Here is a 72,089-nt window from a genome sequence, read left to right on the forward strand (position 1 = left end):
AGTTTAGGAAAGAGTATGGCAGCCCACATCACCATGGGACGCATTGGAGAAGTCTACAAGAAGGATCTTAAGGATACTATCTACCAGATTTGTGGGCGCCGAGATGAGCAATGGGAGATGATCAGCACCAGGAAGGATAGATCCATTGCAGCTCTCATCCAGGAGTTAAACCGGCACATTCGACGCCAGGAGAACCAAATGTGCGTAGGCATGATAGATCTGAAGAAGGCAACGGCAAGGATCTCCGAGCTTGAAGAAGAACTCAAGTCTACACGCGATGGATATGAGGAGGAGATGACGATACTAGTGGAGACGAATGACGACCTGACAAAGAAGCTAGGAGTATTCATGGGAGACCCCGCGCTAGGGGGAGAAGATGACGAACCCAAGGAGATTCGTTCTGAAGACTACATCCTCATCGACGACACCAACTTGGACCCCGACGATTGTGATGATGACTATGTTGATGAAGCTGGCGCAGATATCATGGAGTCTTCTACCGATCAACTTTTCTAGATGACCACCATATCAGTAGTAGAATTCCTCCATGTATATAGTATAGTCCGAGCCCTCTTGTAATGATAGTTCTAGACCGATTGTATGCCTTGCTTGATTGATTGAGTGATATGATTGTGTTTGTCTCATGTGCATATGGGTAGTGTTTTCTCACTAGACCTCATTCTATTCTATTTCTCTTCCCTCTAAACCCTCAGATGCCTCCGAGACGTGACCCCGGATTTACCTTTGCACCGGAGCTCACTCAGTTGACCCAGCAGCAGAATACCTTGATGCAGTTGTTAGTTCAGAATCGGGGTAACAAGAACAATAAGAACAACCCACCGCCACCACCACCAGTTGACAACTTAGCCTGTTTTCTGAGGCTGCAGCCGCCGGTGTTTTCCAGCAGCACCAAGCCGATAGTGGCAGATGATTGGCTCCGCAGGATTGGAAGGGAGTTAACCACTGCAGGATGCACAGATGCTGATAAGGTGCGTTTTGCCGCACATAAGTTGGATGGACCAGCAGCCTCATGGTGGGAGAATTACACTGTCACCTACCTATAGCCACTATTACATGGGACCGGTTTCAGCAGGCTTTTCGCACAGCCCATGTATCAACAGGAGCTATGAGCATGAAGAAGCATGAGTTTCGCAACTTACGCCAAGGGAACCATACTGTGGGGCGGTACGTGGATGAATTTAGTAAGCTATCTCGTTATGCCCCTGATGATGTGGCCACCGATGCCACAAAATAGGAGAAGTTTATGGAAGGGCTGAATGATGAGATGAGCATGCAGTTGATGGTGGCAACATTCAACAACTACCAGGAGTTGGTAGACAAGGCTCTTATGATTGCAGGGAAGCAGCAACAGTTTGAGAGACGCAAAAGGAAGTATGGACAAGGGAGGTACAACCCAGGAGCTCGGCAAAAGCCTCGTTTAACCCCAAACTCGGAAGGACTTGTCCATAACCATGGAGGTCACACCCACAATGGAGGGAGTTCTCACAACCACAGTGGCCCCAAGAATGGAAACGGGAACGGAGCAGGTAGTAAACAGAACCGCACTAACCCAGCCACACCCGCCAAGAAGGACGTAAGTCAAATTACTTGTTTCAAGTGCGGGAAGACGGGACACTACACCACTGAGTGCCCTGAAGCGAAGAATGGGAATGGCAATGCAAGCGCTGGGAAGAAGCCCAACCCTTTCAACAGGGAACAAGTGAACCACATGAACGTGGAGGAGGTTGAGGAGCAGCCCGATGCCGTTATCGGTAAGTTTTTGGTTAAGTCATTTACTGCAATCGTTCTTTTTGGCACTGGTGCATCGCATTCATACATATCAAGGGGATTCATGGATAAGTATAAACTGCCCACTAAAGTACTTAGGACACCTATGCTAGTAACCTCACCCGGAGCTGAGTATATGGCAAGCAGTGAATGTTTTCAGATGCCACTAACCATTGGAAGCCATGTGTTCCCTTCAGACCTGGTAATTTTAGAGTCACAAGGACTGGATGTGATACTAGGAATGGATTGGCTATCGATGTACGGGGGAAACATTGATTGCGCGAGTAAGTCCATATTGCTCACCACCCCGAAGGGAAAAAGGATCAAGTATGTATCTAGGCATGTGCCTAGGAGGAGCCAAGAAATACCCTCACGGGAGTTGTTCAGGAGGAAGTGCATGTAGTAAAGGATTACCCAGATGTTTTTCCAGAGAGAGTTACCAGGCATGCCACCAGATAGAGACATCGAGTTTTTGATAGAGCTATTGCCAGGCACCGGGCTAATATCTAAGAGACCCTACCGGATGCCCGCAAATGATTTAGAAGAGATCAAGAAGCAGATTAAGGAGTTGTTGGAGAAAGGTTACATTCGACAGAGTTCATCACCATGGGAAGCTCCAGTGCTATTGGTTGAGAAGAAGGATAAATCTCTAAGAATGGTTGTTGATTATCGTGCGTTGAATGAAGTGACGATTAAGAACAAATACCCCCTGCCGATGATCAATGATTTATTCGACCAATTGACACGAGCTAAAGTGTTTTCGAAGATCGAGCTGCGATCAGGATATCACCAGCTGAAGATTCGAGAGAAGGATATACCTAAGACAGCTTTCACCACAAGGTACGGGCTGTATGAGTATACAGTCATGTCTTTTGGATTGACTAACTCCCCTTCCTATTTCATGAGTATGATGAACAAGGTGTTCATGGAGTTCTTGGATAAGTTCGTTGTGGTGTTCATTGATGATATCTTGGTATACTCGAAGAGTGAAGAGGAGCACAAGGAACATCTGCGCATGGTTCTAGAGAAGCTAAGGGAACATCAGTTGTATGCCAAGTTCAGCAAATGTGAGTTTTGGTTGAAGGAAGTTGGATTTCTTGGACATGTTATATCAGGAGAGGGTATAGCAGTAGATCCCACCAAGGTTCAGTCAGTCACTGAGTGGTTGGCACCCACCTCAGTTGGAGAGATCCGCAATTTTCTTGGACTCGCGGGATATTGTCGGAGATTTATTGAAAATTTCTCTAAGATTGCAAAGCCTATGACGACATTGTTGAAGAGGGAAACTAAGTTCCATTGGACAAATGAATGTGAAGCAAGTTTCCAGGAGTTGAAGAAGCGTTTGACCACAGCCCCAGTGCTGATTTTGCCGGATATACGCAAGGACTTCCAAGTGTATTGCAATGCTTCACGCTTAGGACTTGGAGGAGTACTGATGCAAGACGGAAGAGTTGTTTCGTATGCCTCATGACAACTGAAACCGCATGACTTAAATTATGCCACGCATGATTTGGAGTTAGCAGCCGTAGTGCATGCACTCAAGACATGGAGACATTTTCTCATTGGAAACTGTTGCGATGTATACACGGATCACAAGAGTTTGAATTACATCTTCACACAGGAGGAGCTTAACCTCAGGCAGAGGAGATGGTTGGACTCATAAAGGATTATGATATAAACTTGCATTATCATCCAGGAAAGGCCAATGTTAACACCCTCGTAAGCGGAGAGATGCCAAAGGAGTTAGCCGAAGATCTCAGGGAACTTCGATTGGAGATAGTTCCTAAAGGCTTTTTGGCAACATTGGAGGTTCCGTCAACACTATTGGAAAAGATTCGAGAAGCTCAGAAGGATGAAAAAGAGATCGCTGAGATAAAAGAGAAGATGAGTGAAGGCAAAGCCAAAGGTTTTCGTGAGGATGAGCACGACACCCTGTGGTTTGAGGACCGTATATATGTGCCCAATAATGCAGAGATCAGAAAGTTGATACTACAGGAAGCTCATGACTCACCATACTCGATACACCCCAGAAACACCAAGATGTATTTGGATTTGAAGGAGCGTTTCTGGTGGACTGGTATGAAGAAGGATATTGCCAAGTATGTAGCTGTATGCGATGTATGTCATAGAGTGAAGGCAGAACATCAGAAGCCAGCAGGATTGCTACAGCCTATGCCGATACCCGAATGGAAGTGGGATAAACTTGGCATGGACTTTATCACCGGATTGCCCAGGACTAAATCGGGATATGATTATATATGTGTAGTGGTTGATCGCTTGACCAAAGTGGCTCACTTTATCCAAGTGAAAACCATGTATACAAGTGCGAAGTTGGCCAAGATATACATGACCAGGATCGTATGTCTGCATGGAGTTCCAAGGACCATCATATCAGATAGAGGAATATAGTTTACTTCAAAATTTTGGCATCAGTTGCACCAGACTGGAGTTCAGTACAGCTTTTCATCCGCAGACAGATGGACAGACTGAGAGAGTCAATCAGATTCTGGAGGACATGTTGAGAGCTTATGCACTAGACTACGGATCTAGTTGGGATGACAACTTACCCTACGCAGAGTTCTCATACAACAACAGCTACCACCAGTTTGAAGATGGCACCATTCGAAGCCTTGTATGGGAGAAGATGACGAACACCGTTGATGTGGGATGAAATTGGAGACCGGCAGTTGTTTGGACCAGATTTGTTTAAGGAATCCAAAGAGAAGGTTAAACTGATTCAAGATAGACTGAAGGTAGCTCAGTCAAGGCAGAAGAGTTATGCAAACTCAAAACACACGGAGGTAGTCTACGAAATCGAAGACAGAGCGTATCTGCGAGTTTCACCTTTGCGAGATGTTAAACGTTTTGGAGTCAAGGGAAAGTTAGCCTCGATATTTGTGGGACCATACCGTGTTTTGGAACGCATGGGGGAGGTTGCCTACAAGTTGGAGTTACCCGAAGGACTGTCAGGAGTTCATGATGTGTTTCACGTTTCCCAGTTGAAGAAGTGTCATGCTGAGATGGCCGATATACCACTGAGAGATACAGTACCCCTGGAAGCAATTCAGTTGGACAATGATCTGACCTATGAAGAGAAACCAGTCAAAATTCTTGAGTTTGCCAGCCGAGTCACTCGTAGTAAGGTTATCAAGTTTTACAAAGTTCAGTGGAGCCACCATACCGAGGATGAAGCCACCTAGGAACGAGAGGATGATCTTCACAAAGACCACCCACACATATTTTCTAGCCAACCCGAATCTCGAGGGTGAGATTCATCTTAAGGGGGTAGGTTTGTAACATCCCAAATTTTCAATTTGGAATGTTATACATAGGTCATTCATTCATATCATATTTTGTTGCATTTCGTTTCGCGATCCTCGAAATTCTAGGCAACTCAAGGACCCTCGGAGAGAGTTGGGGATTTCACTGTTTTCATATTTGAATTTTATCAAATATCGAAACGAGGATCATTGGTTTTATTATTTTTCTCTCCAAAAAAATTTCATACTAGAAGATATGAGAGGGGATAATATGACTTCTCCAAAATAAATGAAATATTGGAGGAAAATATTAAAATCGAATATTTGATTTTATTCGGATTTTATTTCTATTTTATTTGCATAGGAAAAATACGCGTTTTCAAAATTGCATGTTAGGCCCAAATAAATGTTCACCTTGTCCGCATATTTTTAGAGGACGGGGAAAATTTATTTCGAGATTTTTGGAGTCCGTTTAGTATTTCTTTTCTTTCTTTTTCTGCACAATGGAATTATTTAAAAAAAGTCAACCGACCTACCGGCCGTGTCTGGCCCGAATTCCCCACGCCAGGCCGCCTTATAAGCCGGCCGAGCTGCCCCAAGCCACAGCCCACCCCGCCTCCAGCCTGCCCGCGCCTCCCAAACCCTAGTCGCGCGCTGCGCCAGCCGCCGCCGCCGACTCCGCCGGAGCCGTCGCCATTTTTTTTCATCGTCGGTTTTTTTCTGGTAAACCCTAGATCTAGATCCGGTTTTTTTAAAAAAAATTTGGTTTATTTCTTTAGATTGGTTTTTTTGTTTAGTTATTTAGCGGATGTTCGTGCGTAAATTCGTTTTAACGGATGGTTTTCGCCCGTTAGCCGCAGACAGCGAACGTTCGTTCGTTAGCCTGTTCGTTAGTTTTTCTTTTTCTCGGGTTTTTCGCGATTATTTTCGATCGCAATTTCTGATCCAATTTTCTTTTTAGTTTATCTTTTCGCTCGTTTATCGGAATCAGGCATTTCAAGCGCCTAGATCTTCGTCTCAAAACCCTCTTTCCATTGAACAAACTTGAACAAGATTTTGGTACTATAAAATTTGACTTTAGTTCGTATTAGTAATCAGATCTTGTTTCTTTCGAAGTTTGAGTTTCGTTGCTCTGTTTGATTTGATTCTTTTTGCAAACCGGAGTTCTTAAGTTGAACTTTCTGGTTAGATCTTCTTAGTTGAGTTTTACCCGTGCATCTTTGCTTGATTGCTTATGTATGCTATTGTTTGTTTGCGATAGAACACCCGGAGTGCGAAGCATGCTACTATGAATCTCTAGGTTTTGCGGATCATCAGCAAGGCAAGTAACACATTGATCATACTCTTTTCATACCCAGCTTTTATGCATTAGTTCCAATCCAATCCTCAGACACTGCATGATTAGGAAGTGATTAACTTGTGGGTATTGGGAAGTAGATGATGAGGTAGAACCTAATACCTGTTTTATTATCAAACCCTCGGGAGTTACTTCTATGTTATGCCTTTATTGCTATGCTATGCTCGTAGACGTGGATTGGGTTCGAGTGTATCCATGACGGATGTGAGATTGTTAATTAATGGTTCAACTTAAGGTGGCAACTTTAATACACATCTGGGTGGATTGCTTGTTTGGGCACTTGGAGAATCCAGTGTTGTCCTAGGATATCCCGGAGTACCCGTGTGATCATCCTACGGTCCGCCACCCAGGCTCAAAGGGATCATAAGACTATTCGTGCTAGAAACTTCCATGTGCAGCCACAAGCCATTATGGGCTCTGGCATTGTAGGAGTAGGTTGTGTGACCTCTTTCAGTGGTGGGCTAGCAGATGTAGAGCGAAAGTAGGTGTAACTGTCCACCCAGAGTAAAGAGTTAATGCTTCTGAAAGACTGTGTCTCGGTCATCCGTTTCTCAAACACCATGTAGTGCGAGAAATCCAACGGGGGAGATCGAGTCTTGTGGGGAAAAGTGTGCAAACCTCTGCAGAGTGTACAATCTAATCATGGTTAGCCGTGTCCCCGGTTATGGACATCTTGAGTATCTAGTATTTGGATTATCCTATTGTATCTCATCACCCTAATTTAATTGGATGGGTTAATGAATTACTTTAATTGGGATTGAGTTGGAGGAACCTTCTGAATGATGTTTCAACTACCATGATAGTTAAAATAAAACTTATTCCTTTGTTGTAGGGAAAAATTGGCTTTTCGCAAAACCATATTAACCATACAGCCTCCACCAGCCATATTGCATATAGAGTTAGCATTATTATGTTCATTGCTCTACTGTGTTACATTGCCAGCATATTCCATGTGCTGACCCATTTTTCGAGCTGCAACGTATCATGTTGCAGACTTTTCAAACGAGGAGTAAGGTTCGCTAGGTCGTTGCCGTGCAGCTTAGCTATGTTGTTGGAGTTGATGGACTCACTATATCTTCCAAGCCTTCCGCTGTTATCGTATTAGATGGCCTTAAGCCATATTATTGTAATAAGTTCTCCTTTGGAGACATTCGATGTAATAAGTGTGTGATTGCTACTCTGTTATAAATCCTTCGAGTACTATGTGTGTCAGCATTACCGATCCAGGGATGACACTGAAGCGCAGAGACTTAACCAATTTGAGGTCGGGTCGCTACAAGGTCGTGGCGAACGAGGCGGTCATGGGGGACGCCGGCAGACAGGCGCTGATGGTACAGTACAGACAGCATTGTGGCCAGAGCCTTACAAGCCTCTGTACTACACCGCCAAGCGGTTCAGAATCCCTGCTGGTACAGTGCCTTACATCATCGACGTTCATGCGGTGCCGCTCTTCTCCGAGTATTCTTCGCCATAGCTCGTCTACACGTGGCCGGCGGTCGGGGAGCAGATGGATGCCCGCACGCTGTTCGCTGCAATGCCTAGAGAGGGGGAGCCATCATACAACACAGACAGGGATATGTCGACATCATCCACGATGGAGGTGATGGAGGAGGAGGGGGCTATGAGGACGGCAGGTGGAAGACTCGGATCCCACCCAGTTCGGCAACAACCAGCAGGAGCAGTCCTACACCCAAACGGCCACGCAGTAATCCTAAACCCAGACCAGCGATGGCACACATCGATAACAACATTGGTCAGCCGAAGAGTAGCACCCGGAGGGGGAGGAGGAGGACAGCAACGACGATGATCCGGATGATACAACCGGTGATCCAAAGAAGAAGGGTAGAGGAGAAATCTTCAACATGAGGGAGGACGAACTATTGTGTGATGCATGGTTGGCTACTAGCCTTGATCCTCTCCATGGCATGGAGCAAAAGGGAACAACCTTTTGAAGGAACGTTCACAAATGGTTCCATGAGCACAAGCATTTCGCGCCCTACTATGATGTGGTGATCCGCAACCGTGAGTGGAAGTCCGTCAACCATTGATGGTATAGCATCCAAGAGGTTGTGTCCAAGTATTGCGAGCACTTGAAGCATCTCATCGCATGGTGGCCTAGTGGTGCACAAATCACCGAGCAAGTAAGTTGATCACTAGATGGATATGCTTTAGTTTAGTTGATCACTAGCCGGACATGTATTGTTTTGTTGCTCACTAGACGGATATGCATTGTTTCACTCTGTAGCCTACTCGTGCTTGTGTGGTGTACAAGAAGTTGGAGAAGAAGTCCTTCACCGTCGTGCATTCTTGGTTGAAGTTGAATGGGCAACCGAAGTGGAACCTTTTCGTTACCAAGACCGCCGCCCAAGCCAATGAGGAAGAAACCGGTGACCCTACCGACCCAACCCAAGAACCGCCAAAGAAAGTTAGAAGAAATTTATGGGGCAACAAGTGGGAGGAGGACAGGGCGAAGCGAGAAGGTGGTGTGGGCAAGCTGACGGAGAAGTTCGAGGACATCTTGGCAAAGAAGGAGGAGGCATGCGTGAGGTGCTCGGACATCAAGGAGGAGAGGAAGGCAGAGAGGTTAAAACAGTTGATGGAGGTGACAGAGAAGAAGATCAATATCAAAGAGAGGAGTACCATGATCGAAGAGAGGAATATCACGCTCGAGGAAAAGAGGGTGAAGATTGCCGCCAATGCGGAGGACTCTAAGATGTTGACCTTCAATGTCGACTGTTTGAATGTCGATACTAGAATGATCGTGCAATCCATCCGCTAGCAAATGTTGCAGCGGCAGAAAGATGAGTTGGCGGTGGCAGACGATGCCTACGCAGGGCGACGTCGCCTCCTTGATCGGGGTGTAGCTTGCTGGGATTGCCGGTTCGGCAGGGCAGAAATGCACGGACTGCCGGACTAATGTTCTTTTGGATTCGAGCATGTAAAAACTAAGCATATTTGCCTCTTTTTGGTTGTGATTGGGGATGTGATCCGGCATGGGTGTGATCTGGCGCGTGGTGTGGATCGGTGTACATTTGAATTTGAATTTGAATTTACTAGCGGACATATACAAGATATGGTTTGATGACGACCTCCCGCATCTGTGTCTGCGGATAGGTCCCCCTGACCACAGACAGATGTGGGTTGCTGTTGGAGATGCCCTAACACCGCAAATATGTTACTACCCACTGTACGGTAATAGTCTAAGTTACCCCCTATGACTAACCCATACTATGCACCGTGGAGACAGTATTATACACTAGTCTCATCGTGCAAGATACTAATATATGATACTTGAAACTGTGACCGACTGGCCGTCTTAGGCCAACTTCACTGCGCGACCCCAAACGGACGTCTGTTTTGCCTGGATTCTGTCTGTTTGGGTAGGGCAATGGGGTCGTGTCCGGGCCGTTTCCGGGATACGGTGGTCGTGCGCCCAACGCGCGGATGCATCCCGGCCGCATCCTGTCCGCGTACATTTTTCTTTGCAAGTCCTTAACTTTTTTCATCATTCATTTTTGGTAAATGGGGATACATCATCAAATTTTGACTAGAAAATCAAGACCAAAGAAAACAAGAACCACAAGAATACATTTTAGAAGATGTCCAACTTCCATAACTGCTCCTGTAAGTTGGATTAGTGCCTTCTTGATGCATTCATTGTTTATCTGCGGAGGAGGCTCGATCTTGCGCGCTTCTTTCTTCTTCGAGTCTAAAGAAGTAGAGGTTGCTTCCTCTCATGTCTAGCCCCTAATCTAGTAACAAGTGCACTAGTCTCATCTCTAGCCTCTATGCTAGCTAAAAGTGCACGAACATCTACTAAATTGCACTATATCAATATATCCATGTACTCTTCTTCCCAATACCAAAACTTGCATCCATGCTACACAATAAATTTTAAGTTAGCACAACTAGACAAATCTAAGAGCACAAACCTAAGCTAAAAAGAGCACATACCCCATCGTTTAATCACTTGATGAACACAAATCCGGGATGTTCCGGCGTTGTAGACACGCGGCGCACGACTTTCTTTGAGCAGTGGTCGCACTTAATGAATGGCAACGGTGCGCCGACGAGCTTTTGGGCTAGCACCGAGCCCCGCCGACCGCCATTCGTGTATCTCCCGGCGGACCACCGATGGTGTAGATCCGAGCGGCTAGAGGAGGAGCCACTACCTGCATGCGACCTTGCAGCCCTGCCAAGGCCTTCCGGCCCTGTGTCCGACCAGTCCATGGCACGGCGCGGCCTCCCACAGCCGGGCGAGCTCAATACCGACCGGATCCGTCCCAAATTCGGCTGGCGGGTGCGCAAATCAGGTGGCCTTGGTTGGGTAGCTCGGGGCGCCGAGGGGAAGGGGCTGGGCGAGCGTGCGTCCGAGCTGCACAGCTGCAATGGCAGCAGCGGCAGTGAAGAAAGAGTGGGGAAGAGTTGAGAAGAGTGGAGGGGGTGCGGCCGGAGGGAGGGAGGGGCGGATAGAAAAAGGTGCCTCTGTGCCATCGACGGGTGGGCCAGGGGAGGACACGCGCAGACTGTTGGAATTTTGTCTATTTTGGGCCTAGACCAATAGCTGTTTCAGAAATTCCTAATAAATCCTAGAGGCCCAGGCAGCCCATTCGTGCAAGGCAAGAGGTGGAACTAAAGTTTAGTCCCACATTGCTAGTTTAGTGGGAGTTGGACCTCCTTATAAGGGAGGTTCTTTCCCCACTTGTATGAGCATGAGAACAAGAGGGATATCCACGTGCGCTCCTCCTTCGCCGCCCGCCTCGCCACGCCACGCCACGTCACGACATGCCGCGGGTTGCGGGAATGAGCCGAGCCGATGTCTAATTTATTGCCACGCACTACGGGTATACGAAAGGTCACTCAGGAGCTTGAAAGTTTTCGCTGTAGTGAATATTGAATACGAACACACCTATATCTTAATGTGTTCTAAGTGGCTCATTTAAGCAGAGATGTTGTCCTCCAGAACATCTTTTGAAGAACACACCTATATGAGTCTGATTATCAAATGTCGCAATCTATGAGAGTAGGGTTCTCTCTAGTAAACTCATGAAAGGTCACGGAGTATGACGCATAAGCTCCACCCACGGGGAAGACCCACGGTAGCCTAGTATCGGTCAAGGCTTTGTGTGAAGCTAGATTCGCAGAAAACTTGCAGTTCAAGGCCCAGTCCACTGTTTGAGTTGCCAACTAGTGTAGCATAGAGTTCCAGGTCGAAGTTTAACTTAACAGTCTCCACTGCAATACCGGTATATAAAACAATGTTTTGGAACCAAAGGAAAATTTTGTGTGCCTCTGGGATCTGGTGGGGGATTGCTAGAATTTTGTCTATTTTGGGCCTAGTCCAATAGCAGTTTCAGAAATTCCTAATAAATCCTAGAGGCCCACGCAGCCCATTCGTGCAAGGCAAGAGGTGGAACTAAAGTTTAGTCCCACATTGCTAGTTTAGTGGGAGTTGGACCTCCTTATAAGGGAGGTTCTTTCCCCACTTGTATGAGCATGAGAACAAGAGGGATATCCACGCGCGCTCCTCCGCCGCTGCCCGCCTCGCCACGCCACGCCTCGTCACGACGCGTTGCGGGTTGCGGGTTGCGGGAATGAGCCGAGCCGATGTCTAAATTTTTGCCACGCACTATGGGTATACGAAAGGTCACTCGGGAGCTGGAAAGTTTTTGCTGTAGTGGATTATTGAATATGAACGCTGCACCCTTGGGCTCCTGTCTGTTCATTTCCTCTCCCGCGTTCCCTTCAGCTCCCGGCGTAGCCTCTCGCCTCCTTCTCTTGCGCATATAAAAGGGAGGTCGCTCCTCTCAGAGAGATGCTCCAGAACCTCTTCTTCCTCCCGCCACAAGTTCATGAGCACTGCGCTGCTTCTATGTTCTTCCCCATCCCGGCTTGCGGCGTGCACCGCAGGTCGGGACAGTAGGCCTCCGGAACCGCACCTTTTGAGTCCTGTACGGGAGAAGGGTGATAAGGTTTTTGGGGAGCGCTCAGTGCGACTACTGAGTTCTTCGTCACGGATGCCCTGGACTCCGACGACTACTTCCCCGACGACGACTACTTCCCCGATGTCAACAACCTCCTCGACGACATGGCTGGTGAGGACACCGACCCCAAGTCCAGTGCTACTGCTACTGCTGTCCCGTCTGTGCTCCTCTCCTTTCTGTTCGAGGTCTTGCCACAGTTCCTGGTTCTGCTTTTTGTCCTAGATGTGTTACATTCTACTTCATATATGAAACTTGCCCTACTGTCTGCTCTACATAAGCTTGATTACAGTTCATATATGCCCATGTTATTTACCTTCTCTCTGTTGAATCACATGACTAGTTTTATCCCTGTTATATTAGTCATGCTTTATCTAATATTTCTATTCATAAAATCATTTTGTAAATTTCTCATATTTCCAACAATCCAAAAACCTTATTATAGGCAATTTACCCCAAGTGGTTTTGCTGCTTCCATGAGACCTCTTATGTTTGAGGGTATCCACTATAAGAGGTGGCGCGTGAGAGCAGTCTTATGGTTTCAAACCATGAGTTGCTATGACGCCACGCTTGGCAAGCCTGAAGGGGAGTTTGATGCCCAACTGGAACAAGATTTTCAGAAAATGGATACTCTGTTTAAGGCTGCTCTCTTGAGTGTTCTTGGTGAGAACATAGTTGATGCTTATGCGTCAATTGACAACGGAAAAGATATGTGGGATGCACTCGAGGCCAAGTTTGGGGTCTCGGATGCCGGCACTGAGCTGTACATCATGGAGCAATTCTATGATTACAGGATGACTGAAGAGCGCTCCGTGGTTGAGCAAGCTCATGAGATACAGTCATTTGCTAGAGAACTTGAGCACTTCAACTGTATGCTACCGGACAAGTTTGTTGCCGGAGGTATCATCACCAAGCTTCCTCCTTCGTGGAGGAACTTTTCTACCTTACTAAAGCATAAGAGACATGAGTTTTCCATTCCAGATCTCATTGGTACTCTTGATGTTGAATAAAAGGCGAGAGCAAAGGACACACGTGCTCAAGGTATTGAGGGAGGATCTAGTGCCAATCTGGTACAGAAGAAGAACTTCCAGCCCCACAAGTTCAAGAAAAAGGGCAAGTTTGATGGTAAAGCAAAATTTGAGGAAGAACAAGGCTATGCAACACACGAACTTCAAGAAGAAGAATGACAAGAAGAAAGGTGTTTGTCATGTGTGTGGGGATCCTGATCATTGGGCTCCTAGTTGCCCTAATCGCTATGACAAGCGTTATCCTAGGAAAGGCGGCAAGACTGCTAATGTTGTCATTGGAGACATTGACATGAAGGATGCTGGGTATGGTATATTTCCCACTATTCTTTCAGTATGTCATTCTCCTAATTGGTTGATTGACACGGGTGCTAATGTGCATGTATGCGGTGATATTTCCATGTTTTCGTCTTATCAGACCGCGGGGACTTCAACCGTGCTGATAGGCAATGGTTCAAGTGCTTCTGTTCGTGGTGTTGGCACGGTCGAGTTGAAGTTTACTTCGGGGAAGATCGTGCGGTTGAAGAACGTGCATTATGTCCCCTCTGTCAATAAAAATTTTGTTAGCGGATCTCTTCTGTGTAGAGATGGCTATAAGCTTGTCTTTGAGTCAAATAAATTTGTAATATCCAAGTATGGAACCTTTGTTGGTAAAGGCTATGAGTCAGGAGGTATGTTTCATTTATCCTTATCAGACGTTTGCAATAAAGTTGTTAATCATGTTTGCAACAATAGTGAATCAAATGTGTGGCATTCACGTCTTTGTCATGTTAACTTTGGTTGCATGCCGCGACTAGCGAAGTTGAACTTAATCCCTAGTTTCACCACTGTCAAGGGATCTAAGTGTCAAGTTTGTGTGCAAGCTAAGCAACCTCGTAAGTCTCACACGACTGCGGAAACGAGAAATATTGCACCACTAGAGCTCATACATTCAGATCTATGTGAAATGAATGGTGTTTTGACAAAAGGTGGAAAGAAATATTTCATGAAGTTAATTGACGACTCCACTAGATATTGCCATGTGTATCTTCTGAAATCAAAGGATGAGGCTTTGAACTTTTTCAAGATCTATAAAGCTAAAGTGGAAAACCAACTTGATCGAAAAATCAAGAGGCTTAGGTCCGACCATGGTGGAGAGTATTTTTCCAATGAATTTGATGCTTTTTGTGCAGAACATGGTATAATCCATGAGAGGACGCCTCCCTGCTCACCTCAGTCAAATGGGGTGGCTGAAAGAAAGAACCGTACTCTAACTGATTTGGTCAACGCCATGTTAGACACATCGGCTCTTTCCAAGGCATGGTGGGGGGAGGCGATATTGACAACATGTCATGTCCTAAACCTAGTCCCCATAAAGAACAAAGAGATAACTCCATTCGAGGAATGGGAGAAGAAAAGGTTAAAGCTCTCTTATCTACGAACCTAGGGTTGTTTGGCAAAAGTCAATGTGCCAATTCCAAAGAAGCGCAAGCTTGGACCAAAGACTGTGGATTTTGTTTTCCTGGGATATGCTTTTCATAGCATTGGCTATAGATTCTTGGTTGTAAAATCTGAGGTACCTGACATGCATGTCGGTACGATCATGGAGTCGGATGATGTGACTTACTTTGAAGATATCTTTCCCATGAAGTATATGGCTACCTCATATAATCAGGAGATGCCCAGTTCATCGAATCAGGAACCAGTTACAATTACTGAACCTGCCATTTCGATGGAACACTTTGAAAGTCCTGTGGAGGAGAACAATGAAGTTCCTACTAGGAGCAAGAGACAGAGGACTGCAAAGTCCTTTGGTGATGATTTTCTTGTGTATCTCATAGATGACACTCCCGGTTCTATTTCAGAGGCCTATGCATCTGAAGATGCTGACTACTGGAAGGAAGCAGTTCGTAGAGAGACGGAGTCCATCTTGGCGAATGAAACTTGGGAGATAATTGATCATCCTTATGGGTGCAAACCTATAGGATGTAAATGGGTATTCAAGAAGAAGCTTAGGCTTGATGGTACTATTGAAAAGTACAAGGCTCGGCTCGTGGCTAAGAGTTATACCCAAAAGGAAGGTGAAGACTTCTTTGATACTTACTCACATGTGGCTCGATTGGCCACTATTCGAGTTCTACTTTCACTAGCTGCCTCACATGGTCTTCTCGTTCATCAAATGGATGTTAAGACTGCTTTCCTAAATGGAGAGTTGGATGAGGAAATCTATATGGAACAACTAGATGGGTTTGTACTAGATGGTCAGGAAGTGCAAGTTGCTAAAGTCTTTGTATGGACTCAAGCAAGCACCTAAACAGTGGCATGAGAAGTTTGAAAGAACTTTAACAGCTGCAGGCTTTGTTGTAAACGAAGCTGACAAATGTGTGTACTATCGCCATGGTGGGGGCGAGGGAGTTATCCTTTGCTTGTATGTTGATGACATACTGATTTTCGGAACAAATCTGAATGTTATTAAAGAGGTCAAGGATTTCCTATCTCGTTGTTTTGAGATGAAGGATTTAGGAGTGGCTGATGTCATTCTGAACATCAAGTTGTCGAGAGACGATGATGGTGGGATTACATTGCTTCAATCTCACTATGTGGAAAAGATCTTGAGTCGCTTTGGCTATAGTGACTGCAAGCCCTCTCCAACACCATATGATGCTAGCGTGCTGCTTCGAAAGAATCGAAGAATTGCTAGAGATCAATTGAAGTATTCTCAGATTATTGGCTCGCTTATGTACTTAGCTAGTGCTACAAGACCTGACATCTCTTTTGCTGTTAGAAACTGAGTCGGTTTGTCTCAAAACTAGGAGATGTGCATTGGAAAGCTCTAGAGAGAGTTTTGCGTTACTTGAAAGGCACTGCAAATTATGGAATTCACTACACTGGGCACCCAAAGGTTCTTGAAGGGTATAGTGACTCAAACTGGATCTCATATGCTGATGAGATAAAGGCCACGAGCGGATATGTATTCACTCATGGTGGTGGCATTGTTTTTTGGAAGTCTTGCAAGCAGACCATCTTAATGAGGTCAACAATGGAAGCAGAACTCACATCACTAGATACAGCTACGGTCAAAGCAGATTGGCTTCGCCGGCTCTTGAATGACTTGCCGGTTGTTAAGAAACCTGTACCGGGTATCCTTATGAACTGCGACAATCAAACTGTGATCACGAAAGTGAGCAGCTCAAAGGATACCATGAAGTCATCAAGACACGTTCAAAGAAGGTTAAAGTCTGTCAGGAAAATGAGAAACTCCGGAGTTATTGCATTGGATTATATCCAAACCTCTAAAAATCTGGCAGATCCTTTTACGAAGGGTCTATCACGTAATGTGATAGATAATGCATCGAGGGAGATGGGTATGTGATACGTCTCCAACGTATCTATAATTTTTGATTGCTCCATGCTATTATATTATCTATTTTGGATGTTAATGGGCTTTATTTTACACTTTTATATCATTTTTGGGACTAACCTACTAACCGGAGGCCCAGCCCAAATTGCTGTTTTTTTTGCCTATTTTAGAGTTTCGCCGAAAAGGAATATCAAACGGAGTCCAAACGGAATGAAACCTTCGGGGATGTGATTTTATCAACAAACATGATCCAGGAGACTTAGAGTGGGCGTCAATAAATGATCGAGGAGGCCCTGAGGCAGGGGGCGCGCCTACCCCCTGGGCGCGCCCTCCACCCTCGTGGGCCCCTCGTTGCTCCACCAACGTACTTCTTCCCCCTATATATATCCACGTACCCCCCAAACATCCAGGAGCACCACGAAAACCTAATTCCACCACCGCAACCTTCTGTACTCGAGAGATCCCATCTTGGGGCCTTTTCCAGAGCTCCGCTGGAGGGGGCATTGATCACGGAGGGCCTCTACATCAACTCCATGGCCTCTCCGGTGATGTGTGAGTAGTTTACTTCAGACCTTCGGGTCCATAGCTAGTAGCTAGATGGCTTCTTCTCTCTGTTTGGATCTCAATACAAAGTTCTCCTTGATTCTCTTAGAGATCTATTCGATGTAACCTTATTTTGCGATGTGTTTGTCGAGATCCGATGAATTGTGAGTTTATGATCCAGATTATCTATGAACAATGTTTTATTATTCTCTGAATTCTTTTATGTATGATTGGTTTACCTTTGCAAGTCTCTTCGAATTATCAGTTTGGTTTGGCCTACTAGATTGATCTTTCTTGCAATGGGAGAAGTGCTTAGCTTTGGTTCAATCTTGCGGTGCTCGATCCCAGTGACAGTAGGGGAAACAACACGTATTGTATTGTTGCCATTGAGGATAAAAAGATGGGGTTTATATCATATTGCATGAGTTTATCCCTCTACATCATGTCATCTTGCTTAAGGCATTACTCTGTTCTTATGAACTTAATACTCTAGATTCATGCTGGATAGCGGGCGATGTGTGGAGTAATATTCGTAGATGCAGAATCGTTTCGGTCTACTTGTGGCGGACGTGACGCCTATATACATGATCATGCCTAGATATTCTCATAATTATTCGCTTTTCTATCAATTGCTCGACAATAATTTGTTCACCCACCGTAATACTTATGCTATCTTGAGAGAAGCCACTAGTTGAACCTATGGCCCCCGGGTCTATTTTTCATCATATTAATCTCCCGTCAACAAGCTATTTCTGGCGCTGTTTATTTTGCTTTATTTACTTTCAATCTATATCATAAAAATACCAAAAATACTTATCTTATTATTATTATCTCTATCAGATCTCACTCTTGCAAGTGGCCGTGAAGGGATTGACAACCCCTTTATCGCATTGGTTGCGAGGTTCTTATTTGTTTGTGTAGGTACGAGGTGACTCGCGTGTGGTCTCCTACTGGATTGATACCTTGGTTCTCAAAACTGAGGGAAATACTTACGCTGCTTTACTGCACCACCCTTTCCTCTTCAAGGGAAAACCAACGCAGTGCTCAAGAGGTAGCAAGAAGGATTTCTGGCACCATTGCCGGGGAGATCTATGCCAAGTCAAGACATACCAAGTACCCATCACAACTCTTATCGTCCACATTACATTATTTGCCATCTGCCTCTCATTTTCCTATCCCCCACTTCACCCTTGCTGTTTTATTCGCCCTCTTTTTCTGTTACCCTTCTCCTTTCCTATTTGCCTTTTTTGCCTGTTTCTTGTTTGCCTGTGTGTTGAATTGCTCGCTTGTCACAATGGCTCAAGATAATACTAAATTGTGTGACTTTGCCAATACCAACAATAATGATTTTATTAGCACTCCGATTGCTCCTCTTACCGATACTGAATCTTGTGAAATTAATACTGCTTTGCTGAATCTTGTCATGAAAGATCCATTTTCTGGCCTTCCTAGTGAAATGTCGCTACCCATATAAACAACTTTGTTGATTTCTGTGATATGCAAAAGAAGAAAGATGTGGATAATGATATTGTTAAACTTAAGCTATTTCCGTTTTCGCTTAGAGATCGTGCTAAAGCTTGGTTTTCGTCTTTGCCTAAAAATAGTATTGATTCATGGAATAAGTGCAAAGATGCTTTTATCTCTAAGTATCCCCCCCCCCGCGCTAAGATCATCTCTCTTACAAATGATATTATGAATTTTAAGCAACTTGATCATGAACATGTTGCACAATCTTTGGAGAGGATGAAATTAATGATGCGTAACACATGGTTTGAATTTATGGATGATTATACAGAATTTTTATGACGGACTGAATTTTTCTTCTAGAAATCTTTTAGATTCGGCCGTGGGAGGCACTTTTATGGAAATCACTTTAGGAGAAGCTACCAAACTCCTAGATAATATTATGGTTAATTATTCTCAATGGCACACTGAAAGATCTACTAGTAAAAAGGTGCATGCAATTGAAGAGATTAATGTTTTGAGTGGAAAGATGGATGAACTTATGAAATTTTTTGCTAATAAGAGTGCTCCTACTGATCCTAATGATATGCCTTTGTCTACTTTGATTGAGAATAATAATGAATCTATGGATGTGAATTTTGTTGGTAGGAACAATTTTGGTAATAACGCGTATAGAGGTAATTTTAATTCTAGGCCGTTTCCTAGTAATTCCTCTAATAATTATGGTAATTCCTACAACAATTCTTATGGAAATTATAATAAGATACCATCTGATTTTGGATCTAGTATTAAAGAATTTATTACTTTGCAAAAGAGTTTCAATGCTTTGATTGAAGAAAAATTGCTTAAGATTGATGAGTTGGCTAGGAACGTGGATCTATTCCACCTAAGCATGATATCAATGAGTCTCTCAAAGCCATGAGAATTTCCATTGATGAGTGCAAAGAAAGAACCGCTAGGATGCATGCTAAGAAAGATTGCTTTGTGAAAGCGTGTTCTTCTAGTTTTCATGATTATAAGGATGAAGATCTAAAAGTTATTGATGTGTCCCCTATTAAATCTTTGTTTTGCAATATGAATCTTGATAATGATGGGACTAGAGATGAGTTAACTTTATTTAAAAGGTGTTCTAATGATTTGGAGTTTTTAGATCTTGATGTAAAAATTGTTTAAAGTGGGATTGAAGAGGTTAAAACTTTAAATAGCAATGAACCCACTATCTTGGATTTCAAGGAATTTAATTATGATAATTGCTCTATGATAGATTGTAAAATTCTTCTCATGCTTATAGTCAAAATAAAGCTTTTACTAAACATATCGTTGATGCTTTGAAGCAATCCTATGAAGAAAAATTTGAGTTGGAAGTTTCTATCCCTAGAAAACTTTATGATGAGTGGGAACCTACAATAAAAATTAAAATTAAAGATCATGAGTGTTATTCTTTATCTGATTTGGGTGCTAGTGTTTCCATGATTCCAAAGACTTTGTGTGATTTGCTAGGTTTCCGTGATTTTTATGATTGTTCTTTAAACTTGCATCTTGCGGATTCCACCATTAAGAAACCTATGGGAAGAATTAATGATGTTCTTATTGTTGAAAATAGGAATTATGTGCCCGTAGATTTCATTGTTCTTGATATAGATTGCAATCCTTCATGTCCTATTATTCTTGGTAGACCTTTCCTGAGAACGATTGGTGCAATTATTGATATGAAGGAAGGGAATATTAAATTCCAATTTCCATTATGGAAAGTCATGGAACACTTCCCTAGAAATAAAGTTATATTACCATATGAATCTATTATGATAGCCACTTATGGATTGCCTACCAAAGATGGCAATACCTAGATCTATCTTAGCTTTTATGCCTAGCTAGGGGCGTTAAACGATAGCGCTTGTTGGGAGGCAACCCAATCTTATTTTTATCCTTGATTTTTGATATTGTTTAGTAATAAATAATTTATCTAGACTCTGTTTTGGTTGTGTTTTTTGTGTTTAATTAGTGTTTGTGCCAAGTAGAACCGTTGGGAAGACTTGGGGAAAGTCTTTTTAATCTTGCTGTAAAAACAGAAACTTTAGCACTCACGAGAATTGCTGCCATTTTTATTTGGAAAGTTCTATTTAGTTAATTACTTTTTCAGATGATTAATAGATAAATTCCTCACGTCCAGCAATTTATTTTAGAATTTTTGGGGTTCCAGAAGTTTGTGTTAGCTACAGATTACTACAGACTGTTTTGTTTTTGACAGATTCTGTTTTTCGTGTGTTGTTTGCTTATTTTGATGAATCTATGGCTAGTAAAAGAGTTTATAAACCATGTAGAAGTTTCAATACAGTAGGTTTAACACCAATATAAATCAAGAATGAGTTCATTACAGTACCTTGAAGTGGTGTTCTGTTTTCTTTTGCTAATGGAGCTCACGAGATTTTCTATTTTGAGTTTTGTGTTGTGAAGTTTTCAAATTTTGGGTAAAGATTTGATGGATTATGGAACAAGGAGTGGAAAGATCCTAAGCTTGGGGATTCCCATGGCACCCCAAGGTAAAATTCAAGGACACCAAAAAGCCTAAGATTTCGGGGCATCCCCTCTTTCGTCTTCGTCTATCGGTAACTTTACTTGGAGCTATATTTTTATTCACCATATGATATGTGTTTTGCTTGGAGCGTATTGTATGATTTGAGTCTTTGCTTTTTAGTTTACCACAATCATCCTTGTTGTACACACCTTTTAAGAGAGATTTGCATGATTTGAAATTTATTAGAATACTCTATGTGCTTCACTTATATCATTTGAGCTATATAGTTTTTGCTCTAGTGCTTCACTTATATCTTTTAGAGCACGGCAGTGGTTTTATTTTATAGAAATAATTGATCTCTCAAGCTTCACTTATATTATTTTGAGAGTCCTTTAGAACAACATGGAAATTTGTTTTTAGGAATAGTATAAAAACTTTCATAGAAGTGCATTGAATACTATGAGAAGTTTGATACTTGATAATTGTTTTGAGATATGGAGATGGTGATATTAGAGTCATGCTAGCTGAGTAGTTGTGAATTTGAAAAATACTTGTGTTGAATTTTGTGATTCTTGTAGCATGCACGTATGGTGAACCGTTAGGTGATGAAGTCGGAGCATGATTTATTTACTGATTGTCTTCCTTATGAGTGGCGGTCGGGGATGAGCGATGGTCTTTTCCTACCAATCTATCCCCCTAGGAGCATGCGCGTGATACTTTGTTTCGATAACTAATAGATTTTTGAAATAAGTATGTGAGTTCTTTATGACTAATGTTGATTCCATGGATTATACGCACTCTCACCCTTCCACCATTGCTAGCCTCTCTAGTATCGCGCAACTTTCGTCGGTACCATAAACCCAACATATACCTTCCTCAAAACAGCCACCATACCTACCTATTATGGCATTTCCATAGCCATTCCGAGATATATTGCCATGCAACTTTTCACCGTTCCGTTATTATGACACACTTCATCATTGTCATATTGCTTGCATGGTCATGTAGTTAACATCGTATTTGTGGCAAAGCCACCGTTCATAATTCTTTCATACATGTCACTCATGCATCATTGCACATCCCGGTACACCGCCGGAGGCATTCACATAGAGTCATATTTTGTTCTAGGTATTGAGTTGTAAGTAAATTAAAGTGTGATGATCATCATTATTAGAGCATTGTCCCAGTGAGGAAAGGATGATGGAGACTATGATTCCCCCACAAGTCCAGATGAGACTCCGGACAAAAAAAAGAGGCCAAAAAATGAAAGAAGGCCCAAATAAAAAATTGAGAGAAAAAGAGAGAAGGGACAATGTTACTATCCTTTTTCCACACTTGTGCTTCAAAGTAGCACCCTGGTCTTCATGATAGAGAGTCTCCTATGTTATCACTTTTATATACTAGTGGGAATTTTACATTATAGAACTTGGCTTGTATATTCCAATGATGGGCTTCCTCAAAATTTCCTTAGGTCTTCATGAGCAAGCAAGTTGGATGCACACTCACTTAGTTCTTTCATTGAGCTTTCATACACTTATAGCTCTAGTGCATCCATTGCATGGCAATCCCTATTCACTCACATTGATATCTATTAATGGGCATCACCATAGCCTGTTGATACGGCTAGTTGATGTGAGACTGTCTTCTCCTTTTTTGTCTTCTCCACAACCACCATTCTATTCCACATATAGTGCTATATCAATGGCTCACGCTCACGTATTGCGTGAAGATTGAAAAAGTTTGAGAACATCAAAAGTATGAAACAATTGCTTGGCTTGTCATCGAGATTGTGCATGATTTAAATATTTTGTGTGGTGAAGATAGAGCATAGCCAGACTATATGATTTTGTAGGGATAACTTTCTTTGGCCATGTTATTTTGAGAAGACATGATTGCTTAGTTAGTATACTTGAAGTATTATTATTTTTATGTTAATATTAAAATTTTATCTTGAATCTTTCAGATCTGAACATTCATGCCGCAATAAAGAAAAATTACATTGAGAAATATGTTAGAAAGCATTCCACGTCAAAAATTCTTTTTTATCATTTACCTACTCGAGGACGAGCAGGAATTAAGTTTGGGATGCTTGATACGTCTCCAACGTATCTATAATTTTTGATTGCTCCATGCTACTATATTATCTATTTTAGATGTTAATGGGCTTTATTTTACACTTTTATATCATTTTTGGGACTAACCTACTAACCGGAGGCCCAGCCCAAATGGTTGTTTTTTGCCTATTTTAGAGTTTCGCCGAAAAGGAATATCAAACGGAGTCCAAACGGAATGAAACCTTCGGGAACGTGATTTTATCAACAAACGTGATCCTGGAGACTTGGAGTGGGCATGAAGAAACGATCGAGGAGGCCACGAGGCAGGGGGCACGCCTACCCCCTGGGCGCGCCCTCCACCCTCGTGGGCCCCTCGTTGCTCCACCGACGTACTTCTTCCTCCTATATATATCCACATACCCCCAAACATCCAGGAGCACCACGAAAACCTAATTCCACCGCCGCAACCTTCTGTACCCGAGAGATCCCATCTGGGCGCGTCCTCCCCCCTTGTGGGCCCCTCGTAGCTCTACCGACCTACTTCTTCCTCCTATATATGTTCACATACCCCGCAAACATCCAGGAACACCACGAAACCCTATTTCCACCGCTGCAACCTTCTGTACCCAAGAGATCCCATCTTAGGGCCTTTTCCGGAGCTCCGTCGGAGGGGGCATTGATCACGGAGGGCCTCTACATCAACTCCATGGCCTCTCCGGTGATGTGTGAGTAGTTTACTTCACACCTTCGGGTCCATAGCTAGTAGCTAGATGGCTTCTTCTCTCTCTTTGGATCTCAATACAAAGTTCTCCTAGATTCTCTTGGAGATCTATTCGATGTAACCTTATTTTGCGGTGCGTTTGTCGAGATCCAATGAATTGTGGGTTTATGATCCAGATTATCTATGAACAATATTTGATTCTTCTCTTAATTCTTTTATGTATGATTGGTTTATCTTTGCAAGTCTCTTCGAATTATCAGTTTGGTTTGGCCTACTAGATTGATCTTTTTTGCAATGGGAGAAGTGCTTAGCTCTGGGTTCAATCTTGCGGTGCTCGATCCCAGTGACAGTAGGGGAAACGACACGTATTGTATTGTTGCCATCAAGGATAAAAGGATGGGGTTTATATCATATTGCATGAGTTTATCCCTCTACATCATGTCATCTTGCTTAAGGCGTTACTCTGTTCTTATGAACTTAATACTCTAGATGCATGCTGGATAGCGGTCGATGTGTGGAGTAATAGTAGTATATGCAGAATCGTTTCGGTCTACTTGCCGCGGATGTGATGCCTATATACATAATCATGCCTAGATATTCTCATAATTATTCGCTTTTCTATCAATTACTCGACAGTAATTTGTTCACCCACCGTAATACTTATGCTATCTTGAGAAAAGCCACTAGTGAAATCGATGGCCCCCGGGTCTATTTTTCATCATATTAATCTCTCGTCAACAAGCTATTTCTGGCGCTGTTTATTTTGCTTTATTTACTTTCAATCTATATCATAAAAATACCAAAAATACTTATCTTATTATTATTATCTCTATCAGATCTTACTCTTGCAAGTGGTCGTGAAGGGATTGACAACCCCTTTATCGTGTTGGTTGCGAGGTTCTTATTTGTTTGTGTAGGTACGAGGTGACTCGCGCGTGGTCTCCTACTGGATTGATACCTTGGTTCTCAAAACTAAGGGAAATACTTACGCTACTTTACTGCACCACCCTTTCCTCTTCAAGAGAAAACCAACGCAGTGCTCAAGAGGTAGCAGTATGAGACCCACAATATGAGTTGTTCACAGTGGTAACCTAGTCTATATGATCGAAGATCCCGTGAATTAGATGTGGAAGACAAGTCGTTGGTCAACTGAGAGGGGAGTATCCTTACTTTTAACAATACCACTCCATGAAGATGCAATACTCTCCTAAATCTGCATGGCAGGTTGATGTATATCTTAATGTGTTCTAAGTGGCTCATTTAAGAAGAGATGTTGTCCTCCAGAACATCTTTTGAAGAACACACCTATATGAGCCTGATTGTCAAACGTCACAATCTATGAGAATAGGGTTCTCTCTAGTAAACTCATGAAAGGTCACGGAGTATGAAGCATAAGCTCCACCCGCGGGGAAGACCCACGGTAGCCTAGTATCGGTCAAGGCTTTGTGTAAAGTTAGATTCGCAGAAAATTTGCAATTCAAGGCCCAGTCCACTGTTCAAGTTGCCTACTAGTGTAGTATAGAGTTCTAGGTGGAAGTTCAACTTAACAGTCTCCACTGCAATACCAGTATATAAAACAGTGTTTTGGAACCAAAGGAAAATTTTGTGTGCCTCAGGGATCTGGTGGGGGATTGCTGAAATTTTGTCTATTTTGTGCCTAGTCCAATAGCAGTTTCAGAAATTCCTAATAAATCCTAGAGGCCCACGCAGCCCATTCGTGCAAGGCAAGAGGTGGAACTAAAGTTTAGTCCCACATTGCTAATTTAGTGGGAGTTGGACCTCCTTATAAGGGAGGTTCTTTCCCCACTTGTATGAGCATGAGAACAAGAGGGATATCCGCACGCGCTCCTCCTCCGCCGCCCGCCTCTCCACGCCTCGTCACGAAGCGCCGCGCCGCGGGTTGCGGGAATGAGCCGAGCCGATGTCTAAATTTTTTCCACACACTACGGGTATACGAAAGGTCACTCGGGAGCCGGAAAGTTGTGCAGCCTCTCGCCTCCTTCTCTTGCGCCTATAAAAGGGAGGTCGCTCCTCTCAGAGAGACGCACCAGAACCTCTTCTTCCTCTCGCCACAAGTTCATGAGCACTCTGCTACTGCTACGTTCTTCCCCATCCTGGCTTGCGGCGTGCACCGCAGGTCGGGACATTATGCCTCCGGAACCGCACATTTTGAGTCTTGTACGAGAGAAGGGTGATAAGGTTTTTGGGGAGCGCTCAGCGCGACTACTGAATTCTTCGTCTCGGACGCCCCGGACTCCGACAACTACTTCTCCGATGACGACTACTTCCCCGACGTCGACAACCTCCTCGACGACATGGCTGGCGAGGACACCGACCCCATGTCCAGTGCTACTACTGCTGCTGTCCCGTATGTGCTCCTCTCCTTTCTGTTCGAGGTCTTGCCACAGTTCCTGGTTTTGCTATTTGTCCTAGATGTGTTACATTCCAGTTCATATATGAAACTTGCCCTACTGTCTGCTCTACATAAGCTTCATTACAGTTCATATATGCCCATGTTATTTACCTTCTCTCTGTCAAATCACATGACTAGTTTTATCCCTGTTATATTAGTCATGCTTTATCTAATATTTCTGTTCATAAAATCATTCGGTAAATTGCTCATATTTTCAACACAGACGACCCGCCTGTCCGCGTGTTGTCCGTTTCACCGCAAAAGCGGCGCAAACTTGGACCGGAGATGGGTCGAAAGCGGACAGAAAACGAACAAAAATATGTTTACGCCCGCGCGCTAGGCCATTTGATTTGTCCGTTTTACCTCATACGAACGCACGCGGACAGAATGGGGTCGCGGCGGTAGAGTTGGCCTTATAACAAAGAAAAAGCTCTCCAAGCCGGGACGGGACCTCAATTTGCTGGAGACAGGAAGTAAGTGGTGGCATTAACTCCGTGGATCCATCCATCTCTTTTGCTGGGATCCATCCAGGACGATGGATCAGCTACTGGCAGTACTACGTACAGTGCCGTACTATACACTACCAATACAGATGTGCATGCATTTACTCTCGACGATCGATCTGCCCGCCTATCCCTCAAAAAAAAAAGCTAGCTACTAGCTCCCATGCAGCTGATCTGTACCGCTTACTCCGTCTCCTGTAGAACCACTAGCAATATCAACAGTACAACTCCAACAAAAAATTCGAAATTTTCTAGTAGATCTCATTTTGTATGTGATGCCAGTTAAGTAATTAAGCAAGCATTGCATGAGATTACACACCACAGATGGGCCATTGATCCCGGGCGCAACGACCACTTGCCTCTTCCACGGGTCCATGTTACCTGGGAGAGATTCCCACTCTATCTAGGCCTTTGTTACGTAGACGGTGCGCCTGATACGACGGGGGAGCTGGAGAGAGATAGAGAGAGAAGAAGATCGCAGATCACAGGAGGGTAAAGCAAGCGCCTCGTAAACCCGATCACAGGAGACAGCGGTGTTCCTGCCCCGCCAGGCACGAGAACAGCATGGGACTTGTATATTCCCCCGGCGCTTCTCCTGGTCTCCCCATCCGCTCCGTTTTTTAACCCGAGTTTTGTTATCCACGTCGCGCATGCACGCACGCTTGAGAGGCCCCAGGAGGATTTTTTAAGAAAGGCATGTATGTGTGTTGGTCACTTGGTAGGTAGCACATTTAATATTATTTCTTTTCGAGGCACATTTGAACGAACTCTAACGAAGGGCCTGGGAAGCATCGTGTAGGCGGCAAGTGAAACATGGGATCCGAGATCAGCTTGTTTATCCGTGCGTGTGTGCAGAAAGGGCCGTTGACGATGGCCACCCATGGCCCTCTGCATGCATGGCGCAGCGCTACGTGCTTGGGGATCAAAGGACACGGAGACCCTTTTTCGTGGAACCCTGCTGATTAACCCATCGAGGCGATGTTGTTGTTGTAGGTTGCCGTTTGTTTCTCCACGCATGCATGCCTAGCTAGTCCGCGCGCGTTGGGAAATGAGGCCTCCTGTTAGCTTTACCATGCATGTGTCTCTCGCTCTGTCCCATATGCGGAGTCGTATGTTCGAGGTCCAGTGTTCTTGATCAAAATCGTGCTAAGCAGTAATGGAACCGGTGAGCACCCGTAAACTTTTTGGTGCTTAGCTTTTTGCGACAGGGCCTGAATTTAACCGGCGACTAGACATGTCGCAACCGGATCGCAGCTACCAGCCGGGTCGTTGGTGGCCTCCAGCTCTGCCTGCTGCATGTGGACGGACGGCCTGCATCAAATATGTATGCAGGTGCCTAGGGCTACCTAGCTAGCTGCTAGTAAGAGCAAGAGAGGGGGAGCTAGCTAGGGGAGGGAGGGAGAGAGACGACGACATGGACAGGAGAGGAGGGAGGGGGAAGGGTGTTGGAGGTGGAGAAAAGGACAGAGCAGGGTAGGAAAGTGTGGAGTCTAAGTCACGTTGCTGGGTGTTGTCTACCACACACATATGCCCCAATCCACAGTCCATTCACACGCACGCACGCACGCGGTATGCCCCTCTCCTCCTAGCTAGCTACAAACAGGGTGATGGATCGATTGATCGAATGGATGGATGGATGGATTGTTCCTCTGACATGACCTCTCAAACAGTAATACTACCTCCCCCAGAACGTCTGTGTGTCTGGCAGGCTACGCATACGCGCCAAACATACATCGAGGTTCCAAGGAAAATGGACGTTCTCAAAAGCAAAAATAAATAAATGTGTTGTAATCCAGTATGAATTTTATTTATCTTTTCAAAGCAAAGGTAATGTATTACGGAGGAAGGCGCAATGAACATCTGTATCCAATGGGAATTAGTAAGGTACTTGTCTCTTGATATCTTGATTTAACAGGAATGACCGAAATGACAGAACACTCGTGTCAATCAGCCGTACATTTATTTTCCGAAGCTCATCTCCAAAGAACCTTAACCCCAAAGTAGACTGCATTTATGCCTGGTCGCAATATTCTGGAGGGAGTGGTTCTCCTTCATGGGACTATCCATGAGAGGAAACTTGATGGTGTTATCTTTAGGTAAACTTTGAAAAGGGCTAGAACAAAGTAAAGTGGTGTTATCCAGTACGCAGATGACACTATCATTTTTATGGAATATGCCCTTCAAAAAGCAATTTATATGAAGTTGATCTCGTGTCTTTTCAAACAACCTTCGGGTCTCAAAATTAATTTTCACAAAAAATTGCTCTTCTGTTCTGGCAAGGCCAAAGAAGAGGAGAGTCAGAACAGGCAACTGTTTGGCTGTGAGGTGGGATCCCTTCCATTTACATATCTGGGGATTCCTATTCAGCACCGTAAGCTCACTAACAAGGAATGTAAAATTATTGAAGACAATTTTGAAAAGAAGCTCGGCTGTTGGAAGGCTAACTTGTTGCCATATGGAGTACGACTTTACCCTCATCAATGTTGTCCTTACTAGTTTGCTGATGTTCATGCTATCCTTTTAATTTCGAGATACCTAAAGGGGTGTTGAAAAGGTTAGAATTTTACAGATTGAGGTTCTCTTGGCAATGTGAGGAGCAGAGGCGCAAGTTCAGACTTGCTAAATGGGATATTTTGTTTAGCCTAAGGATCAAGGCGGGTTGGGCATTGAAAACCTCGAAATAAAAAACAAGTGCTTACTCTGCAAATGGATGTATAAGCTACTTAACGAGGAAAGTGTTTGGAAAGAGTTACTATACATAAAAAATACCTAAACTCCAAGACATTATCTCAAGTAGATGTTAAGCCTACCGATTCGCCGTTTTGGAGGGGCTTGATGATGGTCAAGTCATCCTTTTTTAAGAGATGTACCTTTAAGGTTGCTGATGGTCAATCGACGATTTTTGGAAAGCTACATGGTTAGGTGACACTTCACTAGCTCTACAATACTCGACCTTGTATAGTATTTTTGGTGGCCTCTATCCTTGGGGCTAGCCCTTTGAAGATCCAATTATGTAGGGCTTTAGTGGGTGATAAATGGACTAACTAGATCCATTTGGTTTCCATGTTGATGTTGATTAACCTAACTCAGATGTCATATTCGTTCCAATGGAGATTAACCACTAATGGTATCTTCACTGTGAAGTCTATATATGCGGATTTCATAGATTCATTGTCCGCAGAAAACATATTTGAAAAACTAAGATTCCTTTCAAGATCAAAGTTTTCATGTGGTGTTTACACGGGGAGGTAGTCCTTACCAAAGATAACCTTGATAAGCGTAACTGGCACGGCAACAAAAAATGTTTTTTTTGTGATCAGGAGGAGATAATATATCATTTATTCATGCCATGTCCATCTACTACATTGATCTAGCGTTTGATTCATATTATATAAATTTTAGCACCTCCAACAAGTATTCCAAATTTGTTTGGAAAATGGTCACATGATATTTATTATAAACTGAAGGGCCAAATCCATGTGGGAGTTTGGTCCATTCTATGTGAAATGTGCAATTGCTGGAATGATCATGCTTTTAATAGATCGACTATTCCTAATTCTTTTACATGCTACCTACAGGGCTACGACTTCGATATGTATGTGGTCATCGTTGCATCATGTGCACACACGGGCGCTTATGGCCTCTGGGTGCAGCCAGCTGGAATCGGTTGCGCAGGGTTTGTTCAACCAGTTTGTTTGGCGAGCCACTCATAGATTATGTGGAATGAGCTATGTAATCTAGATTGACCGGCTGTGGTCATATTTTTTTATATTTGTTTATTGTCTGGAACTCGGTGACAAGTTACATGTTTTAATTATATGACTGTGTGCATCTTGTGATGCAGAGGTCATGGTAATCCCCTTTTTGAAAAAAAAATCTCCAAAGAATCTTTAGTTTTAGCATGCTTAACCTTGGGTAATTTGAGGATGAGTGGCCAACTGAAAAGTTCTTTCTAAACGCACATGAGTGATGGCAAAATACACAGAAAATACTAGTGTTGATATGTGGAGCCAACCTAGGTCCCGTCAGACATAATGGCCAGGAACCCGAAGCTTTGGCTGGGGCGTTACAAGATCACATGTTAGGGTCTCTTTGATTCGCGGGATTGTAAAAACACGGGAATAGGAAAAATATAGGATTGAAATGTCATGCTCATCTCAATCCTATAGGATTTTCGGTTGTTTGATTGCATCATAGGAAAAACAAAGGATTCTTTCAAAGAGGTTTGAGTGGATGCTACAAATCCTATGAAAAGTAATACAAAAAATTCCTTAGAAAAGTTTTTTATAGGATTCAAACCTATGAATCAAACAACCAACATAGGAAAAATTCCTAAAAAATTTAATCCTCTAAAATTCCTATGCAAATCCTTTGAATCAAAGGAGCCCTTAGTGATGAAGTAGATCAGGGAGAATTTTGCAATGACGATGGTGGCTCGCAGGGGTAGGTTACGATGAGTGGTTGCTTAGTGTCAGGCTTCGGTAGAGTGAGGCATCCGGTTATGACGGACTCTTAGTTTTTCGCTGCAACACCATCCTGTAAATACTCTTTTCCAATCATAATGCAATGACATGCAAATCTTTTGCGTACTCTGGAAAAAAATCACATGTCAGTTTTTCTAGATACATATTTCTTTTTAAGAAACACCAATCAAGCAACTTATGCTAAGCTTCAAGATTAACAAAGTCGTCACACAAGTGTCTTAGCATTATCCTGGTGGGCTCAGAGTACAACCATCCTCCCATTCATCTAATCACATGTTGGTTCTCAAAAACTACACAACCTGGAAAGCACATTGAAACGCGAAATGATAGCAACCAAAGGAAATCTAGAGCCACATGCGTGCACTCGTCCTCACCCCTAGCTGCCCCTCCATCCAACCCTAGCCGCCCCTTGTCCTCACCCCCCCCCCCTCTTTCCTTCCTTGCCGCCGCTTGAGGCAGCCACCAGGCAATCTCGGGGCGCCAAGGATGGTGGCGGCAGGTCCTCGGTTGCCCTGCTTTTGCGTGGGGAACTCCGGATCTGGAGCAGCGGCTCCATTGGCAAGGCACGGCCGGCTAGGAGCCGTGCGGGCGGTGGATCTGGTGTCCCGGGCGCGCGGGCGGCGGGATCCGATGGTCGTTGGCAGCCGGTGGCGACTTCTGTGGCGGACGGTGCGTGCGATCTGGCGCCTCCCCTCCTTCCCTGTTTGGCGTGCGGGCCAGCCTGGTCGGGCCGCGCTTCCTCTTGGTCGCCGGTTCTGTACAGAAGGCGCTGCTAGTGGTGGGGATCTAATTCGGGCGAAATCCCTGGCCGGCCATGACCGGCCACGCCGACGGCGACGCCTGATGGCGTCGTTCCAATCCTTGGAGGCGTCGGTGTGGACTGATCTCCTCACTTCACCTTCCCCTAGGCGGCGGCGGCGCTCACGGCGTCGTTCCCTTCTTGAAGGCACCGCTTTGGGAACCTTGGGGTTGGGTGGCGCTTGTGGGTGGTGGGCGATGGCGGTGGTGCGGTCCTATCGTAGCATGGATTTACATCGGTTGCTTGGAGATGGACTCGCATAGGTGGAGGTCGTCGGCTGACGTCGTGGTGGCGTCAATGGCAGAGGACCTGCCAAGCTCGCGTAGGTGGAGGTCGTCGTTTGGCGTCGTGGTGGCGTCGACGGCGGAGGACCTGCCAAGGTTGTCACCTTAATCAGCTCTGAAGATGGACCAGTGAAAGATGACGGCGACGACACATGTGAGTGCGTCAGACGCGTTTGAGCCCCGAACCCGGTAGATGGCTCGGTCGGGGCCTCCGGTTTTAGATGTTAGACTTAGGTGAGAGGTCTGGGTATGTGGCCCAGTTTGTACTCCTTCTTCATTTAAATAGGAGTAGCGGCAGATGTTACCAAGATGGCGCATTCAGGCATATTGTTGTTCTATTTTATAAGGTCCTCGAGAATAATCAATAAAGTGGCCGCATGCATCTTCCAAATACAGAGGCAGAGGCAGGGGGTCATTCTACTTTTCCAAAAAAGGAAATCTAGAGCTTGATAGTGACGAGCAAAGTGAAAACTAACAAATAATCAAAAAAGGTCTGAAGCCCAGATTTGACCCAACCGTAGCTTTGTGTTTAATGGTCAGAGATGCGACAATTCGTCTTTCTTCTAGATATCCCGCAAGGCCTGTAGCAATATATGCTCTCAAAATACTAGATTCTTGAAAAAATAACACTTCTCTCTAAAGTATATAAAACCATGGTATATATCCGACATAATTCAGTTTTCCTAAATCTGTCCGAAGTTATACTATTTTATGTACACAGAAACATGTAGCGTATACAAGCATACATGTGCTCATTTGAAGGGAAAAACTAGCATACATAAAATATTTTATACAATTTATCATCATATTTCTTGTTTTCCTTCACGTTCTTTAATAAATGTGAAGTAAAAACTTGTGAGAACTCCAAAATGTTATACCATTTTTGGGCAAAAGGAGCTTCAAGCGGGTGGTGAAAATGTTATACCATTTTTTGGGCAAAAGGAGCTTCAAGCGGGGGTAACAGATTATTATTTTTGGTCATGTAATATTTTTCAGTTGAGAAGACTTAAAATTTTAAGTAAAAGTATTATCAAATCTCCAATTCATTGAAAAGGTTTAGACATTTTGTGGCCAAATGCTCGGTTGCTTGAAATTGTCCCTGATTCTCTACTTAAGTTAAATATACGTTGGTGTACCTTCTAGCTACTTCCGTATATCTGACTGTACACATATTTCACTACAATAAGTAAAACGGCAACTATCCGGCGGCCACCGATGCACTGCCTCACCCCTTCATCCACCGTCCCTCTCCTCCACCTCACCAATGGCTGCTGCTACAGTTCCCATGGGTATGGTACGGTGTTCTATTGTATGGTACATTTTTTTTATTGAAATGTAATGCATTTATGTTATGTTGCATATATAGCTTCCGGTGGATAACTCAACAGCATCGTGCCGTTTATTTTATAAGTAATCCTTTCTACGTGTCTCTTTGCCTACCAATTACTAATGTCCAGTATCCGTATGCCTGATAGAGGAAATACATTCTTTACAAGCTTGCAGATGTAATTGTAGAAGCTTTCAATCATTTCAGAAGATATTTTTAAGGATAAATATTCAAAAAGAGAAGGGGAAAAAAGCTCATCAGGTAGCTCACTGCCCAATTGCCCATCCCTATCCTTCTTTCTATCCAAACGTGACAAAAGCACATCATTTGACACGAACATCTCATGGTATGTACTTGCATGATGTTCCATCCCTCAGACTTTGGCTGTACATGCATGCATACTTTGGTCGGCCATCTTCCCGGCTCAATCTCAAGTGCGCCCAAAAAGTTGATCTCGCGTAAACAAGCCATATAGCTAGGGGAAAGCAAGCATTTTTGTTGTGACTCGTTTGTTTTTGCATGGAAGTCAATCCGACCAGGGCTTTTATGTATTCCTAGCTAGGTTAATTAGGTAAGCTTACGTTTGTAAATGTTGTCTCAAAGGAAATAGAACAACCCAAGACCCAGTAGTGTCCTCTCTATGTTTTCTCTTTCTAGGGCACACACAGACTTTCTTGGAATATGTGTCTAGATAGAAATTGTGAAATGTTTAGGTTGGGTTGCATGCAGTACGCCTGCGCAGAAAAGGGTACGTACGTTGATATAGTAGAAACTTGACTCGAGAAGGAAAGATAGGTTGGAATTATCCACATGCAGAAATGACATTAATGCATGACATCGGAAGAACATCCAGTCGTCATCCTCCCTTGCTACCCTGCCATTGTTTTTTAGTCTGTTTGGTTCATAAGTCCTAAGATTTTTTCTAGTCCCTAAAAAGTCCCTCCCTGTTTGTTTCCAGGAACTAAAAAGTCCCTACTCCCTTTCTAGAGGTTATTAAATGACCATGTTGCCTCTAGTATATAGGAAAATAACAATCAAACAACACCATGGGGTGGCGGGCCATTGAATGCATGGAGGGGCATTGTTGGAAAAGTCCCAAAAAGTCCCAAAAAAGACTCTCCTTGAGAGTCTTCTTCATTTAGTCCCAAATGCCTAGTTTAGTCCCTAAAAAGTCCCCCCCGTTTGGTAAAAAAGTCTCTAAGAGGGACTTTTTCTAGTCCCTACACAAAAAAGTCCCTGGAAACAAACACCCCTTTACTCTTTACAAGATATATATATATATATATATATTTGAGATAAAAAGCTGATGTCTGCATATATAACAGCGTTACATTAATTTACGAGTTCATGCATAGCCAATATTTACAATAAAAACTGCTCAGAACATGCTAAAGATATGCTTAATGAACCCCAAATTCATGGACACACAAGACACAACACACACCTATTGCTCCATCAGTTAGTGGTGTGATCGATTGAGATCACCCAGCACCTTACAGAGCGATGGATCGAAAGTACTGCTAACCACTACGCTAACACTAAAGAAAACTTCCACAAACCCTAACACTAAAGCAAAAACGACAACAAACGGCGACAACAAGAGCCACAGAGGTAAAGCTCAGGAGCTATCTAGCTGTAGTACTAGCAGCAGTAGTAGTAGTATATGTGTAGTGTTTGCTCGTGCGTGTGGCATGGCTTGACTAGAGCCACCCGGCGGCAAGAGTAACCGATGGAATGATCGACAGCCCCGTCACCGCGCGGCGGCGCCGCAGACGACGTCATGCTCGATCTCGGAGACGGCGCCCTCGTCGTCGTCGTCGAAGCCACCATCGCCTCCGGCGGCGCCGTTGCACCCGAAGGCGCCGTGCCCGTGACCGAAGGCGCGGGCGTGGTCCTTGAGCGAGCGCTTGTGCTTGAACTCGGAGCCGCAGAGGCAGTACCAGAGCTTGCCACAGTTCTTCTCGTGGGTGCGCCAGTCGCCCTTGACGGCGAAGGCCTTGCCGCACCGGCGGCAGAGGAAGGGCTTGAGGCCGTGCTTGCGCTTGTAGTGCGTCTGCAGGGTGCGGAAGTCCTTGAGCGGCTTGGCCCGCGGGTGGTCGATGTTGTTCCGGCACCCGGCCGCGCAGCAGTAGCACGGCAGCCGCAGCATCGCCGTCGGCTGCACCCCGCGCAGCGACTCGGGGCCCTTCCGGTACTGCGAACCGTGACCCCACATGTGCATCTGCAAATGCACAAGCACAACAATCAGTTAGTCACGCCGGTCGTCTGTTCAATTTTAGTTTGGAGTTTGGACGCGTATCTACTACTAGTACTTTAAAGTAGAGCAAAGAAAAACCAAGTTCAGATCATATCATATGCTTGTAGTTTTTTCGTACTTCACATTAATGCAGTGTTTGGTGGTGGCGTGGTGCCATAATCAATGGAGTTGTAGTAAGATGCAAAGCCCTAGTCGTGCTTGAATGCACTGATGCTTCTGGTGTGATGACTGATGAGGACTTTTTAGAGTATACAAGTGTGTGTGAGTTGTGACTAAACTGAACCCGGACTTTCTTCATGCAGCAGCAGCACACAGCAGCAGTAGCAATCAGTTTGCAAGCAGAGAAAGCTGCATATGTATTTTGGAAATGAGGGCTCTAGTGATCTAGCAATCTGAGCAGCTAGCTAGCTCGTTCGCTTGTGTGTGAGTGTACGTTGGTGCTGTTTCTTTAAAGAGAGCAGAGCCGCAGGGTAGTGGCACTGTGGTAGACTACAGGAAGAACACTGCAGGTCTGTTTGATGCTCTTGGGAGGAGTGTGCATGAATCATTCAGGACTGTCATTTTTGCAGCAGATCGAGCCCATAATATCACAATCTTATGCTTCCGAAACATGAGAAAGCCTGTCCTGAAACAACCTACGCATGCATGCAGCAGCTAGCCAAATCTCATCAGCCATGAATCATGAGTAGTGGTCAGGAACTCAGGGATAGCCAGTGGAGTACTCAGTACTACCCTATTGAGAGTGGTAGAAAGTAATCTGATTGACTGATCGGCTGTACTAAGACACGGAGGCAACTAAACAAAGAGAAAATCTTCCCTGGGATCTCCACTACACACCACTCGAATGCATCCTCAAAAGCCAAACACCCAAGAGAGAAAAGCGTAAAGATGCATGCATGGCTAGCTAGTTGCTGCAGCTTCTGGCATGCCAGTCTAGTTCAATCAAACAAAAAGTCAGCCACTGTGCATGCATGCTCTTCTCAGCAGCTCAAGTCAATTTCATGGAGTCATTCATGGCATGCATCTTGCAATCAACACATCATGAGCAATGATTAATGCAACAAGTTACAAGTATATTAGATGAACTAAATTACTAGTACATGCCCAAGATGTTCAAGAAGAGAAGCTGCGAATGATTCTGACCTGCATGTTGTTGTATCGGTTGAATGTCTTGAAGCAGACGGGGCAGGAGAACTGGGTGGGACCGATGAGGATCTGCGACGGCGTCGGGATCCAGTATTGCCCCTTGTTCAGCCTCCCGACCGGCGCCGTCGAAGAGAACCCTAGCGGCACCTCCTCGTGCCCGCCTCCCGGCTTGCAATCATCTTCCTCCTCCTCGTCCTCTTCCGCGGCCCTGCCCGAAAGACCGGACAGAAGGTCAGCTTCCGCGGCCGGCAGGCCGATGCGCAGAGCAACGGCGGCGTCGTCCGTGGACGTGGACCAGGAGGCCTCGACGTCCATCGGGTCGCCGTCGCCGTCGTCGCAGCAGGACGGCACGCAGTTGAGGTCGGCGAAGAGCGGTGTGCGCGCAGAGGTCGTCCTCGAGCCCGCCGCCACCTCCTGCTGCAGGTGGTAGCAGCAGTCGTTGTCATCGTCGTCGGAGTCGGAGTCGGCGGCGTCGTGCTGCTGGACGGCACGAGGGCGGGCGGTGGGCGTGGGCGAGAGGGAGAGGAGGGGAAGCGCCTCCCGGAGCGGAGGGGAGGGAGGCGCCGTGCTGTAGTGATGAGTGGGCTGCGCCGGCTGATGCTGGAAGAACGAGGGGTACTGGTGGTGAGGAGCTGCGGCCGCGGCCAGGGCTGGGTACCGGGCGGCGTAAGGTGGGAAGGGGGGAGGGAGGTGAGGGGTGGGGGGAGCGGTAGGGAAGGAGGAAGTGCAGTAGTAGTAGTAGGGGTTCTTGAGGAAGCTCGTGTAGGGGTCTTCCATGGATGGCGTGGTTTCTTGCTCCGGCGCACTCTTTCTAGTTTGCTTCTCTTCTTGGCTACTTGCCTGGGAGTGAGGTGAGGTGAGGTGCCGTGGTTGGCAAGGGGTAGTTATAGGGAGAAGTGGAAGGGTAAGCAGGAGAGAGAAGGCTGGCATGTATATATGGGGATAAAATTATGTGAAGCGGTATTGTTCTTCCGACGGTTGTATTCTGCTAGGGGGAATCCTAAGCTTACCCAGTTGAGAACTTGGATATCATGACGGTGCATCATGCATGTAATGATAGGCGTATAGTAGTATTTGTCCAGGCCAGGACACTGCTTCCTTTCGTCATAAATTCTTTTTAAGAAAGCTTAAGAAACGCCCGGCTTTAAATTAATGAGCCAACAAAGGCCAATGATAAATAAATCTTATGCTATAAGGTTTACAAATTTTTGTAGGTAGCTTACCAAGCTGACCGAAGAACTGAAGCTACCAATAAGGCTGAAATGGAACAAAGACTACCAAAAAAAAACCAAACCCAAAGAAAAGACGTCAGGAATAACAACCAGGCTTCAAGAGGAGTCACTCCTATGTAGAGTGTGTAGGCGTTTGATCTCGAGCAGAACTCCGCATGTCGCTTTATCGTCCTTCCTCTTTCTAGAGGCGCACAAATGAAAAAAAAGAGGCCATTTAAAAATATAGTTAGCTGGGTGAGCAACTAGCTTTCCTTCAATAGATATTTTGTATTTAGTTGTCGAAAGCGCCCAAGCTATAGCCACAAAAGAGGGCACAACCAACCTACATTGCTGATCTCTTGTGGAGACCAGCAAGACTAATTGCTCGGACATGGAATTCGGCGCCCAAGACGCTCCAAAACTATCCCTGACGCAACTCCAAAGGAATTTTGCAGGAGCGCATTGAAAAAGAATGTGGTTGGTATCTTCCCGGCTAGCACAAAAGGCACAACATCATTTCCTAGACTTTGGGCGTTTCGAAAGATTGCTCGCAGATGGGAGGCGGTCTAGCGAAGCTTGCCAGAGGAATATACACACTTTGGGTGGAACTCTCATCGCCCACAGGGCTTTAGCATATCTAACCCGAGGGCCCTGGATCAGTTTGGTGTAGAGAGATTTGACCGAGAAGGCACCCGATGCTTTCAGGTACCATCGAACGGTATCCTTTTTGCAGAAAGTAAAACTCCCACAACTAATGTTTGCAAGGCTTCCTAGACAGCGAGCTCGCGAGTAGGTAAGTTACACATAAATGCTAAGTTGGTCTAGCCATTGAGGAAAACATCGCTCACAAGGATATCAGGATCGGAAGCAATAATGAAGAGCTCAGGGAATCTAGCATATGGAGGTGTGTCGCCGATCCACTTATACAACCAAAATTCAGTATCCTTCGCATTCCCTCTGTCAAAACGGGAACCCAAGTAAAAAATCATTCCATTTCTGCATCACATTCCAAGGTTGGGAGCCATTGGCTTAGACGAGAAGAATGGACAATTCAAAAAGTATTTCGCTTTAAATAGTCGATCCCAAAGGTTGTTATCGCCCCGAGCAATTTTCAAAATCCACTTGGTGTAATAATTTTACAAATTGTAATTTCTTCATGCCCGTATCTTTTTATTATCGACCTCTCACTTTTTAAACATGTGGACATGTTTGTCAAGTTTAAGTTTTGCTTGAGGCCAAGCAAGGTCTAAACTTGGTGGAGCCGATACATGCATTTTGCATTACAATTTTAGAGAGTTAATATTATAATTTTATGTTATTTGATACATCTCCAATGTATCTATAATTTTTTATTGTTCCATTCTATTATATTATCTGTTTTGGATATTTTATATGCATTAATATGTTATTTTATATTATTTTTGGGACTAACTCATTAACCCAGAGCCGAGTGCCAGTTTCTGTTTTTTTCTTGTTTTTGAGTTTCACAGAAAAGGAATATCAAACAGAGTCCAAACGGAATAAAACTTTGTGATGATTTTTCTTGGACCAGAAGACACCCGAAGGACTTGGAGTCCAAGCCAGAAGAGCCACGAGGCGGCGGCAAGGGTGGAGGGCGCGCCCTAGGTTGGGCGTCCCCTACCTTGTGGTCCCCTCGGGGATCTCCTGACCTACCTCTTCGTTCTATAAATTCACATATATTACAAAACCCTCTGGGGAAGCCATGAGAACACATTTCGGTGGTCGCAACCTTCTATACCCGTGAGATGCCATCTTGGGGACTTTTCCGGCAATCTGTTGAAGGGGATTCGATCACGGAGGGCTTCTACATCAACCCTATTGCCCTTCCGATGAAGCGTGAGTAGTTTACCTCAGACCTACGGGTCCATAACTAGTAGCTAGATGGCTTCTTCTCTCCCTTTGATTTTCAAAACCATGTTCTCCTCGATGTTCTTGGAGATCTATCCGGTGTAATCTTGTTTTGTGTTGTGTTTGTCGAGATCCGATGAATTATGGATATATGATCAGATTATCTGTGAATATTATTTGAATGTTCTCTGAATTCTTGTATGCATGATTTTATATCTTTGTATTTCTCTTCGAATTATCGGTTTGGTTTGGACAACTAGATTGGTTTTCTTGCAACTAGAGAGGTGCTTAATTTTGGGTTCAATCTTGCGGTGTCCTCGCCCAGTGAAAAAGTAGGGCAGCGAGGCACGCATTTGTATTGTTGCCATCATGGATAAAAATATGGGGTTTTCATCATATTGCTTGAGTTTATCCCTATACATCATGTCATCTTACTTAAGGCGTTACTCCGTTCTTTATGAACTTAATACTCTAGATGCATGCTGGATAGCGGTCGATGTGTGGAGTAATAGTAGTAGATGCAGGAAGGAGTTGGTCTAGTTAACACGGACGTGATGCCTATATGCATAATCATTGCCTTGGATATCGTCATAACTTTGCGCTTTTCTATCAAGTGCCCGACAGTAATTTGTTCACCCACCGTATTGTTTGCCTTCATGAGAGAAGCCTCTCGTGAAACCTATGGCCCCCGGGTCTAATTTCTATCATATATGTTTCTGATCTACTATTTTACAATCTTTTATTTTTAGATCTATAAACCAAAAAACCCAAAAATATTTAGTTATCTTTTATTTAGTTTTATCTATCTATATCAGATCTCACCTTTGCAATTGACCGTGAAGGGATTGACAACCCCTTTATCGCATTGGGCACAAGTGTTTGATTGTTTGTGCAGGTGCATAGATTGGGGACTTGCTTGTACCTCCTACTGGATTGATATCTTGGTTCTCTAACTGAGGGACATACTTATCTCTACTTTGCTGCATCACCCTTTCCTCTTCAAGGGAAAAACCAACGCAAGCTTAAGAAGTAGCACTATTTTAGTCATCTTTGCATCAATTTAATTGTGTTTATCTTATAATGCAGAGAATTTAAGGTTTAATTCCCAGAGATGTTGTCATGAGGGAATTTGGACCTTCGTGAAGAAAGTACGGTGCTAGATAGTTTACGGAGTTTGGGACCAAAAGAGGCTAGGAGCCAAAGGGAGGCAGACAGGTGGGCCATGGGGTTCTAGGAGCCCACCCTCGTTTTTTTATGATGATAATGATATGTTGTATTAATTTGTATGTTGAGCTAATACAACAAGTAATTGAGATGCAAATTGAAGCCAGTTGGAGCTAAATAAGTCAAGCAGCGAAGGTGAAGGTGAAGTTAGTACAGTGGCTTAAACTTACAATTTAGCGGTCTCCTAGTGATCCTGGAAAATTCATCACAGTGATATTAAATGGATTGTAGGTGAGGTAGCTTATTAATTCATCATGATCAAGTGGAAGAAGCTAGCAGGGTATTAGCCATTGGTGATCGATAATTCATTTAGCAACCATTGGTGGTGTGAGTTGATTACGAGGTTGTGTTAATTATTTCACTGCAAATGGTGAACAAAGCTTTGTTGGAATGTGAACTGTTACCCGTGCCTAGGTCCCACGGGAACCCCTATAGACCCACAAGCCTATTATGGTTGTTCCCAAGGTGATTTGGCCATACCCATTTTTCGTTGATTTTTTTACCGTTGCTACGAGGATGAAACCTGGTTCTTCCTCAGGAGGGCTGTTTTCTAGCCTGATATACCCTTCTGAGTGGTGACTTTGAAGCAATCATCATCACCAACTCTAGTGCATCAAGGGGAACACCTTCATCAAATTCATCCTCACCATCTCCATCATCATCATCACCCCCCCATTCCCATCTAACCAACTTCTGTACAATTGAGTGTGATTGGATTATTGGGACCACATGTTGGTGTTAATTATTGTATTGATAGTTGATGCCTTATGTTTATTGGTAAAGGATCATTACCTTTAGGTTGTTACAATCATCATCACCATACTTAATATGTTCACCATGACGTGCTGTCAGTAGTTCCTTGTGTTCTTGAGAATATAGGAGAAGGTTGGTTGTCAAGTGTCATATATCACTACTGCAGGATGCTACTAACGCAACACTACAATCAGAGACTGATATGTCTCCAACGTATCTATAATTTTTGATTGCTCCATGCTATATTATCTACTATTTTGGACTATATTGGGCTTTATTTTCCACTTTTGTATTATTTTTGGGACTAACCTATTAACCGGAGGCCCAGCCCAGAATTGCTGTTTTTTGCCTATTTCAGTGTTTCGAAGAAACGGAATATCAAACGGAGTCCAAACGGAATGAAACCTTTGGGAACGTGATTTTCTCACCGAACGTGATCCAGGAGACTTGGACCCTACGCCAAGGCATCAGAGAGGCAGTCACGAGGGTGGGGGCGCCCCCCTAGGGCGCACCCCCTGCCTCGTGGGCCCCTCGGTGCTCCACCACTCCTTCCTCCTATATATACCTACGTACCCCCAAACGATCAGAATAGGAGCCAAAAACCTAATTCCACCGCCGCAACTTTCTGTATCCACGAGATCTCATCTTGGGGCCTGTTCCGGAGCTCCGCCGGAGAGGGCCGTCATCACGGAGGGCTTCTACATCATCATAGCCCCTCCGATGAAGTGTGAGTAGTTTACCTCGGACCTTCGGGTCCATAGTTAGTAGCTAGATGGCTTCTTCTCTCTTTTTGGATCTCAATACAAAGTTCTCCCCCTCTCTTGTGGAGATCTATTCGATGTAATCTTCTTTTTGCGGTGTGTTTGTTGAGACCGATGAATTGTGGGTTTATGATCAAGTCTATCTATGAATAATATTTGAATCTTCTCTGAATTCTTTTATGTATGATTGGTTATCTTTGCAAGTTTCTTCGAATTATCCGTTTGGTTTGGCCAACTAGATTGGTAGTTCTTGCCATGGGAGAAGTGCTTAGCTTTGGGTTCGATCTTGCGGTGTCCTTTCCCAGTGACAGAAGGGGCAACAAGGCACGTATTGCATCGTTGCCATCGAGGATAACAAGATGGGGTTTATTTCATATTGCATGAATTTATCTCTCTACATCATGTCATCTTGCTTAAGGCGTTACTCTGTTTTTAACTTAATACTCTAGATGCATGCTGGATAGCGGTCGATGAGTGGAGTAATAGTAGTAGATGCAGAATCGTTTCGGTCTACTTGTCATGGACGTGATGCCTATATACATGATCATGCCTAGATATTCTCATAACTATGCTCAATTCTGTCAATTGCTCAATAGTAATTTATTCACCCATCGTAGAATACTTATGCTCTTGAGAGAATCCACTAGTGAAACCTATGGCCCCCGGGTCTATTCTCATCATATCAATCTCCATCACTTTAATCTTGCTTTGCTTTTTTACTTTGCCTTTTACTTTTCACTTTGCATCTCTATACCAAAAATACCAAAAATATTATATCTATCAGATCTCACTCTCGTAAGTGACCGTGAAGGGATTGACAACCCCTAATCGCGTTGGTTGCGAGTAGCTATCGTTTTGTGCAGGTACGAGGGACTTGAGCATGGCCTCCTACTGGATTGATACCTTGGTTCTCAAAAACTGAGGGAAATACTTACGCTACTCTGCTGCATCATCCCTTCCTCTTCGGGGAAATCCAACGCAAGCTCAAGAGGTAGCAAGAAGGATTTCTGGCGCCGTTGTCGGGGAGGTTCGCGCAAGTCAAGATCTGACTCCCGACAACGAGCCATTTCTGGCGCCGTTGCCGGGGAGTCTATGCAAAAAGTCAACATACCAAGTACCCATCACAATCCCTATCTCTCGCATTACATTATTTGCCATTTGCCTCTCGTTTTCCTCTCCCCCACTTCACCCTTGCCGTTTTATTCGCCCTCTCTCTCTCTCTCTCTCTCTCTCTCTTTCGCCCTCTCTTTTCCGCTTGCCTTTTTGTTTGCTCGTATGGTTGGAGTAGTTGTTTATTTATTACTAAACAGAGAACCTAAGATCTATGGATCCTCATCCTCTTGCTAATCTTTTTAAGAGATCCAATTATGATGAACCAATTCCTAGTGATTTGGATGCACTAGATTATCTTTATAAGCTTTTGCCTGAAATCCGTAAATCTGAAAATCGTGATGAAGTGCTTTATGAAGTGACTCATGATAGATCTTTGAATAAAAAGCATGATTGCAATGATTTTATTATAAATTCTCTTGATATCAATTGTGCTAATAAGATGCAAAACCCTAAGCTTGGGGATGCTAGTTTTGCTATGTCCTCTACTTGTTGCAATGATCATGATTGGGGTGATTCTTCTTATGATATTGAAAATTTATTTAAGCCCCATGATGAATATGAGATTGATAATAGTGTTTGCAATATTAATGAAAGTGGGTTTGAAAGAGTATCAACTTTAGATCCCACAAATTTGGAGATTGATCAATCTTATGAAATTTTTGATAAAAGTGGGTCTGGAAAGGTCATGACTTTAGTTAATGTTAATCCCACTATTTTGAAAGAGTGTCAACTTTGCATGCATGTGGATCATGTTGAAAATATTTTATGTGATAGCTATTTTTTTGAATTTGCTTATGATCCTACATATAATTATTACGAGAGAGGAAAATATGGTGGTAGAAATTTTTTATGTTACTAAATTACCTCTCGTTATGTTGAGATTGCTATTATTTCTTTCCGCTTCCTTGCATATGCTAGTTTTTGCTTGCTATGATAATTTGTTTGCCTTTAAGATGCCTATGCATAGGAAGTATGTTAGACTTAGATGTGTTTGTCACATGCTTTATGATGCTCCTTTTGTGCTTCAATTCTTGTCTTTCTTGTGAGCATCATTAAAATTACCAATGCCTAGCTATAAGGCTTTAAAGAAAAGCGCTTGTTGGGAGATAACCCAATATTTTTCCTTGCTGTTATTCAATAAATAAATTATTTAGCCTCTGTTTTGGTTGTGTTTTTTGTGTTTAATTAGTGTTTGTGCCAAGTAGAACCGTTGGGAAGACTTGGGGAAAGTCTTGTTGAACTTGCTGTAAAAAACAGAAACTTTAGCGCTCACGAGAACTGCTGCCATTTTTATTTGAAGAGTGATATTTAGTTAATTCTTTTTTCAGATGATTAATAGATAAATTACTAACTTCCAGAAATTTATTTTAGAATTTTTGGGGTTCCAGATCTTGCGATAGCTACAGATTACTACAGACTGTTCTGTTTTTGACAGATTCTGTTTTTCGTGTGTTGTTTGCTTATTTTGATGAATCTATGGTTAGTAAAATAGTTTATAATCCATAGAGAAGTTGGAATACAGTAGGTTTAACACCAATATAAATAAAGAATGGGTTCATTATAGTACCTTGAAGTGTTCTTTTGTTTTCTTTCGCTAACGGAGCTCACGAGTTTTCTACTTTAAGTTTTGTGTTGTGAAGTTTTCAAGTTTTGGGTGAATTCTTGTGATGGATTATGGAACAAGGAGTGGCAAGAGCCTAAGCTTGGGGATGCACATGGCACCCCTAATATAATCCAAGGACACCAAAAAGTCAAATCTTGGGGATGCCCCGGAAGGCATCCCCTCTTTCGTCCACTTTCATCGGTAATTTACTTGGAGCTATATTTTTATTCACCAACATGATATGTGTTTTGCTTGGAGCGTCTTGTATTAATTTTGTCTTTGTGTTTTAGTATGCCACAATCATCCTTGCTGTACACACCTTTTGAGAGAGCCATACATGAATTAAAATTTAATAGAATACTCTATGTGCTTCACTTATATCTTTTGAGCTATGTAGTTTTGCTCTATGTGCTTCACTTATATCTTTTGAGAGTTATAATTTTGCTCTATGTGCTTCACTTAGATCTTTTAGAGCATGGTGGTGGATTTATTTTAAAGAAACTATTGATCTCTCATGCTTCACTTAAATTATTTTGAGAGTCTCTTAATAGCATGGTAATTTGCTTAATAATAATATGCTTGGTATTCAAGATTTGTGAAACTTTCTTTTGAGTGTGTTGAATACTAAGAAAAGATTGAAACATGATAATTGTTTTGAGATATGGAGGTGATAATATTAAAGTCATGCTAGTTGAGTAGTTGTGAATTTAAAGAATACTTGTGTTAAAGTTTGTGATTCCCGTAGCATGCACGTATGGTGAACCGTTATGTGATGAAGTCGGATCATGATTTATTTATTGATTGTCTTCCTTATGAGTGGCGGTCGGGGACGAGCGATGGTCTTTTCCTACCAATCTATCCCCCTAGGAGCATGCGCGTAATACTTTGCTTTGATAACTTCTAGATTTTTGCAATAAGTATATGAGTTCTTTATGACTAATGTTGAGTCCATGGATTATACGCACTCTCACCCTTCCACCTTTGCTAGCCTCTCTAATACCGCACATTTTCGCCGGTATCATACACCTACCATATACCTTCCTCAAAACAGCCACCATACCTACCTATTATGGCATTTCCATAGCCATTCCGAGATATATTGCCATGCAACTTTCCACCATTCCGTTTATTATGACACACTCCATCATTGTCATATTGCATATCCCGGTACACCGCCAGATGCATTCATATAGAGTCATATTTTGTTCTAAGTATCGAGTTGTAATTGTTGAGTTGTAAGAAAAAATAAAAGTGTGATGATCATCATTATTAGAGCATTGTCCCAAGTGAGGAAAGAATGATGGAGACTATGGTTCCCCATAAGTCGGGATGAGACTCCGGACGAAAAAAGAGAGGCTAAAGAAGCCCAAATAAAAATAGTCCATAAAAAGGGAGAAAAGGCCCAAATAATAAAAAAATGAGAGAAAAAGAGAGAAGGGACAATGTTACTATCCTTTTACCACACTTGTGCTTCAAAGTAGCACCATGATCTTCATAGTAGAGAGTCTCTCATGTTATCACTTTCATATACTAGTGGGAATCTTTCATTATAGAACTTGGCTTGTATATTCCAATGATGGGCTTCCTCAAATTGCCTTAGGTCTTTATGAGCAAGCAAGTTGGATGCACACCCACTTAGTTTCTTTTTTGAGCTTTCCTATACTTATAGCTCTAGTGCATCCGTTGCATGACAATCCCTACTCACTCACATTGATATCTATTGATGGGCATCTCCATAGCCCGTTGATATGCCTAGTTGATGTGAGACTATCTTCTCCTTTTTGTCTTCTCCACAACCACCATTCTATTCCACCTATAGTGCTATATCCATGGCTCAAGCTCATGTATTGCATGAAGATTGAAAAAGTTAGAGTATGAAACAATTGGTTGGCTTGTCATCGGGGTTGTGCATGATTTAAATACTTTGTGTGGTGAAGATAGAGCATAGCCAGACTATATGATTTTGTAGGGATAACTTTCTTTGGCCATGTTATTTTGAGAAGACATAATTTCTTTGTTAGTATGCTTGAAGTATTATTATTTTTATGTCAATATAAACTTTTGATTTGAATCTTTTGAATCTGAATATTCATATCACAATTAAGAAGATTTGCATTGAAATTATGCCAGGTAGCACTCCGCATCAAAAATTCTCCTTTTATCATTTACCTACTCGAGGACGAGCAGGAATTAAGCTTGGGGATGCCTGATACGTCTCCAACATATCTATAATTTTTGATTGCTCCATGCTATATTATCTACTGTTTTGGACTATATTGGGCTTTATTTTCCACTTTTGTATTATTTTTGGGACTAACCTATTAACCGGAGGCCCATCCCAGAATTGCTGTTTTTTTGCCTATTTCAGTGTTTCGAAGAAACGGAATATCAAACGGAGTCCAAACGGAATGAAACCTTCGGGAACGTGATTTTCTCACCGAACGTGATCCAGGAGACTTGGACCCTATGCCAAGGCATCAGAGAGGCGGTCATGAGGGTGGGCCCCCCTAGGGCGCGCCCCTGCCTCGTGGGCCCCTCGGTGCTCCATCGACGTACTCCTTCCTCCTATATATACCTACGTACCCCCAAACTATCAGAACAGGAGCCAAAAACCTAATTCCACCGCCGCAACTTTCTGTATCCACGAGATCCCATCTTAGGGCCTGTTCCGGAGCTCCACCGGAGAGGGCCGTCATCACGGAGGGCTTCTACATCATCATAGCCCCTCCGATGAAGTGTGAGTAGTTTACCTCGGACCTTCGGGTCCATAGTTAGTAGCTAGATGGCTTCTTCTCTCTTTTTGGATCTCAATACAAAGTTCCCCCCTCTCTTGTGGAGATCTATTCGATGTAATCTTCTTTTTGCGGTGTGTTTGTTGAGACCGATGAATTGTGGGTTTATGATCAAGTCTATCTATGAATAATATTTGAATCTTCTCTGAATTCTTTTATGTATGATTGGTTATCTTTGCAAGTTTCTTCAAATTATCCGTTTGGTTTGGCCAACTAGATTGGTAGTTCTTGCCATGGGAGAAGTGCTTAGCTTTGGGTTCGATCTTGCGGTGTCCTTTCCCAGTGACAGAAGGGGCAACAAGGCACGTATTGCATCGTTGCCATCGAGGATAACAAGATGGGTTTTATTTCATATTGCATGAATTTATCTATCTACATCATGTCATCTTGCTTAAGGCGTTACTCTGTTTTTAACTTAATACTCTAGATGCATGCTGGATAGCGGTCGATGAGTGGAGTAATAGTAGTAGATGCAGAATCGTTTCGGTCTACTTGTCACGGCCGTGATGCCTATATACATGATCATGCCTAGATATTCTCATAACTATGCTCAATTCTATCAATTGCTCAACAGTAATTTATTCACCCACCGTAGAATACTTATGCTCTTGAGAGAAGCCACTAGTGAAACCTATGGCCTCCGGGTCTATTCTCATCATATCAATCTCCATCACTTTAATCTTGCTTTGCTTTTTTACTTTGCCTTTTACTTTTCACTTTGCATCTCTATACCAAAAATACCAAAAATATTATATCTATCAGATCTCACTCTCGTAAGTGACCGTGAAGGGATTGACAACCCCTAATCGCGTTGGTTGTGAGTAGCTATCGTTTTGTGCAAGTACGAGGGACTTGAGCGTGGCCTCCTACTGGATTGATACCTTGGTTCTCAAAAACTGAGGGAAATACTTACGCTACTCTGCTGCATCATCCCTTCCTCTTCAGGGAAATCCAACGCAAGCTCAAGAGGTAGCAGAGACCCTTTGATGAAACTCTATGCAGTGCATTAATCGCAAATGGTGTTGTAATAAAACCGTCAAAAATGATACGAACCATTTGCGATGGAGGAGACATCAAACATGATTCCGATCATAGTTCCGTGTGCGATGTGTGACATACAGTTCACTCAAATGGACTGTTTGCGATGAGCATAACAACAAAAACGGCCGGCGAGATGAAGGTGTGTGATATGTGGCATATAGTTCACCCGGAAGAACTATTTGTGATTAGGCAACACAAGAAAAATGATCGGGCAGATCAAGGTGTGTGCGACAGATGACATACAGTTCACTGGGATGAACTGTTTGCGATGAGGCAACACAACAGAAATGGTTCAACTGAACAAGATGTGTGTGATACGCGGCAAACAGGTCCGTAATGAGAAATGTGTGCGAAGACCAATAATAACAAAGACCGTTTCTGCTAATAAGCCATGTGTCTTGTGGGCTGATACGTCTCCAACGTATCTATAATTTTTGATTGTTCCATGCTGTTATATTATCATTCTTGGATGTTTTACAATCATTTTATAGCAACTTTATATCATTTTTTGGGACTAACCTATTGACATAGTGCCCAGTCAGTTGCTGTTTTTCGCTTGTTTTTTTACTTCGCGGAATATTAGTACCAAAAGAGAGTCCAAACGCAGTGAAACTTTTTGGAAATTTTTTTGGACCAAAAGACAACTTGGGGGCCAAGGAAGCACCAGAGGGGAGGCCCGTGGGGCCCACAAGACACTAGGGCGCACTAGGAGGGCCAGGCACGCCCTGATGGGTTGTGGGGCCCATGAGGGCCTCCTCCACCGCCTCTCAGCTCTATAAATACCCAAATATTCTAGAAACCCTAGGGGAGTCGATGAAACACAATTCCAACCGCCACAAGTTCCAGAACCACGAGAACCAATCTAGAGCCCTATTCCGGCACCTTGCCGGAGGGGAACACGATCATGGAGGGGTTCATCATCCTCATTGGTGCCTCTCCGATTATGCGTGAGTAGTTCACTATAGTCCTACGGGTCCGTAGGCAGTAGCTAGATGGCTTCTTCTCTCTTTTTGATTCTCAATACAATGGTCTCTTGGAGATCTATTTGACGCGATGACTTTTTGCGGTGTGTTTGTTGGGATCCGATGAAAATCGAGTTTATGATCATATCTATATCCATGAATATTATTTGAGTCTTCTTTGATCTCTTATATGCATGATTATTTATAGCCTTGTATTTCTTCTCCGAATCTTTGGTCTAGTTAGGCCAACTAGATTGATTTTTCTTTCAATGGGAAGAGGTGCTTTGTGATGGGTTCGATCTTGCGGTGTCCTCACCCAGTGACAGATGGGGCAGCGAGGCACACATGTATCATTGCTATTAAGGATAAAAAGATGGGGTCTATTCCTACATGAATAGATCTTGTCTACATCATGCCATCGTTCTTATTGCATTACTTCGTTTCTCCATGAACTTAATACACTAGATGCATGCTGGATAGCGGTCGATGTGTGGAGTAATAGTAGTAGATGCAGAATCGTTTGGGTCTACTAATATTGGACGTGATGCCTATATACATGATCATTGCCTTGGATATCGTCATAATTATTTGTTCTTCTATCAATTTCCCAACAGTAATTTGTTTACCCACCATATGCTATTTTCTCAAGAGAAGCCACTAGTGAAATCTATGGCCCCGGTAGGGATGGCACCCGCAGGGTTTGGGTACGGGTGGAGCCACCCCATACCCTTACCCGTCTTCATTGAGCTTACCCATCACCCTTACCCATACCTGTCGATGGGTATAATTTTTTCTAATACCCCTTACCCGACAGGGTAGATGGATACCCATGGGTAAAATTACCCTTGTTTGCAAAGCATCATTTTGAACAACTCATAGTCATAAAAAAGGACATGTAATTATAATCTATAAACAATAATAGATTATAACAACAACACACATTTTAAAGCAAAAAAATATTCAATAAACAACATCACTTTCTCATAAACAACAACACATCAAAACATCATCACATTGTCATATATTTTGAGTTCCGTAAATTCATGACAAAGTGTAGAAATAATTTTGAGTTCATATGAATTTTATATGGGTACATGGGTACGTGGGTATGGGTTATATGATCCCATACACGTACCTGCTCTACCCGATGGGTTTAATATTTCCTATTTATATACCCATGGATATTTTTTGTCCCATACCCTTATCCTAATAGGGTTTTTACCCGCAAGCTATGCGGGTAATGGGTACCCATTGCCATCCCTAGCCCCGGGGTCTATCTTTTATAATATTTGCTATCAGATCTATCTTTTGCCGTATTTGTTTTCAGATCTATTATTCCAAAAACCCAAAAATACCTTGCTGCACTTTTTGTTTACTTATTTTATTGTGTGTTTTATTCAGATCTATTTATCCAAACTCATACAAATTAATCTATCTTTTTATTGAGGAGGGGTTGACAACCCTCTTACGCGTCGGGTTGCAAGTATTTGTTCTTTGTGTGCAGGTACCGTTTACATAGTATTGTTTGGTTCTCCTACTGGATTGATACCTTGGTTTCACAACTGAGGGAAATACCTACCGTAGTTGTACTGCATCATCCCTTCCTCTTTGGGGAAATACCGACGCAGTTTCAAGTTGCATCATGGGCAAATGCTTGCTGGTATACAATTGTCAGCGATTGCTAAATTCATCACCGACAGGTTCCCTAGTATGGTCCGTGTGTGATGTGACTGCATACATAACTACAACATATATACTTAAAAGGACTTGATTCCATTACCAAATTGAACATCCAATTACATAGATGGCTAGTACACACATGACATTTGCACACACCAAAGTATATTCCAAAATGCATAGAAAACTCAAATAATGGATAAAAAGGCAAAACAAACCCTGAATAATTTCATATTTTTATGACGACACTCCTATAATTGCATGTTGCCTCTATAAAATAAATCAAGGCGAGAAGAGACAGTGTATGTCGTTTCGCACACAGAGGTGACAAGTTCCCTCTCAGAACCATGAGGCTTCTTGAGAGAAGTTCTAGCTTGTAAGAAGTTTATACCAAAACTTGTCCCAAATCAGACAATATTTTTGCCACAACATGTTGGTGCCATGTCACAACACCATGCCAAGTTTCATGATTTTTCGGCAACTTTTGAATTTACAGTAATTTTAAAACGAAGTTTCTCAATGTTTACGGCCAAGTCGACACCACCTTAGATAGGCTTTTTCCTCGTGGGTCCCAAATGTCAGAATCCAAATCTGTCACTACCATGCAAATTTTATCATTAAGAATTACAGCCCATTTGGTGTCACTGGTACGCGTCGGTGCTATACAAACGTTTTTTAACCCCTTTCCATGACGGCATTTGGAACCGTCGCCAAGTGAGTGTGGGCGATAGGGGGTCCTTCCCACATGACCTAGAAACCATCGGGGATAGGGAGCCAAGATCCGTGTACAATACTCCTACTCATTTGTGCTCGCATTGCCATCGCAGACGGTATTTTATGGTGCTACGTTTACAATGCACGACCCATCACAAAACGATTCACTATTATAGAACGTGTATGATAAGCATACAATCACAAACATTCGCTTTTCCCAAGCAATTTGTGATAACTAATTAAGAAGATTAGCTATTCGTGGTACGAGTGTCGGACAGGATTACGAAACGTCGGTCCGTCGTAACATCGTCGTACATGACAACTATTGCACACACTATTCTGTGGTGCAACGTTTACGAGGCATACTTCATCAGAAACAGTTCATGGTTGCGAATCGTGTACGATAAGGCAACTAACACAAACGTTTAGTTTGTCCGGACCGTTTGTGATATTATCTGACATCGCACACGCTTTGCAATCAACAATTGTGTGCATGCTTGCACACATTTCCTCTCTGTGAACCGTGTCGGGTTATGGTGTATATCACAAACGTTTGTGTTTTACTAACCGTGTGTGTCGTAACGACCTGGAGGGCGTAATTTCACTGTAATTTAATTACTACTATTTCAAATTGTACCGTATTTGGATTTGAATTTGAATGTATGATGTAGCTTTATTCATATCCATCAGGTTCAAACAACTAATGCATTATTCGATTCATAGGTACATAGGTTCAAGAATTACATAAGAACCAAATAAAGAATGATGAACCACAGTTGTATACTTGTACTATTAAAGACGGTAAATAAAGATGCGATATACATTCTGGTTGCTGAACAAGGTGAAGCGGAATGCCCATATTGTGCCCTCCTCCATGTAGAAGGCACACACGACTCTAGTCCAACCCCTTGTGATGGCCAACCGACCATCCTTCACACGCTTGATGAAAAGATCTAGATAATCATCGTGTTCTGGTAGAAATACTTTAACCTTTGCATGCCCACCAATCATGTAGTTTGAGAGGTAATCTTGAGTAAACTACTTTGGCAATCACTGCAAATAAAAAATATTCAGAGATTATCATCTAACACAACTCATTATGGGCAGTAAAAAGAAGGCTGCATAGTTCTTACTTACCATCCTACAGTTCGCTGTTGTCTTGGATAAAGTGTAAACAAATAGTTTAAATGCCATCTTTTGACCCATTTTACCAACAATCTTTATCAGCTTCCTCACTTGATGCTAGTTCATCGATATCTCATTGCCCCAAAATGCAGAAAGGGTCGAAGTGCGGATCTTTACCAATGATATATGTACATAAAAGCACCAAGTTAATATTTGAAGCTAAACAACAATTGCACAATGATGTAGTACAACACTCTTTTATAATATCTTATAACATCCAATATACTCACATATTAGATGAATTAACATCTTATATTATGGGCCGGAAGGAGTTTATTGCATTCTTACAAATTATCGGCTGATTAATTGCTGCTGTATGCATGGGTTACGGTTAGTTTGAGCTAGTTCAGGCTCAAATAGCCCTAAAGTATATCCAAACATGAGGGCTATTTTGACCTAGTTGCATCTAATCCACCCAAAAAAACTATCCAACCCAAGAGGCGCTAATTGGAGCTAGTTCTCCTAGTGCATTTATTGTCAATCTAACCCTGTCATCCAAACACCTATTTGGATGTAGTTAGTTGAGGGTTAGTCATGATCTAGAAACTAACTCTAACACTATTGTAGGATACTGCTAACGCGACACTACGATCAGAGTCCCTTCAACGAAACTGTGTGCGATGCAATAATCGCAAACGGTGGTGTAAAATAACCATAAAAAGGTGCAAAACGTTTGCGATGGAGGATGCATCAAACACAATTCAGATTTTAGTTGCGTGTGCGATGCAGGGCATATGGTTCAGTTCAATTAACTGTTTGCAATGAGGAGGAACAAAAGAAACGGGCAGCCAGATGAAGGCGTGTGCGATATACAACATACTGTTCACTCGGATGAACTGTTTGTGATTAGGCAACACAAAAGAAACGGTTAGCCAGATCAAGGTGTGTGCGATATACGTCATGCGGTTCACTTGGATGATCTGTTTGCGTTGAGACAAAAGAACAGAAACGGTTCAACTTTACAAGATGTGTGTGATACGCGGCAAACAGGTCTGTAATCGGAAACATGTGCAAAGACCGATAACAACACAGACGATTACTGCTAACAAGCCGTGTGTGTTGTGAGCAAACGTCGTTGGTATACAATTGTGAGTGATTGATCAAAACATCACCGACGAGTTCCATTGTTTAGTCCGTGTGCGATGTGATTTTCTTTGTCCGCACAACATCTACACTCTATCTACAGAGCATCAACATGTATACTTAAAAAGACAGCATTGCATAACCATATTAAGCATACAATTACACAAGTGACTACACACATAACATTTCCACACACCAAAGTAAGCAATTACATGCATACTAAAGTAGGAGAAACGAGGATCTAATCATCTACTTATTGTTGCAATGAAGCTTGCCATTGCTCTGCTTCCGGCTAGATCCCTGGACATTTTGGGGAAGGAGGCACTTCCTCATGTCAACGATCCTCCTGTACATGTCATAGCTCATGTATGCCTCCTTGGCCGCGTACACGGCGTGAGCTTTGTCAAGTTTCTCCATCCAGGCCGAGTGCCAGGCACGCTTGTCCTTGTTGCACAAATCCTTCATATCTCTATAGTAGGGGTCGATGATGGCCTCGGCGAGGTGAACCAGTGGGTCCTTCTCATGCTCCTTGCTACCCCAGATCTTGTATTGGCCCTAGATGTCGACAAGATTCTAGCAGGATGCCCGAATTCTCGAGCGCCTTTACATCGTTGGTGATGTCCACCATAGCGAACATGTAGTGGGGGCTATTGACAAACCTAGCGAAACGCTCGCAAGGCCTTGTGGCCAGGCAGTAGTGGTAGACGAGTACGCAGTGGCGCACGCACATCTGGGCGACAGTGACCTTGGAACGAGACCCGGCACGAGCGTCGGTGTACTGGAGGTCGAACCCGACCACCTTGTACTTCTCCTTGGCAAGCAACAACTCCATGATATGGATGGAGTGCTCCACCCAGACCGGTCGTTGGTGTACACCACCGAGAGGTCCATGAACCTTTTGTGGGTGTCCACCATGGCACGCATGGTGAACTACTGCTCGTTGTCGGCAGCCGCTCGGAGCGCCATCAGAGCCACGCAGGATAACCTCTAGGAATTTCTCATGGTGGGTGTGCATCTTGCAATGGTAGGGCGCGATCGAAAGGAGACACAAGGGTTAAATGGCCGCTGTAATAAATGGGGACCGGCCGGCCTGTAATCGTCACGTCTTGTCACGGCGTTCTTTGCAGAGGATTCTAGTGCATGCTTGACAACACCGAACCGCACGCGTGGGCTCGAAGAGGCACCAAATGTATCGTCAGTGAGCCTATTCCCATGCTACCGCGCAGTTTACCGTGCAAGCTTCCCGCCCGGCTAGTTTGGCCACGCGTCGGCTAGAAGAGGGACAAATCATGGGCGTTTATTGGTAAACAACATAAAAACAAAGTGTGTGGAATGACTTCGGTCATAAGTTTACCCGTGGGTGATGAGGTCAAAGTTACACAGAAGGGTGATGATGGACACTCGAGTGCGATAATTAATTCTACGCTCTATAGGGAACACGGTGGAAGAAACCAACTGTGTGCAATAATGTCGAAGATCACAGTCGAGTTAGTTATATAGATCGTGTGCTGTGAGATCGACAAGGTAAACAGATTCGAGAATGGTTAGTAAAATCTAAGACCGTTGCATATTAAGGTCAAAATAGTGCTACCAATATACGAGTCTCATACGATGCCATTTCAACGATTGTACCACAAAAGCTCGAAATATTACAAGGTTCAAATTCCAGAGTTATATGGCTCAAATTCAAAGATTACAAGGTTCAAACTGACATTAGAGATGAAATTCAGCTCATCAGCTGCAAACGCTCGCCCTGATCCGCTGAATATGGATATCCAAGAGGTTCAAACTAATATTACCACTTCTAAGTCTGGTTTCAAAACCTCGCAATTTTTGCAAAGGGGTCAGCCACTGAAAAGTCATGCATGGGGTTGGCACGATGACTTTCGATTACCCTGTCATCTAAAGTACCAAAATGAAATTCAGCATTTTTGGAGCCTATTCCATTCTGCCGCAGGCGTCGGCGCTAATCAACAAACCCTTCATTTTTGCAAAATAAATGTAGGTCAAACCTCATTTCCTTCAGCACCCTTGCTTTGAGAACAAAGAACCTGGCGAATATAATCTCCGGTAAGGTCCCTCGGCAGGAGTTCAAAGTAATTTCTGAGAGATGCAGATGTAGGCATTCGACGTGATTGTTATATTGTATCACATTATCCACCACTAGGCCTAATATTATCTGCAAAAGAAGAAGATGTATTAGTGCTTGCATACAGTTTTGAACATTACTACAGGCCTATTTGGTTTGCAGGATTTGTAAAATGCACTAACATGCCATCTTCGATCTGACATGATTAACATGGGCATTTTAATACATTCTAGAAAAATGTAGCCTTCTTCACAAGAGGTTGGAGTGGATGAAAAGTTCCCTAAGAAAACTAGTACAGATGAATCCAAAGGAGAAATGCTTATTGGTTGTAACCATATGGATCAAGCAACCAATATGGGGGGGGGACATGTATGTACTGAAATCCTCCAATAGAATCCTTCAGAAATCATAGTACATTGTCAATGTAAACTTGGAAAAAGGTGTCACAAATTGAACTCCCTTACGGTTAACATTTAACAGGAAAGGAACATCACCTTGATATATAGCTTCTCCAGGCACAGAAAGCATCTCAGGAAACTGACAACTTGCTCCAGGTTGGGACCGATAGATTCTACTGCCAAGACCTTCACTGTGCGCAGTTTCGGGGTCAAGCTTGTCGGAATCATTTTCTGAATGACAGACGAACAAACATCTTCAAAATTAGAAATAATGTTAATTTGTAGAAGGAGAGGTGGAAGGCGACTGTTGTACCTGAATGGGTGTGGATTCAATAACAAGTTTGGAGTATTTTTCATACGAGTAGCCCACCAATGTCAATATCGGCGTAGAAATGACATTGATTCTTGTTGGACCTTCTTGATCAACTACAAGTAATCTCTCAAGTGCAGGTGTGTCCTCAATGACCATACCGTGGTACACATCTTGTGATATCTTCCTGCCGCACCAGCAACACACATAAATAGTCTGGAGAGTCATGAAGGTGATGTGGAAGGTACTCAACCCATTGATCACCTGAATACGAAGGTACTCGAGTGCAGTACAACCACGGAGCATGCACTCCATGTCACCATTTGAGAGGCAGACAACGACGAGCTCGAGGTGCTTCAGTCATGGTAGAATAAGAGCGGGTGCGTCATTAAGGGGGGATGGCAGTTCCTGAACTTGGCGACGCACAGCGTGGGCGTGAGGCACAGTGTTGACATTGGCAGCGACCGCATATGCCCATCATCAAAAGTGAGCTCCGCAAGCTAATATCTAGGGCAGGGGATCGGAACCAGTCATCAAGCTTGGCTTGGTCCTTGCCGTTGGAATGGAACTTGCCTATTCTAAGGGCTCTGGTTGGGCCAAGGTGACTGCCGAGGATCTTGGAGAATGCATCCATGCTTTTGCGATAGCCATGGCAGAGCTCGTGGGTGTCGATGAGGTCGAGAGAGGTGGAGTTCCATAGGGGGCGCCACCGCCGGGAAAGGACGGTTGTCCGCGCCCCATATTTGATTGGGAGGAGGGAGATGATGACTGTCAACATATCATCGGGGAGGCTGCTGATGAAGTCTAGGCCTGCTGGAGTCGCTTGTGATTCTAGCTCGCTCTGCCTCCGCTTGTTGGTAGCCCTGTTTTCCACCTTCAGAGTCTCCTTGAGTACAGGGAATATTTAGTTAAAACAGGGCAATAGAAAAGTGTATTGGTAACTAGAAGTTATTAGGTAGGAATATAGTAAGAAAAGGGAATAACAGTTGGTTGCTTAAATACTACACAATTCATTTGATATTGCTGGGTAAGTCAACATGGAGATAGTTGAAAAGAAAATTTACTTCGAACAAAGTCTGGACGGATGATATCGTCGAGGAAGTTACCATATATCTTATGACCAGGCCCTTTTATGTGTAGTGCAATTATAGTGCCAGCTTTCAGTTCATAAAACTTAGAAATTTCTTTCCAAAAGCCAATGCCAAAATAGGAGTCACCACGTTCATCAAGTCTGACAGTAGCAACGATTGTAAATCCATGGTTTGTGTGTAGTATGACATCGATGCAGTCTTGATTTATGTAAAGGGAAAGATTGTGCACTACATATTCTATTGCATAGCAAGGGACGCACTGCAGAAAATGGTAGGATTGTTAAACAAAATATGGTAACATGCAAATATGGGCCCAAATTGAAAGAACTGTACAACAGTCGAAATCGAAGGACAAAAATTTATAATTAAATAGATAGGGTAAACATGATGTCATGGAAATATGAGAGTAATCGAAAGAATAGTACATCATTAATTTGCCTAATATAGAAAGAAGAGGGGAAAAGATCCCCTTTGATGTATATGGTGCATGTGGCACCTTTTATCCAAATGTAGTAATATTTAGAATATGTTCAGGAAAGTAGGCCATGCCAGCCGATTTTGGGTGAGATTGAACATACCGCATGCATCCCCGAGTCATCTGGTACGGTGAGATAGAATGTCTGGTGAAGGCCGCAAGGTCCTGATGTGTCTGTGCACTGTACACTCTATGAACGGAAGAAAACCCTCAAATCAGCTCGAATAAAAATGAATTCACGATGATTTCGGCCGAGTGATTAAAGGAGGAAGATGAACTGGGGTAAGAGATGAGATAATATCTCATTAAATTAGTTACCTTGTTGTTCATGAGAAAGAACCCTCAGTATGGCAGATTCCCCAACCAAGCGGAGCTGGGTCGACTGCGAGCAGCGTCGAGAAAGTCGATGGCGATAGGAGGCGGCAAGCAGAAGTGGCGAAATGTGGTGGGGTTTGCCGGCAGCCTGACGGCGGCGGCAAGCGTCGAGCTAAGTGGTTACCGCCGCGATAGGCAGTGCCATGCATAGACATGAAGGAGCTTATGCAGGTGTGAATGGGGACCGGAGGGAGTGGCGGGTGGGGTGAGGGTTTTTGTGACGTGGGGATGGCGAGGGTTTTATTTTTTCTTTTTTGAATTGGGTGGTTAGGGTTTTTTGTCCCACAAAGAATTTTGGAGGCGACGGTTTGCTAGAGCCAGCCGTCTGTGATTGACGCAACAGGCAAAATGAAGTCATGGCACACGGTTCCAATTTTGGGAACCGTGTGTGATTGACGTACTACCTCCACCCTGGTTTATTGGTCCGCTTTGTAATTTTTACTAAATTTTGACCAAATATTAAACTAAGAAATGTTTATGCATGTCACCAAAAATTATATCATTGAACACTATGTCAAATACCCATCCAACGATATAATTTTTGCTGACCTGCACTAACATTTTGTTAGTAAAACCTTTGGTCGAAATTTAACACAAATTAAAAAGGGGACCAATAAAACAAGATGGAGGTAGATTCCATCAACCGAACTAATTGCATCCATATCCCACGGTTAGACATAAGTAAACATAGATTAAACATACTCAGACATAGATAATAAGCGTACACGTACACAAGCATAGTTCAACCATAAGTACATATATAGTTCAACCGTCATTAAGCATACTCAAGCGTACATAGTTCGATCCGACATCTCATCTCACATGCCGGCATGATCCTGAAGCTTCTCTAGGTACTCGGCGTATGCGCCGTGCGCCACCCTACAAGAATACTTCTGCTTGAAGGAGCTAACGACCCGTCCTCTTGCTTGCGCCAGAACACTTAGATACGCGTCATGAAGCTTGTGGTTGCAAAATGGGCATTGATAGCCGCTGTTCCAGGTCCTAATACACCTGGTATGCATTACCGCATAAAGCTCCCTCAGTATTTGCCTCTTATACCTCCGGTGGCCGTCTTCGTCCTTGCTGTCCACATCGTCAGACAACACCTATACAAATAGTAAAACAAATTTGGCATCAAATCAATGATTTTTTTGAACGTGCAAGACAGTAGGAGAGCCTCCTACTGACATATTTTCTCATTAATTGGTACACATGTTACAAATGGCAGACCCCACCTCCATGAACTAATCAGGTTAACCCCATCAGGGGTGGCTAACTCATCATAGTTCTTGGCAGGGGGTTGGGAGTACAGTTGGGATTTTTACACTAGGGAGTTACAAAAGGTGGTTACAAAGTCAGTCATAGAGGGTTTAACCCTATGAATTAGAAGGCCAAAGTCAGTCTTGAATCTATCTTTCCAGGATGCATGGGATGGAGGGATCCCTTGGAAAACTTTGCCATTGCTCTCTTTCCAAATGCTCCAGGCCGACGTCATGAATATTTCCATGAACATTTTATGTGTCCACCTTTGTCTGCCTGAGTGGATCATATTGAGTCGGTTTCCTCCATCCATCCAACTGAGACCTAGAGAAGCCCAACATGAACGAATTAACGAGCAGGTGAGGAATAGGTGCTCAACGGTTTCTTCTTCTCCCGAGCCACATAGCACGCAGTTAACTCCATCCAACACATTATAATGTCTTCTCTTGATCATATTTTTTGTGTTGATTCTGTCGGCTAGGAGGAGCCAAGCGAACATATTGATTTTCATCGTGCACCTGGATCTCCAAATCCATCTGAAAGATTCATCAGCCACCACATCCTTGAAATAAAACTTGCTGAATTTTACAGAAGAAAAGCCACCCCAGATGCATGTCCAGGTGTCGCACACACTGGTGTCGATTACATTTGGTTCAGTTAGTTGTTGGAGGGCGCACACCTCCTCTCTGGCTTGCTGTGACAGTGGCAGATGAAATCCACTATCAGCTCTGTAATACCCAGAAAATTTGCAACAGAAGCATCCTCGATTTTTGTGTATGAGAAGGCACGGGGGTGTGAGTTTTCAAGAACTTGCCCTTGCCATAAGTCCTTCCAGAACAACACAGTTGAGCCGTCTCCAACATTGACATGTGTGACTCCTCTATAAACATCACTCAGTTGCATGACATCTCGCCACCAAAATGACCCACATGCATCGGCCGCATGCGGTATTCTATTTTCATAGTATGTGGACCAGACAAGGGTGCACCACGGGACATCCTTTTTGTTGTAGAAGTTGTGCAGAAATTTCATAAGTAGACCAGTATTCTAAACCTTGATATTTAGTATCCCAAGCCCTCCACGACTCTTCGGTCGACAAACTAAATCCCACGCGGCGAGGGAGTTACAAATCTCCCCCTAATCGGTTTTCTTTCGCCATAGGCAGCGCCTATGAATTTTGTCAAGATGTTTGATTAACTTTGGCGGGAACTTGATGGTGCACATAGGATACAGCGCAAGCGAGGTGATGAGTGAGTTCAGCAGAGTGAGTTTGCTCCCTTGGTCCATCATGCATAACGAGGAGGATAGTTTGTGTTCTGCTTTCTCAATCACTGGCATGAGGTCTGTCACCGAGGGTCTCGTTGTCCCCATCGGTAGGCCAATGTAAGTGAACGACATCTTCCCGGCCGAGCATTGCCAAATATTTGCGAGTTAATCAAGTAGGTTGTCATCCACATTTAAGGGTATGAGCATGGACTTACGAAAGTTGATTTTGAGACCAATGGAATCGGCACAGTTAGTTAGCAATTGTTTCATCCTCTTCGCTTGCACCACACATGTCAGCAAGATTATAATTGTGTCATCAGCGTACTGTACGACCGAATAGTCTTTCGATCCGCGTGCTGGTATGGGAAACTCTATCAGGTGACGGCGGAAAGCATCGTTGATCGCAGATTGGAGTAGGTCCGCGAAAGGACAAAAATGAGTGGGGAGAGCAAGTCTCCCCGACGCACTCCACAACGGCAGAGCAATTGTCGGCCCGGGACACCATGCAATAGGACCGATGACGTGCCTGTCCCAAAATGTTCTTGATCCATCCAAGCCATCTCTCATCAAATCCCATGTGCTTCATAATTTCTAACATTGACGAGTGCTCGATCGTGTCAAATGCCTGTGCGAAATCTAATTTAAGCAGAACGACCGGTCGAGTGGACGCTTGACATTGATGTATGTATTCGAACGTCCAGGTAAGGCAATCTTGTATTGTTCTTGTACGGAGGAATCCATATTGATTTTGGTGGACAATATCCAGGATGAAGCGTTGTACCCTGTTAGCTAGGATTTTTGTGATAATCTTCAGACAACTATTGAGCAGTGTAATGGGTTTGAAGTCGTTTGCAGTCTCAGGCGAGCCAATCTTCGGGATTAGAGTGATAAATCCTGAATTGATGCTGGTCAGGTCTAGATCACCATTGTAGAAATCCTCATAGAGTTTGTAGAATTCAGGTTTAATCTATTGGGGAACACAGTATTTCAAAAAATTTCGATGATCACACAAGATCTATCTAGGTGATGTATAGCAACGAGAGGGGAGAGTGCGTCCACGTACCCTCATAGACCGAAAGCGGAAGCGTTTAGTAACGCGGTTGATGTAGTCGAACGTCTTCGCGATCCAACAGATCAAAGTACCGAACGTACGGCACCTTCGTGTTCAGCACACGTTCAGCTCGACGATGTCTGAGGGAGTCCTAGATTAGGGGGTGTCCGGATGGCCGGACTATACCTTCAGCTGGACTCCTGGACTATGAAGATACAAGATTGAAGACATCGTCCCGTGTCCGGAAGGGACTTTCCTTGGCGTGGAAGGCAAGCTTGGCAATACGGATATGCAGATCTCCTACCATTGTAACCGACTTTGTGTAACCCTAACCCTCTCCGGTGTCTATATAAACCGGGGGGTTTTAGTCCGTAGGACAACATACAGAACAACAATCATACCATAGGCTAGCTTCTAGGGTTTAGCCTCTCCGATCTCGTGGTAGATCTACTCTTTTACTACCCATATCATCAATATTAATCAAGCAGGACGTAGGGTTTTACCTCCATCGAGAGGGCCTGAACCTGGGTAAAACTTCGTGTCCCTTGCCTCCTGTTACCATCCGGCCTAGACGCACAGTTCGGGACCCCCTACCCGAGATCCGCCGGTTTTGACACCGACTTTGGTGCTTTCATTGAGAGTTCCTCTGTGTCATCGCCGTCAGGCTCGACGGCTCCTACGACCATCAATAGCGATGCAGTCCACGGTGAGACCTTCCTCCCCGGACAGATCTTCGTCTTTGGTGGCTTCGCACTGCGGGCCAATTCACTTGGCCATCTGGAGCATATCGAAAGCTACCCCCCTGGCCGTCAGGTTGGATTTGGAAGTTTAAACTACACGGCTGACATCCGCGGGGACTTGGTCTTCGACGGATTCGAGCCACTACCGAGCGTGCCGCACTGTCCCGACGGGCATGATCTAGCTCTGCCGCCGAACAGTGCCCTGGAGGCCGCACCCGCATCGGCTTCGACCCTTAATTCGGAGTCAACTGCGCCAATTGAGGATGGGCGGTTGGACGCCGCCTCGGGGGCTGCGATCCCAACGGCGATTGAGCCAAACACCAGCCCCGCACTCTGCGAGACTCGTGACTCCAAGGAGCCGGACTCCTCTCCGGACTCTGAACCCTCCGCGCCCCTGCCGATCGAATCCGATTGGGCGCCGATCATGGAGTTTACTGTCGCGGACATCTTTCAGCACTCTCCTTTCAGTGATATTCTGAAGACACTGGAGTCTCTCTCTTTATCAGGAGAGCCCTGGCCGGACTATGGTCAGCAAGGTTGGGGTACGGACAATGAAGAAATTCAAAGCCCACCCACCACCCACTTCGTAGCCACTGTCAACGATTTAACCGACATGCTCGACTTCGACTCCGAAGACATCGACGGTATGGACGCCGATGAAGGAGATGATGAAGAACCAGTGCCTACTAGGCCCTGGAAAGCCACCTCGTTATATGACATATACATGGTGGACAACCCAAAAGAAGGAGATGGCGATGGAACAGCGGAGGCAGACCCCTCCAAGAAATAGCCTAAGCGCCGGCGTCAGCGGCGCCGCTCAAAATCCCGCCAAAACAAATACGGTGATTCCAGCACGGGAGATAATAATACTCCGGAACGTGCCAAAGAAAACCCCCTCCAGCAATATTTAGCACAGGAGGATGGAGAAACCAGCTCCCATGAGAGAGCGGCTGACAAAGAGGTTGAGGACGATAATTATATGCCTCCCTCCGAAGATGAGGCAAGCCTCGACGACGACGAATTCGTCGTGCCAGAGGATCCCGTCGAGCAAGAGCGTTTTCAATGTAGGCTTATGGCCACGGCAAGAAGCCTCAAGAAAAAACAGCAACAACTTAGAGCTGATCAAGATTTGCTAGTCGACAGATGGATTGAAGTCCTTGCGGCCGAAGAGCATAAACTCGAACGCCCCTCCAAGAGCTACCCAAAGCGCAGGTTGCTACCCTGATTAGAGGAGGAAGCACTTGATGCGGCCGACCGGCCACCTCGTGGCCGCGACAGAGAGGCCTCTCAGCCCTCCACTCAAGCCGCACCCCGTACCAAGGCACGGGAATATGCGCCAGACTTACGAGATATGTTGGAGGACAAGGCAAGGCAAACAAGATAGATCTACGGATCGCGTGGGCGCCCCACGGCTCGAGACGGTATCAGTCACGCCGGCCACAAATTCGGCAGGGCCGAACACAGTAGACAAAGCTCATTGGAGCTACGTCGTGATATAGCCCAGTACAGAGGCGCCGCACACCCACTATGCTTCACAGACGAAATAATGGATCATCAAATCCCTGAGGGTTTCAAACCTGTAAACATCGAATCATATGATGGCACAACAGATCCTGCGGTATGGATCGAGGATTATCTCCTTCACATCCACATGGCCCGCGGCGATGATTTCCACGCCATCAAATACCTCCCGCTCAAGCTTAAAGGACCAGCTCGGCATTGGCTTAACAGCTTGCCAACAGGATCAATCAGTTGTTGGGAGGACCTGGAAGCCGCATTCCTCGACAATTTCCAGGGCACTTATGTGCGACCCCCAGACGCCGATGACCTAAGTCACGTAATTCAGCAGCCAGAGGAATCGTCCAGGCAATTCTAAACACGGTTCCTAACAAAGAAAAATCAAATAGTCGACTGTCCGGACGCTGAGGCCCTAGCAGCCTTAAAGCACAATATCCATGACGAGTGGCTTGCCCGGCACCTTGGACAGGAAAAGTCGAAGTCTATGGCAGCACTCACGACACTCGTGACCCGCTTTTGCGTGGGAGAAGACAACTGGCTTGCTCGTAGCAACAACATGACCAAGAACCCTGGTAACTCGGATACCAGGGATAGTAGTGGCAGGTCGCGTCGTAACAAACAGAAGCGCCGCATTAACGGCGATAATGCTGAGGATACGGCAGTTAATGCCGGATTCAGAGGCACTAAATCCGGTCAGCGGAAAAAGCCATTCAAAAGGAATCCTAGGGGCCCGTCCAGTTTGGACCGAATACTCGACCGCTTGTGCCAGATACATGGCACCCCTGAAAAGCTGGCCAATCACACCAACAGGGATTGTTGGGTGTTCAAGTAGGCACGCAAGTTAAATGCTGAAAATGAAGACAAGGGGCTGCATAGCGATGACGACGACGAGCCCCGGCCGCCGGACAACAGTGGACAGAAGGGCTTTCCCCCACAAGTGCGGACGGTGAACATGATATACGCAACCCACGTCCCCAAAATGGAGCGGAAGCGCGCGTTAAGGGACGTATACGCGGTAGAGCCAGTCGCCCCAAAGTTCAACCCATGGTCCTCCTGCCCGATCACCTTTGATCGAAGGGACCATCCCACTAGCATCCGTCATGGTGGATTCGCCGCATTGGTTCTAGACCCAATTATTGACGGATTTCATCTCACTAGAGTCCTTATGGACGGCGGCAGCAGCCTGAACCTGCTTTACCAGGATATAGTGCGGAAAATGGGCATAGATCCCTCGAGGATCAAGCCCACCAAAACGACCTTTAAAGGCGGAATACCAGGTATAGAGGCCAACTGTACAGGCTCAGTCACACTTGAAGTGGTCTTCGGATCTCCAGATAATTTCCGAAGCAAGGAGTTAATCTTCGACATAGTCCCGTTCCGCAGTGGTTATCACGCACTGCTAGGGCGAACCGCATTCCCAAGTTCAATGCGGTACCGCACTATGCATACCTTAAACTCAAGATGCCAGGCCCTCGAGGAGTAATTACGGTCAATGGAAACACCGAACGCTCCCTCCGAACGGAGGAGCACACGGCGGCCCTTGCAGCGGAAGTACAAAGCAGCCTCTCCAGGAAGTTCTCCAGTCCAGCCATTAAATGACCGGACACCGTCAAGCACGCCCAGAGTAACTTACAACAAGACCGCGTGGCACGATCCGAGCAGGTGTAGCAATGCGGCCCCAACCCCAGCCCTCGCAAAAACGCGACACCAGTACTTTGCGTACATAACTACGCTCTAGAAATACCATGGGTACAGGGGAAGGGGCACCATCACGGCACGCCCGAAACACGGCTTAAACCGCACCAGGGGTTGCCGATTTTTTAATTTTCTCTTACTTTTAGGACTCCATTCTTCAGAAGGCTTGTTCGGCAGTTCAATTGCTGCACAAATGATGCAAGAACCAGGGAAGCAGACAAGCCGCACCGCATTACGGAACTCCCAGGTGGTCTCTATCACGAGCAGTATACCTGTTTCGCATATCATTCTGCAGCCTGCCCCTGGAGCGGACATGTTAAATAGTCCAACCTTTTGCTTATCGCATTATTTGTATCATTCTGCTTTGATCGCAGCCCTTTTTAATAAACAACGCATAGCTTTTGTCTATTTTTGCATTACTCTTTTTTTCTTTATATATATATGTTCCTTAACGACTTGCTGCACCCGTACACGTTGGTACGGCCAAAATATGCCAGGGGCTTTAGTACCCCTCAATATGGTGTGAGAAGTCCGAACACTTTAACAAGTGCGGCACCCCGAACTTATAGCATTATATGCATCGGCTCCGAATCATGTCTTGGGTCAATAGTTGGGTTTGCCCGGCTCCTATGTTTTGGTGCCTTACGTTCCGCTATATCGGCTAAGGTAGCACTAGGAGAACCACTGCGATTGTGCCCCGGTTGAGCTGGGTCGAGCACCTTAGTGGAGAAAGCTAAAACTGACTGTCATGATGAAGCGAGAGCTGGTCGCTGTTCGGGAGGTTTTTCGAGTCCCTAAAGACTTATGCCACTTAGAGCGAGGAGTCGGCTCTGTCCGACCAAGGCGTGGATAGCGCCCCGAACTCGGTCTTCCGAATACCAGGGGCTTCGCCGAAATTTAAAATTATAGAATTCTATGGCTAAGTGAGAGTGTTCACGCATTATAGTCCGATTGCCTTGTCCGTTGGGCTGAGCGCCTCCCTCGAAGGACCCAAACATGGGAAAAAGAGCGCTCAGGTTTATCCCCGAACACCCCAGCACTAGCGGCACGGGGGCAGAAGCCGACGACTCGCCATCTCTCAGAATTGATAAACAGCCGCACCGAAGGTAATATTTTAAATTCCAACAACATTGCTTAGCGTATATGAACAAGTTTTCAGCGCACAGGACAAAACGAGTGAGTTTTACTCAAAAAATACATCCTTGGAACATTCATCCGCCACAAGGCAGGCACCCTTCAGAACATCCTTATAGTAATTATCGGGCTTGCGATTCTCTTTCCCCGGCGGTGGCCCGTCCTTCACAAGCTTCTCAGCATCCAGCTTGCCCCAGTGCACCTTAGCACGGGCAAGGGCCATACGGGCACCTTCAATGCATACGGAGTGCTTGATGACTTCGAGCCTTGGACAGGCCTCCACCAGCTGCCGCACCAGCCCGAAATAGCTCCCAGGCAGAGCCTCTCCAGGCCACAGCCGAACTAGGAGACCTTCATGGCCTGTTCAGCCGCCTTGTGGAGCTCGACCAGTTGCTTTAGCTGGTCGCTCAGGGGCACGGGGTGTCCGGCCTCAGCATACTGAGACCAGAACACCTTCTCTGTCGAGCTGCCCTCCTCGGCTCGATAGAATGCGGCGGCATCAGACACACTCCGGGGAAGATTTGCGAACGCTCCTAGAGAGCTCCGGATTCGGGTAAGTAACAAGTATCTCACGTTTATGTGTTTGCTTTGCATAAAGAATGCCTTACCCGCCGCTATCTTCTTCACCTCATCCAACTCCTGGAGGGTCTTCTGGGATTCGGCCTTGGCATTTTCAATAGCCGCTGCGAGCTCGGACGCTCGCGTCTTTGAGTCAAGCTCCAAACTCTCATGTTTTTTCATGAGAACCTGGAGCTCTTGCCGCACCTTGCCAACCTGGGCCTCATACTTCTCCCGCTTGGTGCGCTCCGTGGCCGCCTTCTTCTCGGCCTCGAGCAGCGCTTGCTTAAGGGTCGCCACCTCAGACATGGCCCCTACAATAGCCACGATAATCCTGTCATTTTTTGCAATTGCACCTTTTTATATATATTTAAATAAGGTATTTCTTACCTTCATTGTCCTCGAGCTGCTTCTTGGCACGCCCGAGCTCTTGCTCGGACCGCTCGAGGTTCTGCTTTAGCGTGTCCACTTCCGCAGTCAGTGCGGCGGACGCAAGTAGAGAAGCCTACATACGCATATTGTCTCCTTTTTGTTAGACTCCTGCGAATTTTATTTGATCCTCTATTCGGCTTTTCTTCCCGAATGCCCAAAAGAGCATCAGGGGCTACTGTCTATGCGGTAATATTATTTACACATTCTTTACTTACCTTAAAGCCTGTTAAAAGGCTAGTACAAGCTGCAGTCAGTCCGCTCTTGGCGGACTGGACCTTCTGGACCACCGCACTCATAATGGTGCGGTGCTCTTCGTCGATGGAGGCGCCTTGGAGTGTCTCCAACAGATTGTCCGGCGCCTCTGGTTGGACGGGGGTCACCGGCACGGTGGGCTTGCTCCTCTTGGAAGGAGATCCCCCGCCGGACTCTAGAACCTTTGAAGGTTCTGGAGCGGTGTCCGGCCTAGAGCCGGACTTGGAGCCCTGGGGGTTTCATCCCCTTTACTCCTGGAGTCCGGGAGGTCGCCTTGCGGCGCCTCCAGGACCACCTCCTCTCGGCTTGGAACCTGTTGGGACAACACTTCGGTGTCGTCCGTAGGGCGGGGGAGGAAGCCGTCGGAAGCGAGTTCACATCCGACGAGTCCAGGGAGCCACTCGACGACGCGTCGAGCCGGTCTTTGGGTGGGCTGCATAAACATATTCGACATAAGGGAAAGATGTGCAATAAACGAATACTATGAATTAATATGGTATCCGGATACTTACGATTTTGCCAGGGGCTTGGCCCTGGATGGCCACTCCTCTCCGCCGTCGTCGGCGTCGGTGGAGTAGTCCGGAGGAAGGGTTTTCCCCTTCTTGGACCCTCCGGCCTCCCCAGAGAGGGCGGCCTTCCTTTTCTTCTCTCCTCCTGCTGGAGGGGGAGAGGTCTCTTCTTCTTCCTCCTCGTCTTCACGGGAGGAATGCGCCTCGGAACCGTCGGATGATGGATCCGACACCTCCTGGCGTCGGGCACTCTATTGAGTCCCCGTGGCCTTTTTTGCGGCCTTCTTCTTCGGCACCACATAGGGTGCCGGAACCAGCAGCTTCGCCAAGAGGGCGTCCGCTGGGCCTTCGGGAAAACGAGCCGGACAGTTGATCTGTCCGGACGTCACCTGCCAATCCTGTCAAAGGTAAGGGAGCTTAGATCCCGCATGGAGTCAAACTATGAAAAACTGATACCCTGTAAAAGGAAAAAACAGCTTACCGCATGAGCGTGACGCTGCATACTGAATCCGCGATCCTCCGTAGCTGATGCGGGGGCCTCGGCGCCCTTGAAAAGCACCTTCCAGGCATCTTCGTACATCGTGTCGAAGATCCTGCTCAGAGTTTGGTGCCGCGCCGGGTCGAACTCCCACAGGTTGAAAGCCCATTGTTGACACGGGAGGATCAGGCGGATGAGCATAACCTGGACTACATTGACAAGTTTGAGCTTCTTGTCCACCAGGGTTTGGACGCATGTTTGGAGTCCGGTCAGCTCTCCTTTTTTACCCCACGACAGGCCCGTCTCCTTCCAGGTGAGCCGCATAGGGGGTCCGGATCGAAACTCGGGGGCTGCGACCCATTCGGAGTCGCACGGCTCGGTGATGTAAAACCACCCCGATTGCCACCCCTTCAGGGTCTCCACAAAGGAGCCCTTGAGCCATAAGACGTTGGCCATCTTGCCCACCATGGCGCCTCCGCACTCCGCCTGGTTGCCGCGCACCACCTTCGGCTTTACATTGAAAGTCTTGAGCCATAGGCCGAAATGGGGGCGGATGCGGAGGAAAGCCTCGCACACGACGATAAACACCGAGATGTTGAGGGCAAAGTTTGGGGCTAGATCATGGAAATCCAGGCCATAGTAGAACATGAGCCCCCGGACAAATGGGTGAAGAGGGAAGCCCAGTCCGCGGAGGAAATGGGGGAGGAACACCACCCTCTCATGGGGCCTATGGGTGGGGATGAGCTGCCCCTGTTCGGGAAGCCGGTACGCAATGTCGTTAGACAAGTATCCGGCCTTCCTCTGTTTTTTGATGTGTCCCTCCGTGACGGAGGAGACCATCCACTTGCCTCCCGCTCCGGACATGGATGGAGAAGGTTGAGGTGGGGAGTGCGGACTTGGGCGCTGGAGCTCGAGTGCGCAAGAATGGATAAGCAAGGGAGGAAGAAGGCGTAGGTGAAAAGGTGGATCCTTATCCCCTTATATGGGTAGACGCAACTACGTGTTCCCACCAGCCTGGTAAAACTCGCTTATCTCCAAGCGCCGTAATCAATGGCGCGGTTGGGTTACCCACGCCCGTATTGATGAGAATCCCGGAATAAGTGGACACGATCTCTGATTTAACAAGACGTGCCAAGGAAACCGCCTCGCATGACGCGCCGAGGTGGGATAATGAAACGACTCGGATAAAGGCTTGGCCGTGGTGTGTCA

General features: G+C 44.8%; 1 protein-coding gene across 1 annotated transcript; it reads right to left on the minus strand.

Moving 5' to 3' along the window:
* Nucleotides 1-35,173: 35,173 nt before the first annotated feature.
* On the minus strand, nt 35,174-38,125 carry LOC125521759 (zinc finger protein WIP2-like). The gene is made up of 2 exons (XM_048686823.1): nt 37,259-38,125; nt 35,174-36,079 (listed from the first exon to the last, which is right to left on the minus strand). The coding sequence occupies exons 1-2, from the start codon at nt 38,036-38,038 to the stop codon at nt 35,609-35,611; spliced, it is 1,251 nt and encodes a 416-aa protein (XP_048542780.1). The 5' UTR covers nt 38,039-38,125; the 3' UTR covers nt 35,174-35,608.
* Nucleotides 38,126-72,089: the final 33,964 nt, after the last annotated feature.

This window comes from Triticum urartu, chromosome 7 (genome assembly GCF_003073215.2).
Source record: "Triticum urartu cultivar G1812 chromosome 7, Tu2.1, whole genome shotgun sequence".
NCBI classification, from domain to species: Eukaryota; Viridiplantae; Streptophyta; class Magnoliopsida; order Poales; family Poaceae; genus Triticum; species Triticum urartu.

Bases quoted from the DNA above. Each gene is read 5' to 3' on its own strand.
- LOC125521759 (XM_048686823.1), bottom strand. From the start codon at position 38,038: ATGGAAGACCCCTACACGAGCTTCCTCAAGAACCCCTACTACTACTAC. The intron at 36,080-37,258 runs GTCAGAATCATT...GTGCATTTGCAG, and splicing joins ACCGATACAACAACATGCAG to ATGCACATGTGGGGTCACGG.